Here is a 72089-nt window from a genome sequence, read left to right as displayed (position 1 = left end):
TTTCCCCCTGGGCAGCTGGCCGAAAGATGTAAATCTGCATAGATCAAAATCTGACCCAGACAGAATATATCCATTTTTACAGAACACCCTCACCTTTTATGTTTATGATGATCCTTTCTGTGTAATTTAAAGAAAAAAAAAAACATATTCAACTGAGTCAAAAAGAAAACATTTACAGGCAAGACTGAACTATTATTCAAATTGACTGTTGATGTCAATTTAAATAAGTTGTCATAATAAGCCAATTTCTGTCTCATCAGAATGATTTAATTTACCACAACATACCCAAACAGAAATGCTTAGTTTAATTAAGGCTTTGGAAAATGTGTAATTTTAGTTTTTGAGAACTAAATGACTTCAGCAGAAGCAATATTCACCCTAGAAAAAAAAAAAATTAAGATGAAAACTGGAATTACAGAATTTATTTATTCCAATTAACAAGACACACGGCGTGTTGGGCTTTTTACACCCGCGCAGACACTCGTACAGTCATCACCAAGACACCCAGAGAAATACACTGATTAAAATATTGCATACTGTATGCAAAAACACATACAACATGCAGCACATCTTCATTTCTCCATTGCATTAGCAATATGAGAGGGTACTTTTAATCAGCAAATACAAAGATTTGTCACTGACATGACAAAAGGATGCTGCTTGACATATGGTGGTGCATCTACTGAAATGTACAGTTCTCTATTTAGACTTTGAATATTTTAGTAACAAAGAGGCTTAAAACGCACAGTACCTCCTGGAGACGAATGAGTCTTTGTTGGCATTTTAAAAAAAAAGCCACATGACAAAAGGCAAACACATTGTCAGCCTCAATCACGAGTCCAGTTACCTTTTAAACGGTAACTGCTCCTCTGATGGTTTTCTAAACACCAGTATGACATCAGGAGCTGCAGTTGATCATCGCTTTGCCTCCCATCTGTCTCCAGCAGAGATCAACCTTTATGTGGGTCCCTATCATTCAGTAAGCTCCAACAATTACTGCCTCCGCTTCTTTTGACGGTCTCCTGTCCGTTACCAAAAAGTTTATCATCCCCTCTGACTTTATGAGAAGGTTGCAACCTAAGAAAAATATGCCAAACACCACCGTCAGGGACAAAACGCACATGACGGCAATCTGGACCACCCTCATGATGAAGAGGCTCCTCTCATCTGAAGCGGCGGCCACAAAGCCATTATCAGTCACCACGGATGAAAGGTTGCAGCAAAAAAACTCATCCGTCTTGTTGAACAGTCCGCCCTCCGTTTGGTTGAACCCGGTGCTATTCATCTCCAGCTTTTTAAAAGTCCAACTTTCAGTGCAGGTGACGGCGGAGAGGGAGAGGCGCGCCTGGAGAAATCCCAGAGAAAGTGTCATCAAGTGAAAAGTAAAGATGGTGAATAGGCGACTTCAGCAAGTTCCCTCAGATCAAACAGAGCCTCTTGTGGAGTTCAACAAGCCGCTTTGGCATCGCATTACTGGGGACTTCGTGTGTTCAGCAGCCAGTTTCGGAGCGGAATGGATCCACCAGCCCGCGGTTAAATAGCCAGACTGTACCTGCCTGGGTTAAACAGCTCAAGAGGCAGGACAACACATCAAGAGCGCCACCACACGACCAGACCCCACGCATGTTTGTATGTAGTGGCTGTAATATGTGCTGTCTGCATCATGCATGTATATTGTGTGTGTGTGTGTGTGTGTGTGTACTTCAATTTAAGTGTTTATACATTTATTTATATGATTTATTCCTACATGTCATCTCATTTAAAATAAGCAAAATGATGTGCAAACAGAAGAAGAAAATCTCACTTGTCATTATTTACTAGAACAAGTAGAATTATGGAGCAGAAATAACACAGATGAATTTTAGAACTGTTGCAGATACACTAAAAGAGAAGGAGTATTTCCCCCAGTATGTAGAAAATTGTTGCTTAAATCTAAATAATGCAAGAGCTACTGTCTCAAAATAAGGCAATATTTTAAGGAATCATATCTTAAAACCAGTAAACCTATACCATATACAAGACATGGTTTCACATTATCTAAGAAAGTGTGCTTGAATTTAGCATCAAATGATTTGCAGTTATCTCATAAAAAGACTATATACTCTTTAAATTAGAATATTGTACTGATATTAATAATCCTGACATACTTGTACTCACACTGCTACTAGAAATGAGACAAGCCAGCATAGACCAGCACAGCTGGTGACCAGGATGGGTGTCTGTGGGGGGCTTAGGGTGCTGGGGTGGGCAGCACTGCTAGATGTTAGTTAAGATAGGCTGTTAACCTGGGTGGGCTGCTAGTATGTAGAACAGCCACATGGGATGTTGGTATGACAATAAACCCAGAATACTTGAAAATTTTACAATCCTTATTGTATAGTATGTTAATAACTACTGACAGAAAATGAACAGTGTGTTATTTAATCAATAATTTTACATTTATACAAATATTTAAAAATGTAAAGAATACAGCATCAACCTGACTACAAGTTTACATTTTTTCTAAATCTAATGTCACGTCAGTCTATATTTACCATTGCTTTACTTTACAATGTTAAAAGTGTGTATGAAAACAGTAGAAGGAAAAATTCATAGATGTTTGAAAACTGAGGCCAATTTTCTCCATTTATTGCCAATTAATGCCAAAATATCATAGCTAACAATATGTTTGTCCCTTTTCCAAAATCATCTGACTTGTCTTGGGTCTTAGTCCAAGGTCTGTGCTTTCATTGAAAGGTAAATATACAACAATGGGTCACAAATACATAGTTTTGTTTTTCTAAAAAAGAGATTTGTCTTGGTACAAATGTACAAATGTACCACGAAAACTTCTTTAACCTAGAGAAATGTTGCTTTGAGACGTTTTTCTAGTGTTTGTTAGAGGTTACCGAACACATTTCTTTGTATTTACATTCAGAGTTCTGAAGTAATTTACAGATGAAAGAATAATTTGTCACAACTTTACATTTATATAGTTGTTACAGTTTTTCTTCCCATCCCACACTTGAGGAACCTGTGCATGCACTGCCATCTACTGGATATTTTGTATCTGGGTCGGACACAATAGTTATACTGTATATTTGAACAATGTACCATACATGCAAATGTGAATAGAATTCAGATTGATCTCTCAGGTGCAGACACAGCTTTCAGCTGTTGCATTATACTTGAGTTCAATGAAAAAGCAACAAAAGCTTCAAACTAAAAAGGAAGTTTGCAGTCTTTGACTGTGCTTCATTAACAGTACACCACGAACTGCTAAACATTACAGGAATTAACTGCGGGCTCCAGTTTAGATCTGCTGCACTGTCCAGAAGCCAAAGTTACAGTGAAGGTCATCAGTAGCAGCAGATGGCAGCATTGTTTTTGTCATCATGATTTAGCAAAGGTCTTTGATGTACACAATACAGTGATGCCAGTCTGCTATTTTCAATGACAAGACCCATAGACACAACCATTCATACACATGAAGCTGTATTTTCCTTGTTGTGAACTACTACTGTTAATAATTATCAGTTTATCCTCTGCCTAGATGTACTGTAAATTACTTTACAGCACTTAAACCTACTTCTTTCACCTGTGCATACATTATTTATTATATACATATACATATACATATACATATACATATACATATCTATTAGGAAAAACTGGAACTCAAACCATGAAGTGCTGGAAAAGACAAGATCCTGTAACAAATAGGCTATAAAATAACTCTAATCCATTACAATCAAATAACTGAGGCTAGAAACAAAAATAAAATGTGTTCATTGAGGTGTTCAGAATCTTAATAATATTATGTTCAGCATAAAACATCACAGTGCTAAAGGTTTGAATTAACTAAATTTAGAATTAAAATTATAACAATATAATTCTAAATTTCTAGGTAATTAGGAACGATCTAAACATATTTATTTAGCTCGTATTCGGTACATTTATTTTTATAGTAACTGCACTAATCTAACGCGCCTACATTTACCAGACGCTCCACTTGAAAAAGGATTTCATGAGCGACGTCGCTGACAGCCAATCAGAGAGGGGAAACGGGACACTTTCAGGCCGGCCTGAGCTGAGGTTAGATTGTGCTTAATATGATCTCGTCCTGTCCTTTTACCGCTACAATATTCAGTGGGCGAACGGTCCTGGTGCGCGTCGAGACGCATGTTTGCATTGATCGCATCTGCGTCTAAACGAATGGGACGGTCACCGGAGGCTGGGGATGCTCGCCGGTGTGCTGCGGCTCAATTAGGGACAAAGCCTATCAATGAGTCCGAACAGGTACCGTGATCGGCGTTACTGGGCGGACTGGATTACTGTGGACGACTCTGTGTGGAAATGGGCTGTAACTTCTGTGTCGTTTTGAGACGCTTCACGTTTGCAGGAGCGATTTGCCCACCACGCTTCGGCCACTAATCGTACTGCGCACTGGGTGATGTCTGAGTTCAACACGTTGCTCGAGAGCGAGGCTGGAGCAGGTCACTGGTTCACTCCATCCATAATTTAGGGTAAGCAAAGAGTATCATCATTCTCTCCATTCCCCTGCACACCAAAGGATGTGTCATTGCTTTGCACATCGCTGCGCGCGAAGGCTGTGGCTATAATTTGATCAGGTCAAGTTCACCATGTGTTGTGTGGAATGAGTTGATAGTGGACATTTATTGCTTACATCTTATTCCTGCCACATCCAACAAATAATGCACATGCACATGAAAGAAGGATGGACAGATCCTGTGTTTGCATGGATCACACACTTAAAATCCCCTCAGTGGAATTCATTAACGTACTATGTTGGATCTTTGTTTGTTGAGTGTTTTACCAGCCTCAACAGAGAACCCACTTGTATTTTGTGTTGTTTGGCTTAGAAAATAAGCTACAGTCATTGGCCTAATGGGCTTACTGGGATCTGCTCTATAATCACCTCCTGTTCCTGCAGGGCTGGGTATAGATTGGCTTTTTTTTTTTTTTCCTATACTGACCATAATGCCAAAATGACACACATACTAGCACTTATGGCATAATGACAGTTGATCTATGTTTTAGGTTAGATGAAGCACATCTATTTCTCTGCAAATGAACTCTTAAGGAAAAAGACAAACTTTGCATTTATCATCATACCCTACGTATTGACTCTTATCATTCACTGACAACAGACACACTTTGTTTGGATCTCACAGGGTGTAATTTGTGCTGGTGGCAATAGAAACACAGATCTGTAACTGGACCATCACTACAGGAGCTGGTGAGATCTGACTGTGAATTATTTTTCTTCACTTAGTCTTGGAGAACCCATGTGTGTGGCACTTTAACCACAGCCAGTCCGCAGCAGACAGCTTTGCCTCGGTCCGCTTCTGAGAAAGTTGACGAATTAAAAAAAAGGAGCATGAAAAATCCTGTTTGATTTCAGTTTTTTTCTTCTCATGTTAATGTCATTTTTCAGTGTCAAGTGAGGATCCAAAGCTTGTGCTATGGAATTACAATAAGTGAACAGTCTGGAAATTTGCATATAGTAATTTAGCTTCTAGCACTGCCCCAAACATTTCACTGTGAAGAGCATTGCTAATAACTCACTTAAGGGTCAAGAAGCAATTAAAAATGCCTGGTGGTTTACACTTGTCTTAAAGGCACAGGGGAAAAAGTGACTTGCAAAGGCAGTAGGAACTTATCTTTACTGCAGTGTAGCCTAAACCAGATAGGAATATTTATCTGTGCAGATGGTTGGACTAATTGACTCAGACTTCTTTGGACGAGACTTCAGCAAGCTGCCAGCAGCTCGGTTGGTGGTACCCTACCCAAACATTTCTCCGCTACAGCCTCACCAAAACAGATGGTTAGAAATGCAAACAGAAATAATCAGGCAGAATCATCATTGATCTGTCTACAGTGTGAGTGGAGGTGATACGCTACATACAGATGAGATCATTTTGTTGATTACTCCTGGTTAACGGGGAGTCTCATTTATGTCCATCGACTGGGTCAGAAGTTCTGTATGTGAACAGTGTATGGAGTCACCGAAATCACCATCTGCACTCAGATGTGAGTCTGAAGCTTTGGATCCGTCTGGACACAGATGCCGCCTTGTTTGCAAATGAGATAAGTGCAGTGTCAACCTCAGTGATGGACATTTAGACAGCAAGCAGAGAGGACAATGTGTGTGTGTGTGTGTGTGTGTGTGTGTGTGTGTGTGTGTGTGGAGTCCAAAATCATTACCATGCTGCTAGTCAAAGATAAGGAAGTCTGTCTGATTCCTGTGTGCATGCATGTTCTACTGGTTGTAAAAGTAAAGAGTATGATACATTTATTGTAGATATGCTCACATATATTGTAAATATAATACATCTAACATTTATGGGGCTGACTCTATTCGGCTACACAGTAAACCCCTGAACTATTTTAAAAATATATCTGCTACATTGTGTGATATATGGTTTAGCCTGTATTTCTCAATTAGTTATGAATGTCTCAAAGGATACTGCCGGTTATTTGTGTGTTTGACTCTCTTTGGCTGAAAGCATTTTTTTTTTTTCCATCATTGCCATTCCATTCTCATTAGACTTTCAAAAGCCTTTCGGTCAACGCAAATTCCCGTCAGGTAGAAATCCTGTTTGACAGAAAAAGATGCTGTTTTTCATCAGAATTTTTGCGAGGCATACAGAGACATCCAATCTCCATAAATTGCCTCTGGTATGAATGTTGAAGCTCATATCTCCTATGATATTAGCTTATTAGTTTGAGATTGTCTTAAAGAGTTACCTTTTTACATATATATTGTGTTGGGCCTATTCTAAGTTTATCATTTAACTGTAAACTGTCCTTGATAGAAAGACAATGTGCTAGCCAGCACGAGGCACCCAGTGCTCCTTCATTTTCTCCACCCAATATTATTCTGTTACCTGGATTTTCCTCCACACATTTAAAATCTCTTTACTTCTTTGTATTGGAACCCACCGGGATCATTTTTATGTGAAGTAACATGATGCCAGAGATTGTTGTGACTCTACAAACACAGTTGGCTCTGCTATAACCTCATGAATGTAACTGATAGTGGAAACTGACAAAGCAGTTTTTAAGGTGGATCATTCAAATCTGAGCTAGATATGATCCTGATAATGATGTGCTTTAACAAACACATTAAAAAAAAGGTGTGCTGGTGAAACAAAGGGATATTGAGACATTTTTAAAATTATTTTGACTTTTAGTGTGAGGAGAAAGATGGAACAAAGATTTTTACCAGGCTTGAATTGGGATTGGTGTGGTTCAGGGTACTGCCACATTATCACCCTTTTAGAGATTGAGCTATAATAAACACATAGATGTACTGTACATGTTTACCTCACCTTTTTTTTCTCCTAATTTTCTTTACCTTTATCTGTCCTCATTTTTCCTCTCCATCCTTTACATGCAGTTCTACCATTAACATGCATAGCTTCACATATATAACAAATCAAACTCTGGTTTGTTGTTTGAAACACACTGCATCACTGTCTGCTATTTTTGCCCTGGGTGTAGATGCCTATTATTTAGCATAATGACTCTTCCAGTCGGCTACTTTTTGTTTCCTTTGGGCAGACTCAGGGGGGCACCACAGGAGGCCCCTGCTGGTTTTTGTCATGAATGCTAACATGGTTTGATTTCATATAGAGATATAAATATTTTAGTTATCTTTAGATTTCTTTAAATTCAATATATATATATTTTCTTTTCTTTTCTTTTCTTTTTCTCCTGTAGGATGATGCCTCTGAGTGAAACCTGCTCGGTCTCCTTGCTGTTTTCTCACCCTGCCCACAGAGTTCACAGACCACAGCAGACCGAGCTCTCCTGAGCACTCTCTCCAACTCTCCCTGTTTGGCTACCAGGCTGACAACTTAGGGAGGTGATGCGACGGTTCGTCTACTGCAAGGTGGTGTTGACCACCTCTTTAGTGTGGGTGCTAGTAGATGTGTTCTTGTTGCTCTACTTCAGTGAGTGTAACAAATGCGATGATAGGAAAGACCGCTCGCTGCTCCCTGCCCTCCGAGGTGAGTTAATATCACTGCTGTGACACCTCTCTTTCACAGAATAGATGTGACCTTGAATAGGTTTGTTCAAGGTTTCAGGTTTCTATCATAAGATATCATGCGTCTCAGTCTAGTGTCAGAGACCCTTGTGTCTTTAAGCTTTGACATTTACCAAGCCATATGTACTGTATGAGTTTTCAGGATTTTCCACTGACATGGTTTGTATCTCAGTATGAAATTGCTATCTGGTTTTATTCCAAACATTCACATTCGGTTTGGGATTTTAAGGGTTTTGGCTGTTGTTTAATGAGAGACAAAAATCAAGGCCAGGGAGTTAGGCCAAAACTGATTTCAGAAATTAAATCCAAATATAAGCATACTGTCATTAACCACATTTGAGTGAGTCTCATAAAATAATTTGAATTCTACAGTATGATTTGAATTTGACAGTGTATTTGGTTTCAAATGTTTTTGACTCTATGAACCACTTAACATTTTGGTACATTCAAATACTGTATACTGCCTATACTTTATATCTGTCTTAATGTTTTTCAGCACTTTTGAAACTCACAGTTGTTTGGGTCACAGTAGCCAATAAGTGTTTTCCCATAGTAGTAACATATCACTGTGTGGTAATACAGCTTTCTTTCAGATCCTTTAATGTAGAAAAGAATCCAGTAATATTATCACACAAATGACATGAAAAGCAACCAGGGGAATCATCAGGGAGCAGAGGCTTGTCTCTGAGGTCTCCGCCTGTGTGAAGCAATCTGTTTTAAAGATTATGTGCCATCTTAAGAAGTGGCGAGATTTTTTCTCAGCTCTACGATTATCGACTGTGAGAACTTCAGTTTATATGTGAGGCGACACGACACGAAGAAATCCATTTTTGTTTGTGCTCTGTGCACATTTGATCGTGTGTAAGCGTAACTAACCTGTTTAACTTGAGTTGAACATATTTGTGAATGAGCTCTAGATGTGAAACGTCCCATCATTTCACACTTGTAAAATCTGTTGCAAATCTTATGAACGCCAAGAAATTCACTGGAGGAACAAAGTTCTCTGTGAGAGGCCAGAAGTACATGTAAAAATAAGTCATAAAACGTTTAAAAGTTAAAAATGATACCTGTGTATCAGAGAATTCCTGAGATCACAGACAACTCTGAGAGCTACAATCTCCTTCACAGAGTTCATAACGTGGACTCTAATAAGCAGGTTTTTAAGAGGCTTGCTAAGCTGCTTTTAAGGTTAGAAGGCGAGCAGAGCTGCCAGCTACTGAGGCTGATTGCCATTCAAACACTATATTGGAGCTACTTTGCTCAGAAAATCAATGATTTAATGATTATATGGATCGACTGAGAATTGTCCAGCCACTGGTTTTGCCAAGACATTGCAGATGTTTATGTCATGTACAAGTTGGATCATGCATTGTAGTCAAAATCACTTGTTTTATTCTGGACTAGGTATAATAAATAAATCATCATAAAATTGGTAGTGGCAGTGGTCTACCTACCATTCATGGGTGCTGTTGTAGTGTGCAGTGCATCTGTAGAGGTTATTGGAAAGATCCTTGTGCCATGTTTAAACTAAAAGTGAAGGTTTTGGGCCAAAAAACTGAAACAAAACACTGCAGAGATGATTAGATTCAATCATCTCACTCTGCAGTATTTTGTTTGTCACCACAAACACATTTTACATAATAAATCAGTCATGTGATTTGTTGATAATAAAAATTTTGATATATTCATAAGAGCCAAATAAACCACCATTTGGTGCTGGCTTGATATGAGTATAGTGGGTTTATTAGAGAATTTTTTAAAAACTACTGCCTAAGGGGGTTTTACACTGCAGTTCTTACTGTTACCATCAATCATTTTGATTAATGCAGGTTTAATTAATTGTGGGTCACTACACTTTGGGCTGAGCTGCTTTGAGTGATGGTTCGCACTTAGTTTCTACTCAGCTTCAGTAATTTTGGACAAGGGGTCAGTGATCCCATGATACGCATTACTGGGTCGATAATGACCTTGTAAAGTGTCCATCCATCCCTCCATCGGGTACCATATTCAAAATAATTTTGGTTTTCTAATGGAACTACACATGATTATGTAGTGATAGTTTGTATAAAAACTCTCAGCTCTCAGTCTTGACCTTAGTTAACCCTGATGACATCATGTGGACTATTTTCTCAGACTGAAGTTGTAGTTACAGTTTACACAGGCTGAGTAGTATTTATGATGAGTGAACTGGCTCCTGAGCATAAGTTATCTAGACACATCTTAAACACAATAACCTATTAAACCTGCTGGTTAGATAAATAATAATAATAATTTAAACATAAATAACAATAAATGTGAAATGCACTGTAAATTAGCTTTAAACTGGGTTTTTTATATATAAAGCTAATCAGTAAACAACATTTGATTATTAAATTGATTATTATTTAGGGGTGCTATTGGAATTCACTCTTTCCTCTAAAGGTAAATAACAGTGAAAGCATCTGAGAGACATTGGAAATCACAAGATGAAAAACTCAAAGCTCAATCTGTATGCAGATTAGTGGCGGAGCCCAACTTGATAAAAGCAATTTTGAATCTTGCAAATAGGGATCAGGAGTCCAGCTGGCAATCATGAAGTCATTCCCATAATCAAATTTACTATAGCATAGACTCACATCTAACATATGTGACAGATTTGGAGTCAGCGTTACTACTTTGTCAAAATGATGAGTTTATGAATCACATAATGGACAGATAGACAGTATGATGCTGCGCTTAATTTCGTTCAGCACTGATATATGAGGGAATTTGTCTCAGAAGACTCATTAACTGTGTGAGGAGAACCTTTTCACAGAAATTGTTTGGGACGAAGCTGCAGGAAGGCACAATGAATTAGAATGATTGACCTTAGATCTGACAGAGCCATTGTTTTCCTCCCCGATGATCGCGGTCATCTTTTATAATGAATGATGTGTGTCAGGAGGAGAGGGTATTAGGCTTGAAAAGACCACAGAGTCTCCTAAGGCTCCTCTGATCTGTGAGTTGCTAAGCCAAACCAGATTTATTTGAGTGTTTCTACCACTGTTTGTACTAGTTTGTAGATGGACAATTTTTTTTTAGTTGTGAAATGTTCACATGCAAGGTATCTGCTCTCTGTATGGCAGCAGTGTTCTACATTATTCAGTTATTTATTTTGTATTTTAAAATCCTCCTTGAGACTGAGGCAAACAAAGTAAAGGTGACCTCTACTGGTACTGGATGTTTTGCATGTACAAGATATTTCCTGAAAACTCATGACTTCTGTTTATCCATACATAGATTTATGGATTGGAGAAGCTGAGCATGTCTTTGATGGGTACTTTGTCCAGTTATCCTGCTCAGCTCTTGAGCTGTGGCTGTCAGCTTTAAGCCAGTGTCCAAATGGAGAGGGTCAACACTCAGCACTATCTGTGGCAGGACAATAAAGAAAGGAACAGGATCAGTTGAGGTTAACAATCCAGCCAACACCAGTCCATCTCTGTGAGGGGTCATGAGGAATCCTCTTAACCTGGGGCCACGCAGTTAATGTGAACTGTGTGTCCCTTTTTCAGGGAAATAACTGCCTCTGCTCTGGGAGATTATTAGAGAGAGAGAGAGGGAGAGCACAGTCATAAATCCATAGGACATGATTTATCTTTGGTGAAGGGAGCTGGCTCTGTAAAAGAGCAGCAACAACAACAGGAGCAATGCTGATGCTTTCTAACCATTTGACTGTAGGAAGACCAGCAAAATCCACTGTAGACGCTATATTACTTGCCTACATCCTCTTAAACCTCTGAATTCACAGTCTCCTAGTAGATTAAAGTAAAATTAAATATAGCCGATATGCCTTGCTCTGCTTTTCACATTCACTGATATCTGAGGTAACTGAGATAGTTTTTTCCTCTGCCATGAAACATGCATGTTAGAATTCCATCACATTTTCGTTTTCTTTTCTGTGCCATTAGTGTTATTAAGGTATTAACATGCAGTGCTACTCATGTATGCACATACTGTATACAAGCCCTCAGTACACTGTACATTGAAAGATCCTGTATAGCACCAGTTTGGTACTTGCACACTGGTCTGGAAAATTATGTTTTGCACCCGGCTTATTTATTTATTTATTTTACAGTTATTGAACATTGCATTTTACAGAGTGTTACACAGTTTTGCTGCACTCCCCTCAGAATGAACAGACAGATAATGAACCCAATCTCTGTGACGTCCACCGTAGAACTCGTGCATCTCACAACAGTCCAATGCTTTCAGCACAAAAGATCACTAAGAATTGATCTGTAGTTTCATTCCTTTTGTCAGGAGATATTTAGATTTCAAAAGATCATTGTTCTTTTCCAGAACAGCACATATTGATGTAAGTTATCACAGGAGATCATTTGTAACATGTATTATTCTCTGTCATCGAAGCAGCATCAGTCCAGCTCTATACTGATTGATTAATTTTTGCATTAAAAAAAAAAAAGAAATCTTGAAAAACCACCACAACTCTTTTTTTCCACTGGTTAGAACAGGGAGAACAGCCAACAAAGTGGTGTAAGGGAGGTCAGTCGGTCCTCATTACTCCCTGTCCCATTTAGAGAGGAGCTGTAATTTGTAATTTAGTGGGCTTTTACCACACAATACTTTGTCAATATAGTGTTTCCACATCAATAAAAAAATAAGTGATTTCTTGCACAATGTGGTTTGATGCTTAGCCGATAAAGAAATGGAAGGCTTGCTTTCTTATCAGATATCCTCCTGTTTTGCCTCTTGATATTTTGCAGCAGTGATATCTCGGAGCCACGAGGGTCCGGGAGAGATGGGCAAGGCAGTGAACATCCCCAAGGATGACCAGGAGAAAATGAAGGAGCTCTTTAAGATAAACCAGTTCAATCTGATGGCCAGTGACATGATTGCTCTCAACAGGAGTCTGCCAGACGTGAGGTTGGATGGGTGCGTAAGCTTGGGAGTCTCACAAACGCATGTTGACCCTTTAACTCCCACACACACATACAGATCAGCTTAACTTTCACCTCCACCCTGCTCCCAAGCTGCCTGTAAACCTTGATACCTATGATACTCATCCAACATTGAGAGGAACAGTGTTTTCCTTTTGAAAAACATTGCTGCATTCTGCTTTGTCATAGTTTGTTTTTCAGATTTTTCACTTCTTAATGTGTACTGACTTGCATGTGTCAGGCTCACCAGTATTCAGACAAACGTGTTGGATGGCTGAGCAAGGCCTTGTTTCTCTTGTCAAAAGAGTCCAAAGAGAGACGCAGACAGCGATACAACACACTGTTTCTGCAGATGAAAGTCTCTAATTTATCAAAGTGAAGTTATTCTGATGATTCAAATGAAATTTAAACTGTTTGTTGAGCCCATTAGATGTTACTGGTATTTATAACTATCCAATGTGAAAAGACATCTCTAATTATGGACACCGTTTCAATTCAGAATCTATCAGATCTCTCAAGTGTGTACATTGGGCTTGACATTTGAATGGGAGCAGGGTTTTATTTACTATCATTCAAGATCCACTTGAGCACTTAATGAAAATCCAAGGAGCAATTTATATGAAACATGAGCGCATTCATTTTAGGCCGCTGCTATGCACAGGCATTCGCTTCTCTTGGAATCGTTATCAAATTAATGATTCATGTTTAAATATTTCAAACGTAGCACAAGTTCTCCACAGAAACAAACCGCAAAAGTGTGTTTTCCCACACCTACATTTTATAGTGGGAAAATGTTATTCTTGCCTATTACCAAGATAATGCCAGCTCAATATGTGTTAGGATGTGGAGATGTAAACATAAAGAAAATATAGGGCAGAATATCGTAGAGAAAAAGTTACTATTCAGCTGATTGCAACCTCCATGGTTTTTCGGCCTATTGTAGCTCTTTTTCACAATATACTGGTAAATCAGCAGCTTTAAAGCAGATCACAGCTTAACGCTGCAGCATTCCATCGGCTGAGTGGTGAAAATTATCCAGAGACATGCAGGATTGCCGGTCGTTGCCTCTGAAGGGCAATAACATTTTATCTCGAAGGCAACCTCCTGGCCTAGTTATGTCAGTCTGCGCTGTCACATTGAATAGACAGGATTGTACTTGCAATGCTGGCTGCTCCGATGGCTTCTTTCACCCTCCGTCACCTCCTAGTACCCCTCCTCCTTCCAAGCAGACTGCCCTGGCCTTCCATATGCCCCCTTTACTGTAATCCAGCTCATTCTTTATTCATCATCATCCACTAAAGCGCCGTCCCAGGTTTACCTCATTCTCACTCTTTGGCTTTGACATCACGTCATGTCAAGGACATGCTGACATTGCTGCCAGCACTAGTTTTACTTTTTCTACTTACTTTGGAGATATTTGTCAGTAAATCTCCTATGACAATGTTTTTGCTCCTGACATCAGCAGGGGATAGCAGCAGGACACACTCAGATTGTTTTTTTTCTGATGTATTTTTATACACAAAAAAAGGGGAGCAGGCAAAGAGACAGTGCGACTCCAGTTTGTAACCAACACTATACTTCCATAACAAAACTAATTTAGTTTACAAATAGATTTTTATGTTTATTTTCTATAGATTCAGCAAAATGTCAATAATAATGACCCTTACATGGTGGATATTCAAAACATCTAAATTAATTTAGCAATTATATTAAAACTGTGGGAAGAAATTCTACCATATTAAACCTGTTATGTACAGTAGGTCATAAACAGGCTTTATATTAATTAGTCTAAAACTGCTAGAAATGACTTTGTTCATGTCTGTGGCTCGGAGACATCCCATAATCAGGAACGTTCTGCTTGTTACTCTGTCAGCTGTAAGACCAAGGTGTACCCCGATGACCTGCCCAACACCAGCATTGTCATTGTGTTTCACAACGAGGCATGGAGCACCCTGCTGCGCACCGTTCACAGTGTCATCAACCGCTCTCCCTAGACACCTGCTTGTGGAGATTGTGCTAGTCGACGATGCCAGCGAGCGAGGTTGGTAGCCTTCACTGCGGCTAATAAGCAGTTCACAAAAGGTGCAGGTTTAACAGTGTAGTGAGACGTATGTGATACACATGTTGGTGTCGAGGTTGAAAATCAGTGAAAACAATGCCAAGCATACGCAATGCAGCTTTTTTAGCTTTTTGATGCAGGTTTAATTCATTAATTCAATTAAATTATTAAATTATAATTAATTTTATTTCTTGAACCTAGACATATCACATATCACAGTAATTTATTTTTTTTATATTAATTGATAAATAGAATCTATTTTGTTAAAGACATATGTTCCAAAACGTATCTTGTTGTGGAGCCTGATGCTTGGAAAAAAAAACAACTGGCATTTCGCACATGACTGTGCAAAGCCTAGTGGAGTGTAGCAGAGAGTAGAAGAGCACAGTGGAGCAGGGAGAGCAGGCCTGGGCGGCCAGAGTGGACTGATTTTAAGTTTCATGCAAATGCTAGCTTAGGTTGCATATTGCAGCTTTAATGTACTCTGAAAGTGCACTCCGACTGAAAGCCCTCCGCTTTGTTGCAGACTTCCTGAAGAAAAAGCTGGAGAACTATGCGCGGACGCTGGAGGTGCCGGTGCGGATCCTGAGGATGGAGCAGCGTTCAGGTCTAATCAGAGCCAGGTTGAGGGGAGCAGCTGCCACCAAAGGTCAGGTCATCACCTTCCTAGATGCTCACTGTGAGTGTACAGTTGGCTGGCTGGAGCCCCTGCTGGCCCGGATCAAAGAGGATAGGTAGGAGCCAAAACTGACCAAACTGCACTGCAGTGCTTAGACGCTCATTGTCAGTCAGTTTAATCTTTTGTCCAGTCCTGAAACAGACTTTATTAATGCTACTATTATGACACTTCACTTAAATTGCACCATCTGGTGCTTGAGCCAAAGCTCTTTCTGCATTTTGATGAGATGGCAAACTATCAGTTATGAATACACTGTTTGAGCCTGACATTGCTGATAGGGGAAGATAATAATTTCACATCTTCTGCTTATGGTGCTGCCTGAGACTACTATATCTTAATTTACTAAATTACTAAAAGAATGTCTTTGTGTCAACCCTGCAACATCTCATGCTGGAGCCTAGATTAAAGAAGACAAACATTACAACAGATACATGTTTAGCCACAAATGGATGCAACCTGGCTGAGTACAGTAGTAGATTTTGTTTGGTTTTTCACAGCAGATGTTTTCTCCAGCTTGGGGAGTTTGTAGACTTATTAAGACAAATGTGCAAGAAGGTGTTGATGTGATAGCTGTCATTTATTATAGCATTTGGTTACAGTATTATGTCAGGCTTTTCCTTTTTTTGTATAAAAAAAAAAGAGACTGTATCTGCTTTATGTGTGTGTGTGTATATATATGTATGTGTGTGTGACATGAACAGATAAATTAATTGATAATGATTCGCCTGTAATCCATCTCTTGTCTGAGGTCAGACTCATTCATTTTTCCTCAGGAAGAAATTAGTATCATATGACTCAGAATATTATGTTATGGATCCATTACACCTTTACAGAATGGTGTGGCACATGTAATGATGTCTGCACAAATAGGCACAGGCTGATGAGTTGGTGCAGAAAATGTATAGTAACATTTTGTGACATTGAAAATATACTTTGACAATTCTCATTTTGTTAGTTCATAGTAACAGTAAAAACAATAAGCTTAACAAGAATTTTCTATGTTTTATGTCTTTGTAATTTGTCTGTATTTCAGTTTTGAACAATTGGATAGACAGTTTTTATCACAAATCATCACAAATACTTTATCTGAACATTGAATTTTACATTTCATTGTCTTTCAGGACAGCAGTGGTATGTCCAATCATTGATGTCATCAGCGATGAGACGTTTGAATACATGGCAGGGTCAGATATGACGTATGGTGGATTCAACTGGAAACTGAATTTCCGCTGGTACCCGGTTCCCCAGCGGGAGATGGATCGGCGGAAGGGGGACAGAACACTTCCTGTCAGGTATGTGTACTAAGAAAATGTTAAATCTAGATAATTAAGAGTTAGTAACCATTATCATTATCGCATCACCCAAGAAAAGAAGAGATGCCGGCGACGCCAGCAGGCTACAAAGTAAACATGACTAGTTAGATTTCTTTACAAGAACTCCTCTTATGTAAAATCACAATTTATCTGTATCTAGAACCAGGTAATTTTGTTCAGTGTGTCCCACTGATGCAGGCAACTGTCTAAACAGCATCCGCTTATTTGTGATTGTGCTCTTTAGTAGTGTGAGTACGTGTGAGCTCATTAATGTAAAAATAGAAAAATAGAAGCTCGCTGTTGCTTTTTTTGGCTACAGAAAACTGGGTACAAATTAGTCCCAGCAACAAACATTATCTTCAATGTATAACTGAATTCAACATGGAATGAATTAATAGATAAAAGTAATTACCCCCCCTTCCCTCCAGGCTTCGTTTTAAAATGTGTCAGACAAATTGGTCTCTTATTATGTTGTGAATCGTTGTTGGTGATTGTTTCTCATATTTACACGAAGACACTGATAAATACAGGAGGAAACACAATATTACAAGAACATTTTTATGCTTTTAGTTCTCATTGTGTCTCTTGCAGGACTCCCACCATGGCAGGAGGATTATTCTCTATAGACAAAACATACTTTGAAGAAATAGGAAGCTATGACCCAGGGATGGATATCTGGGGTGGGGAGAATCTGGAAATGTCTTTCAGAGTAAGTGACCAACAAAGAAGGGGGCATTTACCCTGTTTGGTTTGTGTCACTGGGTACATGCCAGTCCCTTTACTTCACATCAACAGTTTAGTTTATCCTGAACCAAGGTAGTGGACTGACCAAGCTGATACATCCTAAATAAAGTCCAGGCAAAAAATTATTGTTTTCTTACTTTCATCTGTACTTTGAATCAGAAAGAACCTGAACGCCTATCTGTCTGTTCATGCTGGGTTAAAAGTGTGGTTTTGCTTTAATGCCCTCTTTAAAGGAGCCCAGCTCAAAGTCTTTCAAGAACACGTTGTTTCTTGTTTCCTTGCTTCCCCGACTCCCAACATTTAAGAGCAAAATGCATTTTTGGGTCACCTGAAGATCAAGGAGTGAGGATAAATCAATTAAGGGCACTGGCATGAACCTAGTGTTTTGTAAGTCTGTAACGAGAGTGTTTGTCCACTTTTTTTTTTTTTCACATCCCACCTCAATTTAACTTGCCGTCTCCAGATCTGGCAGTGTGGAGGCTCTTTGGAAATTGTAACATGTTCCCACGTGGGCCATGTTTTTCGGAAGGCCACTCCTTACAGCTTCCCCGGAGGAACGGGCCAAGTCATCAACAAGAACAACAGGCGGCTGGCCGAAGTGTGGATGGATGACTTCAAAGATTTCTTCTATATCATATCACCAGGTACTGAGCAATGAAACGGCCACTGTCTGACTGGAATCAGGCACCGAAGCCAATGCTAAAATGACACGACTTCTGCTTGTTATAGTTTTCAGCCAATATAAAGCTCAGTTAGGAATTTAATGTTTTATTCATTGTTCACCACTGTACAGAGTCAGATATGAACAATCCTCAGTATGAAACGTGCCTGTGCTGCCTGAAAGCTCGTTGATATTGCATTTAGCAAATTGATGTGAAAAGAAAAAAAAAACAACCTGTTCTATTCTTTTTTCTTTTTTTTTTTACAGTCATTTAAAAAATGTCCTTTTACTTTGTCTTTCTTTGGAATGAAATGCTGCCTTTGTCATCCGAGAAGCAGGATTAACTAATTCTTATCCTCCAACGCATTTTGTTTTCTTGTACCTGAGTTCAAGGATGGTCTTCTCTCCACTACAGCTCAGACACACAGACAAACTAGAACAATACGACCGTGCAAATTGAGATATCTGCTCCATCTGTCGACTTTGTAATATGATTACCCTTCAGCAGGCTGTACTGTCTTGGCAATCCATGGTTAAGTGTTTTAGTTGCCTGCCAACCTATAAGGGATCATCAGTAATCTGCAGCTCTTATAGCACAAATTGTGACCTTCCCCTCCACTCAGTCAGGCAGGATTCTCTACGGGCAAGTGTGCAGACAAAGCCGGGGGTGTGATGGATGAGTCTTTCTGCGTATTTTGGCCCCACAGTGACTGTCTGTTCCTCTAGGACATTAGGGAAAATGATCTGGCCCACGCCGCTGCCAGGCCTCACTTATGGGCGCAGAGGAACATTGTATGTTGCTCAGGCTGAGCTTGGGAGTGGCATCTACTGAACCTATTAAAATTGGTTCTCCTTCCTTGTTCCTCCTCTGGTGATTTCAAGATCAAAGAGGCTATTCATCATCTGCAACATGTGATGCTCAGACTGTATAGAGAGAGGGAAGGGGAAATAGAAAGCCACAGGAGGAGGAGTGGCCTTCAGCTCACAGCTTTTATCTGCCAAACCTGAAATGTCTATTTTCCACATTAAAGTGTGTGATATTGTTGATACTAGACAAAGTTAAAGAGCATTGTCTGGCTCATGTTTGCTGGATAAATATACAACACTTTACTCTCAGTCTTACATCTTGGCTGTTTTTTTTGAAAATTGTACTTTATTTTCCCTTATTGCAATCATGCTCTTTCATGATAAATTACCCCCCTGGATCTATCTACACGCAAGCTATGAGTCCTCAAGAGGCACTCTAGGGAAAACCATCTGCCTAATGTGTTTGTAAGTGTGCCCAGTTGCTGTCTAATCCCTCCTCAGTCTTCTGTTTCATCAAGGCTGATACACCAGGCCGTTTTTGGTGAAGTAACACACTGATACCCCAGAAACTGCATCGCATTTGTTGCATTTGTGTATTTCTTTAACGTCAGCAGTATATCATTCTACGAATGAGGTTATTTACTCAAAATTTAACAGAAATTCTTTACATGTCGAACCACGTAACTCATTTCATGTTTAATTTTAGCGGCTCAAGTAAAATACCCTTTGAATTTCCAGGAAATAATGGTGTTAACGCTAAGAGAAAAGCTGACTGATAATGGTTGGTAATACAGTACATATGTCTCTGTCTGCAGGTGTGATGCGGGTAGACTATGGAGATGTTTCTTCCCGTAAAGCCCTCCGCGAGGCATTGAAGTGCAAACCATTTTCCTGGTATCTAGAGAATATCTACCCAGACTCCCAGATCCCCAGAAGATACTACTCACTTGGTGAAGTATGAGCTTTCACGTACTCTGTCTCCTATAATGTAGCAGATCCACTAGTTCCTTCTGCTTTCAGTCAGATACCGTATGTCCTTGTCGGTTCTGGGCTGTGTTTTCAGAAAGCCAATACCACTGTGAGATAAATCTGAAAATCTCAGTATCCAGCAAACGGCTGAATGAAAAGATAAAAACAAACACCCCATAGCTGTTTGTATTGAACATGCGTGCTAAATAAAAATGGGGATGTTTGTGCACTAGGCACTGATCCACATGTTTACACAGTTATACCAAGCATGGTGGGGAGGTGAGATAAGGCCCATGTGTATATTTTACATAGTGACAAAATTCTTTATTGTACTTCATCTAAAGTAACTTTTACACACACAGAGGCAGAAAAAAGAAGTAAACCATCTATTACCTTCCCTGTGCTATAAATACTGTATAGACTAACAATGGGAAATCTTAATCAGATTATAACTTAAATAGACAGAAATGGAGTAGCTCCATAGCTGTAGTAATTAAAAAGGGGATTTGGGGAACAGTCTGATAATTTGCAGAATTCATAGTTACTTGTTTTTAAGATAAGAGAGGTTTCTTTTATTAGCTAGGTCAAACTCACAGAAAGTGAGTGACCTGAATTTGCCTCTTGATTCTATTGGCTCAGTGTTGACACAAACACAGGCTAAAGTCAGCGTTGACATCCATTGTGCATCTGAACGATAGACGGAGGTCGTTTAAAACTAATGCTAGTTAGGGAATGTATGGTTTAAAGAGCTTGGAAGTTTGTTGGGTTAAAGTAAGTTATGACAAAGATCTATTATATACATATGTTTTATGTTTGCAGCTAATTATTATTATTAATGATTTATTTGTTGATTATTTTCATGATTATTAATTGTCTAATTGGCCTGCCTTTGGAATTGGAAATAGCACTTTTGTTTTGGCCTGGGCTACTGTGAAGCAACAACAATAGTAGTAATAATAATACACCTCATGGATTATACTCCAGCAAAAAATGGATTTTGAGTTTGATTTGAAGGGTTTGACAATACCAAAAAAAAACTAAAGCTGTGAAAATTGAGTAGTAAATAATTCATAACAATAAATATGTTTTGCTTAAATACAATCTAACACTTTCTACATGTTGGTGATAGATCAGAAATGTTGAGACCAACCAGTGTGTGGACAACATGGGTAGAAAAGAGAACGAGAAAGTTGGCTTCTTCAACTGTCACGGCATGGGCGGAAACCAGGTGAGGAAAAAAAATATACATCATGACGAATGATGTTTGGAACTAGAAACATAATTTAGAAGCAGTAGTGCTGTAAACTGAAGAAAACATACTTCTCTTTTCTCTTTATATTAATGTTACGCCTGCCAAAGCCTTTTATACTTCTTTATGTTGAACACTCAAGCTTTGGGAATTTGTCTTTGCTCGACAGCTTGGGCTCATTCAGGCCGGACACAGTGTGTGTGAATTGTCAACCCTTAAGTCAATTTACAATTTAATTCAAGTTTGGATTTCTGCCAGGTTTTTCTTGTTTCTTAAGTCCATTGTTGTTTTCGCTCCATGCTTTGAATGATTGTGAAGTCTTTGGCATTTAAGGAAGGTTTGTGCCAAAAATGTGATTGTATTGTGCTTCTTTACCCTCTTATTATGGGCTGTTAGCTGCACTACATAAGACTGTAGTTACAGAAATACAGAGTAACAATACATACAGCCTATACAAATTATTAATCTATTTTTTTTTTTTCAAAAGCACTTTCACACATTCATAGTGGAGCCTCCATTGCTTGAATGCAATCTGATGAATAATGAATAATGGGCTGAGTAAAAACATCTTGTTTGCAGGTGTTCTCATACACAGCGGATAAAGAAATTAGGACAGACGACCTCTGCCTGGACGTCTCCCGCCTCAATGGACCCGTCGTCATGCTGAAATGTCACCACATGAAGGGCAATCAGATGTTTGAGTACGATGCCGAGGTAGGATCTGTGTTCCCCAAAGTAGCCAAATAATCTATAACTAGGCTGTTATTGCAGGCAGCCATTCCTTTTTCCAGGTGGATGATGTATTGAGGATGACTGATTAAATTCTGATGGCTTGTATTTGTCTGTGTCACCATGATTTGGGTAGTGGGATTAGGAATACCTATTTATTGCCACCAGGTGGTGCTCTATTCCAGTTTTTTTTTTTAGCTACTGTGTCTCTCCTCATGCTCTTTTCTTCTATAGTATGTTGGCAAGTGGGAATATGATTTTGAGGTAAGCCGAAAAAGTCGTTCTTGAATATTGACCCATAGTCTGAGTGTGGTGCTTCTAGTATTGTGATATATCACGTGCCAGTGTGTGGACTGTGAAGTGTCAGTGGTTATTAGAATAGGTCTTCTAAAAGGTGATGTGAAAACTGTGAACTGTTTTGCCAACAACCTTCATTGCTTTCTTACAAAATTCAGCAAAAGCAACAAACCGCTAATAAATGTCCACTTTCATTAATCTGCCACTTAACAGGCAAAACATAAGTAGCCTAAACATTTACCTTAATGACAGGACAAACCAATGCAAGAAAAAATATATGCTGGATGAAAAACACACAGCGTCACACACTGATCCTAATTGATTTGGATTTAGTTTTGTGTGCCTGTGTTTTTTTTTTTTTTTTTGTAAAAACCTATTGGCCTGTAAAACAGTGCTAAATTTATACAATATAAGAATGTGCGAGTCAGTCACTATTTATTCATTTGTAGTCCTGTAGCACCAAAATGAGAACTAAAATTAGATAAATGCCAGTGTCAAAAACTGCATATTAAGCAGGAATGTTTCTTATATGGATAACAGACATGTTGAATCCCAGAGGAGAGCTAAATTGTTCTCCTCCAGCCCTGTTAACTTAAAACTCTAAGTACATTATAGATTATACAACTCAAAAGCATCTTTAATATTAACAATTAATGCCGAATGGGAGAAAGTTAGAGCAGACTTGTCTGAATACAGTGTTTGGTTTATCTCTCAGTGATTGAAATGTCCTAGTGCTGACACGCATGACAAGGTGAGATCTGAGCCCGCTGGCCTTTCTGTCAGCTATTAAACAACCCCTAGGAGAAATCCTTCCATTACACTTTGTTCTCCGGGTCCATTCTTAACATGGAAAAACTGAATAATTTATTAAAGAAGAGGACAGGTCTCTGTTGTAAACAGCACTGGGGCGCTGCTGTCAGTGGTCACGGTTATTTTTAGCTCGAGTGTGACGGACAGGGGCTGAATCCTGGGTGACTACAGTACCATTAACATTTCATCTGGTCATCAGTTTCACTTTCTCAGGAATACCTGGTTTTTCCATGTTGCTGCTGTATTCGTTCGCGACTGCCCTCCTCCTTTTTCATCTCCTCTGTTGTTTCACACAGAAATAAGCAGTTTTCACTTTCACATGAAAATACCTGTTAGATTGGTGCTTATTGTACATATGAGGTTTTGTGTTTCATTGCTGTAATTTCCCAACTGAGAGTTATCAGGTTGTCTTATCCACAAAGACAGATCCCCTGCCAGAATATACTTATATACTGCCGATGTCCTCACTTTTTTCAGTATAATCCAATGCACCGTGAATAGGAAAAGTCTGAATACCCACATGCTGTCAGCACTGAATTTGTAATTTGTTCGAGATGTTATAATTCAGTCATCAGATTCACATTCATGTGACATTCATATGTTACCATAATATGAGATGGATTTTGGAGATGAGAGAAAGCCCATAATTGCTTGAGTGCAGTCATGACTTTAAGGTGCTTCTATGATTTGATCAGCTTTAATAAAACTAGAATTAAACACTATGATTACAGGTTTGGCTGGGAGATGATTATAATATTATAACCTACTATTTGAATTGTTTTTTGTTTTTTTTTTTCAATCTAATTATTTGTTTTGTTTTTTATATATTTGGTGAGGGTGTTAGTGTGTATAGTTTCATAGTGTCAATTATGTAATTCTGTAAAAGAAATGATCAAGAAATGTGTCTGAAGTCTGTGCTGACAGTGTGCAGGAATTCAACATCTTTCACAAACTGAGACTATTTTAAATATATTTCTTGGTAATGCTTAGTCAAATTTTACTGTATCTAAAGATTGACTATTAAATCTAGGCTCTGAATACCTCAGACGAGCAACACTGCTCTTCTATTTTTATCACCTGTCAGTGAAAATGTGCTTCTTATTGAACTGGAAAATCTGTGACGAACAGATGGATTCTTTTAAGAATAACTTGATGACTCTCAGACTTACCTTCACTACCATCTGTCCCTCTCACTCCTGGCTTGCCGCAGAAGCACACCTTCCTCCACATCATCACCCAATCATGTCTGACCATCAGCCGTCTGGAGGACGGCACCTATGGGCCCACGGTGGAGTACTGTAGCGACAGTCCTTTGCAGGCTTGGATCCTCCGCAACTTCACTCGTCTGGAGGTTGCTAGACGCCTCTACTTCAGTACTACTGACTATATTCTCTAAGCTCCCATCTGCTCTGGTGGCCTGTAGGTCCTCAGGTGAGCAGATTAGTTCAAATTAGGCTTAGAGTAGGAGCTGCTCTGTTTAGCTGCTCTGTAGTGATGTGATTTAACATAGTTAGAAAATGAAGTAGTTTTACCTGTTTGGGCTTTAATAGGCACCTTTACATGTCTCAGTTTTCATATTTTCTAGTTTTATGTCATTGAGAACAGATGAATGCAGAGCGTTCTGCGATGATGTCAACTTTCAGATGTGTGTTCAATCAAATAGTTTAAAAAAAGCATTACTAGTGACCTTCATTAAAAAAGGGCCATAACTACACCAAGCAATGACATTTGTCCCATTGAGATGCTTCCATGTATGAGATGCAATATGTAAGACCTTTAGCCAGTCTTCATGGTAAATTAGATATCATTGACACACATAAATATTATATTTTGATGTCAGAATCCATTGGCTGTCCTCTGCACTGCCACTGCTTGGCAAATGATGCCTGGGGGAGGAGCATGTGGCTATTTTTAGTTGATTATCTGCATGCAAGGCTGATTGAAATGGGCTTGCCATTGTTTACAAGTTCTTTTGAAGTGATCCTTCATTGTGAACCTGCCTTTCATGGCCTTGGCCTCTTAGGCCACTCTCCTATTGGCCTGAAGCAGCTGTGTACACTGTGTGCCACGTACATATTGTAAAACCAATGAATCCCAATTCAGTGCTTTTCACCACTCAGTCTGCTTATTTACATATTTTTGTAAGGAATGTTTTCGGGCTCAGCATTTCTGTCCGTTTCACGTTTGTCGTTTTCCTGCTTTTTCCCGTCCCAGTGTCTGTCTGTAATTTTCGGTTTAGCTGGTTCTGTCCGCTGAGTTATGTGGAGTTTGCTCCTCAGAGTCCTGTATTGTTGTATTTCTCAAAAAGTGAAAGAGCAATTCCATTGTAGCATGCCACAGTTTTTTTTTTTTTTTTTTTTTGTGTCCAAGCAGGGTAAATTGGGTAAGGAGCTCCCAGGGCTGCTGGTGTGTGTCAGAGTTGCGGCGGTAAAGTGACCTGCTGTTAGATGGCCTGATTTGCTGTTCAAACTCAGAGGTCCTTGTGGCATAGGCAGCCCAAGAGGCGAGAACATATACAAGCCGCCATTAGAGCAAATGAGACTCTGCCTTGAGACAAAGGGATCTGCTGTTTTTGTGTTTCTCACAAAACGCAGCTCAGCCCTCCAGATCTTCTTCCAGAGTCAGCACAAGATGGTGACGGAGAGGATAATGTTCCTCAACTGGGGTTTATGGTTAGAAACCATTGTCATTTAATTAGCCAGTCTCAGCTGTGCACGCACAGCGACTCGCTTCTGAGACACTGCTGGTTTTCTGGGAGGCTGAGAGGGGAGTTTTCTCATGCCCAAAGGAGGCATGAAATAATTATGAGCAATGGAAAAGGACTGCCACATTTCTAGTATTTTCATTAAACGGCTTTTCTGCTCTCCGCTGTGATGCTCTTCTTTTGCCAATGGAGTCATTTTAGATTTTTGAATGAAAGAAAAATAAAAATAAAAAACTCATTATTGTCTTAGCAAGACTCAGATGATTTAACTTTACCTCTTACTCAAAGAGGCTACATGTATAGTTATACCTAAAAGAGGTATTTTGTAAAAAAATATCCTTTTCTTATTTTGTATTCTAGACCTTTCTCTGTAGCTGCTGTTGAAAATTGAATTATTTTCTAATAACAAAAGAAAAGTGTAGCACTACCTTATTGTTCTTACTGCTTAGTTTTTTGGCAGGTGCATAAGGTCGAACACCACCTGCTTCCTTTGTTCTTGGTCTGTTTGAACAAATGTGCCCTGTAGGGCAGTCTGCAATGTGTACTTCAGGAAAGATGTGTGTGTGTGTGAGTGCATGCACTTCTTTGTATCCAGGCAGAGAATGTCAGGCCCTTGTGTTTTATAGCTTAAGATCAAACATGTGAGCATCTTTGTGTGCTCATTAGTCTGAATATCCTCTGTCAACAGTCAAAGCACCATCTTGTTTTAATGAAGAATTATGTCTCAATGGCAGAATAAAAAATGCCGGTGCATGTATTTTAGTGCCACATGGCTTTGTTGTTTCCCAGTAGAGAGGCTGTGCTTCTCCTTACAAACCAACTTGGGCTCCTCTCTGTCTCGGCATGCGATCATTAGGACGAAAAAAGCAGCTGAAGTGAGGAAACAAAATTGCGGAAGCGTGTTACTTCTGTGGGAATGAACATAAATGGTTAATCAAGGCCATTGAGAGCACACTTCCAATGTGGAAGGGTGGGGGGGGTAGGGTAAGTGTTGCCACTGTAGCCTTTGTGGCAGATAGCCACAGATTTCTGTGCTGTACATCTTCATGTCGTGCTGCAGTTTCGCTCATCACAACAGGTGTTTTTTTTTTTTTTTTGTCCAGTCTCAGTCTGGACATTTTAAAAGCGCGCTGTTGTCTGGTTTTTTCTGGTCTATGTGAGAACAGTACGCAGACAGAGCCATTAACATCTAAATCAACCCTTAAAAGTTTTAAAAGACTACTGTGGTCTGAAAACACTTTTTCTTAATTATATCCCCTAAACAACTAGAGAATGAATTCATGTGCCAATTAACTGAAAATCAAAACTCAGATTTTGCTAAGCAGGACTTAAACCCTCACCGAGACAGAGACTGAAAGTGACAGGCCCCTTTTCACAACAAGCGCGTTGACCTGTCACTGCAGGAAAAGCACAAGTGTGTCAATTATACTGAAGCACCTCTGTAAGCAATGACACAGTGTCACAGTGAGCCAGTGTGAGTGATAGCAGGGCCCTGAAATGGAAGGAGCTAAATAAACACCTGCGTGATACGCGAAAATGCCTTTCACGAAGAAAGCCATGTTATTAATCTGACAATGTCATCTGAGCTTAATCACACAGATTTGTTACCAGACGATGACACGTGTGGCTTATGGCGGGAGCTGTTAGCATCTTCTCTCCTTTTCTGAAGGGTAATGTGATGAAAGCACTACCACAACAACAATAAAACACATTTTTGGAAGCAGGTCTTGCACAGTGGAGCCAGCAGCCATGTTACTTTGTCTTTTTGCTTCAGCCAAGTGTGGCAACATGCGTGACCAATAGCGCGTCTTGATCCATGATCCATGATCCATAACTTTGGGATCCATGTACCACGGTGGTACAAAATGACCTGGCAGTTTTGTATGCCTCTGTGTAGTAGCACTAAATCAGCTGACTTGCAGGTGTCTTAATGCATATAATCCTGCAGGTCTTCCAAAGGATGTTGCAACAAATGAATCCTATTCAGATGAAAGAAAAGTCTTTTACTTTGTGGGGTGATGCTCTGATAAATGTATCCATCGTTTTGTAGCTGCTCCTTTTCCAGTGGGGCCAGTGTTTGTCACATGATGAACACAAAAATGGCTTCACAGTCCTGTGCTGTTCCTGGGGGTTCGGGTGTAATGCAATGACAACGGTCTTCCCACAAACAGGAGCCACAACTCTCTGAGGAAGCTCTCTGTGTACATTGTTTTGTAAGAGGCAGCGTTCATAGTTTTTCTTCCCTACGACATGGTGCTTTTCTTCCTCCCGCTACAGTTATTGAGTGTAACAAGCTTACTTGGTCGAAAGGCATTTTTCGTGAAATGCTGGAAATCAATAGATAAAGTGTGTCTGTGAAGATTCATCTTAGTCACGTACCCAGACATGAGTTAAGATACAGTCGATGAGGGAGGTTGAGGGGCAAATTAAAACCGAATAACACTAAATCACAGACTCTATTATTATAGAGTACTGATTTAACAGCAAGAGTAGCCTGGAAAGATTTTCTCTCGCTGGATTTGTGTGTTGCTGCTGCGCTGTGCACTCACGTTAATGTTTACATCTGTCTAACCGCCTGACTCTGCTTTCTCCTAGCGACTCACACTTCTGCATGTGAACAGCAACCAGTGTTTGGACATGCCGTCTGAGGAGGACAAGATGGTCCCCACCCTCAGAGACTGCAACGGCAGCCGCTCTCAGCAGTGGCTGCTCCGTAACATGACCCTAAGCATCTGATCCCTCACCTCCGTGCCCCCCCTCACCACCCTGTCATCATATGGCTCTCCGCACCCTCACCAGGTGGCTCTGACCACGCGATGCATTCATCTCTTCCTGTAACTGCTGGGTCAGTAAATACAGAGATCCAGGCAGCAGCAGCAGCTTATCTGTTTTTATGCGGGTGTTTCCTCTTACAGCGTGCTACAGGTTTGAGAGAAGCTGCATCTGCCATTTAGGCAACACGACAAGCTTTACCTTCAGGGACCTCAGGATGTGTGAGGTCTGTGCATGGAGAACACACTGATATCAAAGCACTCACACTGTGTCAGGCACCTGCTAGCTGCGCATCCACTGCTTAGCTGTTGGACAAACAGTTAAACGGAAGAGAATCCAGAAAAATGTCCCGACTCTGCGTTGGACTGCACTGTAAATGACCTTCATTTTCAAGGCAGTAGATTGGTGTCCGCTGTAGGTACAATCTGAAAACGAGACTTGTGGGTTTAATTTGCTGCTCGTCTTTTTATTTTATTTTATTTTTTCATATCAGTAGGATTCATATGATGGGAGTATTGTTACTATGGCTTGACAGATACTGGATTTGTGAAGGTGATTATAATAACACAGAAAATTAAATGCTCATCACATTTGGTGTAAGGAGCTATATTGACACTGCAAACTTTTCAATTTCCCAAGGAAGATGTAACTTAAAATAGGTTCACTATGTCAGCAGTTGACTGAACTCTGAGGGCTGGCATTGCAAAGAGACTTGCTGTCTCTAGTGCTGACTGGAGGTCATACTTTGTAGTCTTCAAATATTTATACAAGGCCTTTTCCCCTTTTTTTTTTTACCATGCCCACATAGCATTAGCTTTCAGTGTTTAGTGATTTAACATTTAATCTGTCTCTTAAAAAACATGCATCATTTAGGAGATTTGTTTTGCATTGAGAAAGCGTGAGTTAGCGGGCTTGGATAACAAGCTTCTACTTGTACTACCTGACTGTTTTAGCACTGATTCCCCATAGAAGATAGTTTTTGTTGGCTTTATTTTAAAACCTGCTCAGTCATTCAGAGCAGGTTTCAGCCACTGTGATTTGAATTGTGATAAATTTCTGTACCATACAGAGTAACATGACGAAATAACATTTGGTGACTAAGCAGTGTGTAAGCAGCAGCTTTTTTTTTTTTTGCCCCAGTTTTGAGTTTGCACCAATCAAATGAGCAGTACCAACACTGTTAGTTGATACTGACAATTCATGGCCCCTACAGTTTTTATTTTTTTTTGTTTTTATTTTTTACATATTTGTCAATTATTGTCCGAGAATTCTGTGATAAGCTAATTTTGACCAAATAATTGCACAACTCAAAACACCAAGTTGGAAAATGATTTTTCTTTCTGTTTGACTTAAAGAACAAATTTAAAATGTATTAAATTTGTTATCAAAGAATCAAAACAAGCATATGTCCTGGGATAGTTTAGTTGAAAAACACAGATACTTATATGACATATAATATCGTATATTTAAAAATATCTTATTAATTATTAGCTGACATATCAGATGTTGATCGGTCAGGCTCTAGTTGTTAAGGCGGCATTTCCTGAGATGCTTAGTGATAATTGATTTGGATAAGATTAGTAAATGTAGACAACATTGCAACTATAGCATCCTTCTCTGTTTTTAGGTAAAACTACATATCGGAGAATTATATTAGGACGTACAATATGTACTCATCCTGCACAGATTCAAGCTGTCTGCTTGAAGAAATGAATAAAGGTCACAGGAAGAAAGTAGCAAGTTATCAAAACTCGAGTCTGAGTAGAGGTGGCTAATTATGAATGAATGTAAACGTTTTCTCTGAATGACATTGACTTGTTTATTGGAGCCATCTTACTGCACTGTGCTATGACGGCTATCTGAGAGTGGCGCTACTAAAAACACACAACACTGAAGACGTTGCACAATTCTTTTCAGTATCACAATGACCTGAATAGTTACCTGTGCCTTTAGAAATTGTTTTGTATATAGTATAATGGTTTATAGATATTTGAGTTGGTCATTAGTTTTAATTTAAAAAAGAACTATACGACAACATACTGAAGTTAATAATAGACATATCTTGTTAATTTATCACCATCAGAATAATGTTAACCCAAACATTTCATTATCCATTAATATTTATGTGTAAGCAGGTCTCTATTCAGTATATTAATACTCACTGATTACCTGAGCAAATGTGAGAGGTTCTTTACATTATGTTGTGTGGGGTCAGGCAACAAATGTTATTTCACATAAAGCTGTTAATGTCTTAGATTCGCCATTGTTGTTGTTGTTGTACATACAGAACCAATTATTTTTCTAAGATAAGCTGTAAAACTTGAACACTCCTCAGAGGAAAAAGCTTTGAATGATAAAAAGATCATGAGGTATTGCAGTGTTTTATTTGGATTCGAGGTAATAAAAACCAGTGCTTACCTTGGGTTTTGAAATTGCGGTGTGTTTTGGAAATCATCAACGGTCCCATGAAACCAATTCTCACACTACCTAAAGGACCTTAGGCGAGCTTACATCAGGGGGAAACTAATGGTGAAATACTATCAATGCTGCTTTAATACTGAATCCTTGCCAAGTGCCTGCTTGGCATGCAGACTGAAATTCAATCACCTCCTTCGTTTTCCACACACACCTTTATTGTTTTTCATTATATTAAAGTGCATGGTGTTAAAATAGGAATGTAATGTTTCAATTTACCGGTTGCAAAGTGATGTTACCTGTTTGTACATTTTGCCTTTTGTTTTTTTTTTGTTTTTTTTTTTAGAAAAAAAATAAAAACTAAATGTCGACCGAACATAGAAGTAGTGTTCATTTCGGTGTCAAGCAACTGATGATAGTGTGAACACAAGTACATCACACCAACATGTCAGTTGTTAAATAAACATGGTTCTCGAAGCTTTCAAGACCTCCGTACATCTCATTACCAGGCTTTCAAAGGTGACAGATTGCAGACTGATTGGACAGCACGTGTACAACTATGTACAACATAAGAAGTGAATATGGATTTCACCTTCCTCTTTTGTCCACTGTGTGAAAAGGCAACTTCGCACTTAATGGACAGAAACTAGAAACAGAGCGCTCGTCGTCTAAATCTTTACATCAAAGCAAATATACTCCTTTTTTCCTGAAACTATTATTGTAATCAACTTTTTGTTTTAGTAATAGACTTTAACAAAGCTACTGGGTCTTTTAATCTCACCAGACAAGGCCAACAACTCTCGAGTGATTTGCTTCACACACATTAATAAATGCTAGTGAGGCGGTTCACATTCCATAGTATTCCCTTTTTAATAACTCATTCTCCTCCTGTATACATAAAATACCTAACCTTGAATTAAAAATGTATAAACCTCTCCATGGTAGTCACCACATAGGTATTAATAGCTGCTATTGCGGAGCTGACAACACATCAGTGCCTCACCACACTCTCAGCAGGGGCCCTGACTGTGGTTTCAGACAGCCTCACACCTGTAGCAAGTCAAACCCAGACTGGTTAACTGGGCCTGTGGGGATAAGATAGTGGGTCTGTGGCCAGGCCAAGGGAGTCCATTAAGGGGTGAGAGGCTTTGAAATAATAGCTCTAATGGAGGCTTTATCTGTACCTATCTGCGGCACGCTGTAGCTCTCAAAGGTAGAACATGACCAGAGCTTCTCACCATAGAGGATGTAAGACTTTTAACTATACTTACTAAGTAACTATACTTGTACTACTTATTTAATCTCAGAAAATCTGGCTATATCTTGTGAGTTGGATATATTAAATTAAGCCCTTTTATAATCAACCTCATTTGGTACCTCATTTGGGTGGATGTACTGATTACAGGGTAATTTGGGTTAAATATTATTGGATTCTGATAACAGAAACTCCAAAAAATGAGTACAAGCTGGAAGTATGCTTGTGTCTTTTGTGCCAAGTGGCCATTTGGAAGCAGATTTGGGGCAGAAGGGTTCATTGACACCTTGGACAGCTGAGTGCAGAGAACACAGTCTGGTTGCAATAAGTACTAGACAATGATTGCGATTACTAATTTATAATTGCCAATCATTTAGTAGTTATGAAGTTTGAAAAAAAAATTTTGGCAAAGAGACATGAATGGTAAAACAACTAAAGGAAATGACACGTTGACAGATTCAACAGGTCGTATTGGGTTGAATCTCTGTTACGTACCACATGTAGTACTGTATGAATTTGGGGAAAACCCCCATGATGCTGTTGTCGCACATCCAGAACAAAAGCTGACATTTTCACCTATTTCTCTCATGCTCTTATTCAGGGCAGCTTTCAAGGACACAGGAGCAGGATTCACCCCTCGCACACTGGTTATGTGATTGCCTCTCTAACCAGTTTCCATTACACCATTATGACAAAAAGCTCTCTAACTTTCGTGCCTTGACTTTAAATATGATGCTGTACAAATTCTGTCCTCTTTCTCCAAGTGTCACCGCTGTGCTTAATTGTATGCTGGGCTGCCTGCGTCTCCTTGCTCAATATATGGGGTTCTATCAACTAAGTGAATCCAATAATTGGCACCAGAAGTGGTGGGGGGAGAGAGAGAGGGGCATAATCAACCCTTTGGATGTGTCTTTTATTCTCACTGGAGACTGTAGGAGAAATCCTGCATTAAGTTGTTGAGGAGACCTGAAGTTCCAAAGCGCCTGCATCGAAAAGCGGCTTTAATTAGACTCAGTTTTAGACTGGCATCTCAGTAGGGGTCAGATCCACTGCCACAGGAGGCACGCACGCCTACAAAATAATGTCCTGCATCTATCTTTAAAAGTGCAGTGCCATCCTAGAGACATTTCTGATGTATACTCACAATCTCTTGAGTAATTTTTTTATTGATTTGCAGGGAGGAAGTGGCTCTAACAAGCTTCTTCCATGTGATAATCTCCTTTTAGCGATGAAAGCAGTGATTAGGAGAGGGGGCCCTGCTGCTTTCAGCAGTAATTGTGTGGTAATCAATCATCAATCTCCAGGAGCTGTTCCACAAAACACTCCTGTTTGGATTCTATTTTTGACCACAGTGACAGATAATAAGGTCTTGCTTCAGCTGGGGGGAAAAAAAGGATACCAGCAGACTGTAGAACAATAATTCCTGCAACCTATGCAGGATCGTACATAACTCCAAATCTGAGAGTCTGTCGTCATAGAGGCTCTAATTTGAATTCTATTGGTATTCAGTGTTATTGTACCACCTCAGACAGTTTAAACGCTCGCTGCTTCTTTTACAGTCACTCATAAACAGCTGTAATGTCCTTTGATTACCACAAGATGCTGACAATTTCACATGTCCCTTGAAAGCTTCCTACTTTGACCTAGTTGCTGGACCCCCATGGAATCAGCTCTGCTCAGTCACCACATGGCTTCACATTACATGCCAAACATGAAGGAGAGCCTGTTAGTGCTTTAGCATTCAGTGAGCATCCTTCAGATCATGTTAAAACCTATTTTCGGCGGGCGGGGGGTGGGGGGTGGGATCATAGAGCATGTCTTTCACAAGAAGCGGATGGTTTGCTTAAAATTCAAAAATCAATACTGTAGCAGCAAAATAAGATTACAGATAATATTTAGTGAGGCGGTCGCAAATTTGTAGGGGGGAAATAGAAGAACAAATCCATCAAAGCCAACATCAAAGCAGAGACAGCTTTCCCTGCTCTGTCTCTGATTGTAGAGATTATAAAAGAAGATGGAAAATTAGAGAAGATGGTCTGAAGTGATTGGCTGATCTTCTCAGAGAATGACCTCAAGTGCTATCCTAGCTGATTCACAGAGGAGGACAAATGCATCTTGTGTCCTACATTGGTCTGATTAGATTAATAAATCAATCCCATCCTCACCCGCCCATCAGGTTTTCTGTGCTATTTTTATGAAATGGGTTACAGAAGATCATCACAGTATTTCTGATCATTGACTAACTGGAGTTTGCCATGCGCTGTTGAAAGAAGCACCCACCAAATACATGGTCGGATGGTTTTGAAATTTAAGAAGTTATTCTTTTCTGGGAGTGATTTTAGAACATTTTCATCAGTACGGGTTTTTAAAATGCATGGGAGCTAATCTGCATATATTCCAATTTAGCTCACAGTGTTACACATCAGCTGCCTCCTGGTGTGTGACAAGAACAAGCCTGGACCTTAACCTCTTTCTTTGCATGTAGCTGTTACTGACAAAGTTTCTGTGTTGAGCAAATTAAAGCTGTTGGCTTCGAAAGAACCCCAACCTGCTTGTGACAATATGTTATTTTCTTTAACCAGGTCTCTTACATGCACTTTACAGTCGCATCACCAAATGACCCTGAAGATACTATTTTCTCAATCAACTTCCTGCTGTGAGTGATGGGATCAAACCGTGCCTCTGCAACCCTGATGAAACCAATGAGTTGAGTTCTTGACTGTTAATACTTTAAGATATTTTTTTTAAATAGTGATTGTTCAGCCGTGAGTCATCCACCCAAGAGAAGAGGGCTGGAGTTAATTGCCATTTTTAAATGTACATGCAGAAATTACACTTTGACAAGAGTTGTGGAAAAAAGTCCTTTTTTTTTTTTTTTCAATGAATATATCAGTGAAATACAGCAATTAAACTTTCTAGCTCATGGTTGCTGGCTGACTGGCTGTTGGCTAGTCAAAACTAATAGCCTTATTTTTGCTTTGCAAATATGTGAATAGCCTTTTCCTCCTAATGAGGGCCAGAATGCACGGTGGATGACCTGTGTCTGGCTGCACTCATTAAAAAAGTATAGAGTCTTGCAGAAGCTGTAGCTAATATTCACCTGGCAATTATGACAGCGTGGTGAATGATGGGGAAATATTTGCCCGTCTTTCCTCTCAAGAGGTCTGAATCACAAAGCCTCGTAGACAACATCGGGAGGCACATCAATGTTGCACTGGGCTGCCATGCAATTGTTCATTTGGAAATGGTTATGTCAGCCCTCGGTGCTGTTTTTAGAAGCTGCCGTTTGTACAGCGGGCTATGCTGGGCTCAGACTGGACATGGAATACTGTGTGGTAAACCGCAGGGAGCTGCAGGATCACAAGAGAAGTAGATTTCGCCTGGAACCAGCCTGACTTGACAGCATATTGATCCCAGTGAGCTCAGACAAATCAGCCAAAAACAGTTTAAAATATATATATATATAAAAAGCCATTAAACATGCAGCTTGGCATGAGAACAAAGGGTGAAAAAGATCTATGCTTCATATTTATTTTAGATTGTGTGTGATGTTAAACAGTACACCAGTAACCCATGTAGTGGAAACTACAGGTGTTAGGAGGTTTTGTTATTTATCTACTGATATTTATTCTTTCTAGGGTGAAAATGATCCAAACTGTATTGATCCTCTAATGGCTTCGTAGCTGTTGAGCTAAAACTGTCTTCTTTTGTAATTTGCAGAGCTGTAGTCATCTGTGTTTTCTTGATCAAATGATAATTGTGCCTGTAGCAGGGAGAAATATTTCCAGAAAACACTGATGTAATGCTGACTAACCTCACAGTACTGAGTGGAGAAGGAGACAGAGAGAGAGGGAGAGGACTTGAGAGAAAGATAAACCATGTAAGAGAGATGGTGGTTTGTTCATACCACCTCATGTGTGCTTGAGAGACACCATGTAAGCCCGGGTAACTATGGTGTGGGTGTATTCCTCCGTGGCCATGATGTTGGTAATATGATAAGTGAATCTGGACTAGTGTAGCTTGGTTGCAGCTTTTTTTGTTCCCCTGAGATCTAATATACGTTTTGCCGTGACTGTCAGCAGCTTTTCTGCAGAACTTGTTTCTCCATTACCATCTCCTGTGTGTAGCATTTGCAGAATAGAACGAGTTCGGTCACCCGTGGGATGTCGCGGTGTCATCAGTAGCTGTTAGCATAAGTGACCCTGAAGAACAAGCACTGTGCAAAGTGCATTCGTAAATGTCCACTCCCAATGTGAGGGCAGTTACTTAAATTACAGCTGTTTTTGTAGAGAAAAACCGGGTGCATGATAAAAATAAACCCTCTGGGCACTTTATTAGGCACCTGTTCAATCAAATGCCATCAGACAGAGCAGCTCTGCCATGAATTTGACTTTTATAAGGTTACAATTTCTCAGTTTTTGTTAAAAGTTGATAAATGTGATACTGATGCTCTTCCTTTCTTCCTATTTTATCATACCATGCTAACAGTTCTGGTAGTAACTACTGTAGGGCCCTATTCATTGACTGTAAGCAACAAAACGTGGCCCTCTGTGTTATTATGTAAAAGCATATTGGCTGCAGTTTCATATATTTGATCATTTAAAAAAAAAAGAAAGAAAGAAAGAAAGAAAACGGTCAAATCAGGCGAACCCTCTTTCCTCCTCCTCCAAATTGTCTCTCTTTGTAGTACCACTAGGCAACAGCGAGTGCATCACTGGAAACGTGGAAGTGCGCAAGAGCCGCGCAGAGAAATCAAATGGAAAGAAGGATCTAAGCGGCCAAAAGAGCATCTGACGGATCTCCACGGCTGAACCATGAGAAGCCAGTTGACATATTTCTAAGAGAGGGAGGGTGGGGGGGGGGGGAACGTCCCCGAAAAGAGCCTGGCGATCGGTGTCGATGCGCGCAGCCAAAAAATGACGACAGTGGGACAGTGATTTTCTTCCTCCAGCTCGTCAGTTTTTTTTTTTTTACAGTCATATGCTTGGATGCGGTTCATCTCCTATGTATGCACAGCACAAAAGAAAGACTGGAAGGCGAATAATCTCCAACGCGGCAGCGAGTGCGCACAGACACGTTTCGTGCTGGAAACGGTTTCCAGCGAATACTTACGCAGACGAAATTGGCGTTTGACGGAGCACTGAGGGGTTTTGAACTTCGGCATGCAAACTTATACTCTGTGAGTACAGCTTTTGAACAGGTCGACAGAGCCCCAGCCGTCGCGGGCGATGAGTAATCCACGACGCAGCAACTGATAAACCTGTGAAACCTGGACTGCGACTGGCGCGTTTGGATATCTTATCCCGAGCGTCGCCGATTTCTTCTTCTTTTCATATGGCTCCGGGGTTTGCAAACTAATTGTGCATTATTATTGATATTTCATGGCTGTAGAGTGTAGCAACAGTAGTGTGTGGCGAAAGAGGACGATGCAACACTAAGTGGGGCGAAGACAGCGCACTTTTTTATCGCCTTATTTCCAAAGAGGAGACATTGCGCACGGGCATTAACGACTGCAGCAACTACAACCCAGACTTTGTTTTTTTTTTTTTTTATTTAATCGAATCCTTTGTTGTTTCTTCCGCTGCTGCCATCATAGTATGTCTGCACTTCGAAAGAAATTTGGGGACGATTATCAGGTAGTGACCACCTCATCTAGCGGGTCTGGATTCAATCAGCCTCCCCCAGAGAAAAAGAAGAAGAGGCAGCGGTTCGTGGACAAGAACGGGCGATGTAACGTCCAGCATGGGAACCTGGGTGGGGAAACCAGCAGATACCTCTCAGACTTATTCACGACACTGGTAGATTTGAAATGGCGTTGGAATCTATTTATTTTCATCCTCACCTACACAGTCGCTTGGCTCTTCATGGCCTCTATGTGGTGGTTCATCGCGTACATTAGAGGAGACCTCAACAAAGCCCACAATGACAAGTACACTCCATGTGTGGCCAATGTCTACAACTTTCCCTCAGCCTTTCTCTTCTTCATAGAGACCGAGGCTACTATAGGATATGGCTATAGATACATCACAGACAAATGCCCAGAGGGGATCATTCTCTTTCTTTTCCAGTCGATCCTTGGATCAATTGTCGATGCCTTCTTGATCGGGTGCATGTTTATCAAGATGTCTCAGCCCAAGAAAAGGGCTGAGACTTTAATGTTCAGTGAACATGCGGCGATTTCTATGCGAGATGGGAAACTAACTCTCATGTTCAGGGTGGGCAACCTGCGTAACAGCCATATGGTGTCTGCACAGATCCGCTGCAAATTGCTGAAAGTAAGTGATGCTACTTTTTTTTTTTTTAGTCGGGCTGCATTTTCACTGTTTATTCTTTCCCCCCCTTTGTGTATCACTGCTCACTTCTGACAGGAAAAGGCCCACACACTGACATTTAAGCCCACACCTAAGTGTACACAAAGGCACGAGGTAGACAACACTACATTCTGGTCTACAAATATTCATGATTCATATCATATCCCAATAGTGGAGCGACCACAAGACCATTAGCTGATCCAGTCTTCAGCACTGATGCATCTTTTCCTACATAAAGAATTTTGCAGAGAAAAACAAAACAAAAAAACAAAAAACATCCACCAAGTTTGACAAGAGGCCACATCAACATGTCCATAGTCACGCTGTTCATATTGGTACAGTTTTGAAGTGTGGACTGACAAAGTAACATTGTGTTACAACTTTGTGTACATGTGCTGTTGTCCTTTATTAGGAGAACATCTATGGATTTACCAGCTGTCCACCCCATGGATTCAGAAAGGTCTATAGTCCTATAACAATCTTTAACTGTAACAATAACCTTCTTGGTAATATTTAGGGATTGAGAGGTAGTGTAGGAGATTAACTGTAGGCTCTGGTGAAGTTTAAGGTAAGTATAAACTCGTTACATTCTATTAAAGACATGCTGAAACCATATCCATCTTAGAAATAATTGAAACCTTTTCATTTTTCTTAAAGACAAATAAGTGTTAAAGTTCCACTTCTAGTGTCCTGAAAGGCTTCAGGTTGGGATTTAGGCTAATAAACCCAATAATATGAAGACATTTCCACTGTATGACTCCATTATTTCAAAAAGGAAATATTTTTAGAGTCACTGGCACTTCAAATCACATGCTGAGATGGATATTCTGCCAGCATAGGTACCACTCCAGACATTATGTAAGAAAATTATAGTCATTTTTATGATAGACTGATGACTGGTTGCGCTGATTGGATATAAATGTGAAAAGCCAACACAAATGCCTTTGATAAGCTGCAGATACATCTGCCTTACCCCTTCCTTCCTTTCCCCCACCAAACATCTTTGTCTCTGTCTCTTTCTGTACGCTTCCATAGTCTCGCCAGACGCCTGAAGGCGAGTTTCTTCCTTTGGATCAGTTGGAGTTGGACGTGGGTTTCAGTACCGGGGCGGACCAGCTCTTTCTCGTCTCACCACTCACGATCTGCCATGTGATTGACACCAAAAGCCCCTTCTATGACCTTTCCCAGAGGTCCATGCAAACAGAGCAGTTTGAAATTGTGGTGATACTAGAAGGAATAGTAGAGACTACAGGTGAGTAACAACAAACATGCTTCTTCTGATAGGCCTGCCCTGTTGCCTGTTACTGTAGCTTGTGGCTGCAGGCGACATGTACAGTAGTTCATGTTGTCTTGCGCATTTCTGCAACAAAACTCATGAGTAATATCTAACTATTTGAGAGGTTTTAATAGCCAACAACCAAAGTGACTTACCCGTGACGTCTTAATTACATTTGATTTATTTTGTTCACATGCTGAGTAGCTGATAATACTGTAATAGCAGTGGTTGTACATCGTAGATCATCGATTTTGTGTTGAAGGTATTGAGTACAACACATTGTAATCTGAGCATTTTCTGGATTTGAGGATGGAAAGCCAGGTCTCAAGCTCCATGTGAGCCGTGAACACCTGAGACAGGTCAGCGTTGGGCTATGCACATTTACTTTTTCTCTTTTTCTCATCTGAAACAAATTCCATTCTTTCCTCTTTGTGCATGAGCAGCACTTACCTCAAGGCTGCTATTCTCAGAGGGAATAATGATTTGCTTTCTAAGGTCCCTTTGGAATTAGGGAATTCCATTTCCACAAGATGAGTAATGCCCGAAGTAAAATTCTCCACTGTGGTCATTTTAAATTCAACCGTTTATTTGACACAGCTTATAGAGTAGTGTGGGGAGAGCTCCTTCAGTGTTCAGGAGCAGTTGTAAAAGGCTGGTTCAGAGGGAGCAGCATATGGAGATGTGACAGGGAGTCTTCTAGGCTGACACTGCAAATTTGCAAAGATGTTCAGTTCCTACTAGGCAGAATTGACTTCATTTTTGCACATTTATTAAAGCGTCTTTGGTGCTGAGCTGTATCTGATTGAGGATTTCTTTTTGTATGGCATGCAGACTCCACTGTAGGTTGTCTCCTTTTGATAGGAATGATTAGGGTTAATATAAAAATATGAACACATCACACTGTTTAGTATTTAAGTTGTTTCCACATCTTGATTCTGACCCCCTGATTTTGCTCGGCGAGAGTTTCTTCCTTTATGTTGTTGCTGTTAATTATTAATTGCTTCATAACCGGCAAACACGTAGTTTCAAAATTACCTACATTTGTTTTTCTTTATGAGAATAATTATAATGTGCCACTAATTAACCTGAATCTGCCTGATGGCATGTACAGACTGCCTTGTTTTTAAAAGTAGGAATTTAATCAGTGGAGTGACATGATTTAATTATTACTGATATATTTGCAGATATTTATAGTGTTACAGCGACTGTCGCAGCAGCGTCTGTCATCATATCGCCCTCTTTTATAATAATCACTTTCTCGGTTTTAATTAAAGTGGCGTGTCTTCGTTTTCAGCGTTGTTATGGTCACTTGCGATAACAGCGAATTGCACTGACGACTAGTTGTGGTTATGTGAAGTTGGTGGAAAGGTTCATGTAGAAACAATCTATGGTTAAAAATTGATGTACAGTGAAAGTCTAAATCCTCAGATGCTTTCATTTCTGGCCAATGTAACTCTGTTTCCATGGCAACCTCTCCTTGAGTATTCAGGATTGCAGCACTGCACCTAAACTTAGGTTTTTTATTCCTATGGTATAGGAATCATAACACATTTCAGTAATAAACCAGGCAAACACGCAAAGCCGAACATGAAATGAAATTGCTTTGTTGACAACCTCATCTGGTCCTAAAGAGGATCTCCTCTGAAATATGAAAAGCACACGGAGGCGTTACTGTACCATCGAGTGCTTGCCAGAACAGGTGATACAGCAGAGAAAGAATAAGATGAAATATTTATGAGGCCTGGTGTTTACTAGTGAAGAAGCTGTCCAACTCCCAAGCTCTATGTTTTCTCGCTTTTTTTGGTATTGTGCAGAAAAAGCAGTGTCTGGAACACAGATTAAAATATTCTTCACTGCTGATTAAAGTTTCACCGTCGCTGACTTTTTGGTCTTCCTACTAGATAATCACAAATGCAATTTTGTACCCTTTCTGACATAATAAACTTTTGTTCCTCTACACAAAAAATGTTTTGGGCTAAAACTCGACTCGAAGACGTAGGAACACAGAATTGTACTAGTTTGCTGTAACCTTTGACAACCTCTATAGACACGAGCTATTCCTTTTCAATGGGTGCCTCAAGTGTGTTTTTTGTTCTCCACCTCAGTATGATGCACCTTCCAAATGAGCCATGAAGGCATATTTTCATTTGGAGCATTGCCAGTTGCCGCATTGTAGTGTCGAGTTGGCTTCCTAACATGTAACATGCTCTATGCAGATCAGCTTTACGTCATGTTGCAATTGATGTACTGTACATGCTGAAAATGCAATTAGCTGTATGGTAGAGCGCAGGAGTAGTCTGTCGTAGCATGTTAACAGCACTAACTGGGATAATGTGCTGACACAATAACGATCAACACCGGCCCCATCACTTACCAACAAGTAGCTTTAGTGGCTGTGGAGCAAATATTCATGGCAGGATCTATGTGTTAGCGCTTCACCCTGCTGTCACATTGGTGATGTGGATCACCAAGCTAAGCTACTTCTGCATTATTTGTGCTTCGTAGGCATGACAGGTGTTTGGATACTGAAAGACAAATTTAATACCACTAGAGTGAATGACAAATGAAAGACTGCAGCCCAGCTGATATGGCTTGTTTATAGTGTTTATTGCAATAAATAATAAAATGAATGGAATATATTTAAATGGCTTCATTATAGAGTTATGCTAAAAATGTGTATCTGTTAGATTTCCGAGTTGACAATAAGCTTATTTATTCTCACAGACTCTGCAGTGCAGCAACATCTGCTCAGTTGTCATACTCAGAGTCAGCTGGACAAACTGATTATACTTACTGTTCTATTATGCCAATATTGGTGTTCTGAATTATCACATACATCTGGAAACAACCAGATTTTCTAGAATCTACATGTATATTATATAGCAGGGATGCAACTAACACTTATTTATGCCAATTAAATTCTTGACTAATCTTTAAAATTTAAAAATGCTCTTTTACTAGTTAATTATACCAAAACATTGCCGTTGCATCATGTATCATCTGATTTAATATTTATTAAAATACTTCAGAGACTGGAAATATAAAGGGACAGAACAGACATGGCTCTTTTAAGGAGCATATGATTTCATAGATTGGTTGTGTTGCAGTTCTGTCCATAGTGTTGATACACTCTTATACAATCACTCTTGAGTCACAATATTAAAGCAAATTGTATCATATTGTTATTGTTATTGTTGAATAATAATTTCTTGCTTTTAACCAGGCCCACCCCTGAAAATGAAACAGCACTGAGAAAGTTAGGGAAAGTGAAAACATGATTTGTTTACTAAATAGAACTACTGTAGATGGTGGGTGTAAAAAGGCCAAGACTTCAGAAACACTGCACGTCAACTCACTGCAGACGTCTTTTTTAAATCAGATCAAATCATCAACTTATTGCTATCAATGCCTATAAACTACTACTAACATATTGTAAAATGATGCTGAAGAGTGAATATTGAATCACAAGACCAAATATTTTGGTGAAAAAACTAATTAATGTCAGTGAAAATTAAACATTTAGTATGAACTTTTTGCCACTTGACAAATAATTTAATTGACATTTCCTCTATGTTACAACAAAACATACAATATGTGTCCTTCCTTGCTGTTTCTATTAGATAGAGTTGCCTAAGTGGTCCATTAATAACATTTCCATCAACTGTAATAATGTTGCCAGGTAGAAATTATGCTTAGCCAACTAAGCTACTAAGAAAGAGAACAAAGAATTTCAAACAACTGAACTCACTGTTGTTAATTACATGAATAACATCAAAAAATGTGTAGTAATAATAAAGGTATCTGTTACTTAGAGACTGGGTGTGGAACAAGTACTAAAACTAAAATGTGAAATAAATGCCATGAAGTAAAAGTAGAAGTACCACAAAATGAAACTGTGCTGTACGTGTAATGCTTGAGTAATTATGCTTAGTCACTTTCCAATTTTTTCTTTTCTAAATAGGAATTTATCATAATTGGCAAAACTAAATACATGAGCTAATAATGTTGCCCGTAGTTCAATCACCTTAGTGTTTTCAGTTTGTTTACTGATTAGATGGTGTCTCAGGACTGTGTGGACATGTACAAACTATGACTGACTTACACCTTCCTCACTTTCCTGTCAGTTTTGTGTCATATGTTTGTGGAGGGGCAGCTTACCCTGTTACCATTCATACAGCTCTCCCCCACCGTGAGTAATTGTTGAATTAACCAGAGTGGTCAAAAACTCGTACAGTATGTGTGCGGGGCCTTTAAACGATCGTGCAGCTAACATTAACAGCAAGTGACCATTCTGAATTATCAAGTGCTTAGTGTTTATTATGCATGTGTGAAAACAAATTGTGATCTGATGACATATTAATAGCACTGCAGGGTCATTTCTGTTCCACTACAGAGATGATAATGACCTGACTTTGACTCAACAGCTCATTCAGACCTACGTGCAGTCTTAAAATATACCAGAAGTTTGGATAAGCGCTCCATTAACACCAGTAATGCTGTTCCACATTACAAAGGCTTAAATATCAAGCCAGAGGCAATCTGTTCATTATTTGAGCCGATTCTTGAGAAACCAAAATTAACTGTAGCGGCCAGTAACAGACGTTTGTGTCCTGCAACCATGAAACTAATCAGTGTATTATAACTAAATTTATTTGGCTTTGCACAGGATGCAATTAAAGCACAGCACTCTGGTTTGATTGCTGCAGCTCCTGCATGCTAAAGACGTGCGTTTATATGATTTAAGACAATGCAGTTTTTAGAATAAATGCATAGCAACTAACAAGGATAAACAAGCTGTTGATGTATTTGATTGGTAACCCACTGTCCCAGAAAGAAGTCTGTCGATACAACAGTCAACATAGTTTTGTCACATATACATGGAGGCAAAACACAGAGTTAAGATCTCCACAAGCTTTGCAAAGCATTTTAAAATTCTTTCATCTCCTTTGAAAAGCAGTGATTCACGAGCAGAAACTGTATCATCAGCATAAACCTTTTTTCCTTTTCAGACTGATCCGACTTTCATGCAGACGTGTGTAATCATCACACTTGCAGTGAAGTAGATAAAATACTGCAAATAAATTATATTTAGAATTTCTTTTTTTTTTTTTTTTTTTTTTTACAAAGATTTAAGATTTATAGGCATAATATTGACTCCATGATAAACTCAGTTGTGTAAATGTATGTATTCATTTAGGCTCTTGACGCAGCAAACGCGCTCTTCTTACTGAACTAACCAATAATTTTAGCGTTTCAAAATGATTTTCCGCTCAGTGTTTGTGGTGCACCAGTGCCTGAGTCACAGTTCATCTCTTGAGTTGGATACGAGGCAAATTATGCCAGAAGGATCAAAAAATGTCTCTTCGATAAAGTTGTGTATTGATCGCGATTGATCTCCGTCAGCCTCCTCTTTTACTGACACAAGCCTTTCCTATGATTCACTGTTAAAGAATATAAAAAATAGAATATCCTTGCGATCTTCTCATTTTAAATTAAGTGTGGGTGGCAGAGGCTGGTTGCATATAGACTGGATCGACTTGTAATGTTTATTCATGCGCTTCTGTATGCATAACTGCAGCGAGTGGCTGCATCGAACAGCTTAGCGTGTTTAAAATTAAGTCTGTGTTTGGAAAGTTTTAGGCAAATAAGCATAAAGTTGTATTTAAATGTAGACACATATTTATGATTAAACATATTTAATCTCAATAAAAGGAAATTAAAAACACTCGTGCTACTGAGTTTAACTAAATAATAAGATCTAATTGCTTGGCTTGTACTGGAAAAATTATTTTGTTATATAATACAGTCATCAAAGCTTCAATTGAGTTATTGTTGTTATGCAACAAATACAATAAAATGGATGTTTAGAAAATGAAATTAGGAATAGTAATAGCTTTGATGCAGACTGTCTAGTAGTAAAGCCAGCCAACATAATTAATTGAAAACATCTTTTGCCTCTGATTAGCAGAACAGCCAATGTCATGGCCCGATCTGTGTTTTATCACGAGCAGCAGTAATTGAAATGAAAATGGAGAGCTTTCTGTTGCGCCCGAGGTCTAATAGTTTCAATCATATGAGTAAGAGGCCGCAGCCCTGGAGGTCTGGGGTTGCCTGACGTCAGGAGCGTTAGTGCTTAGGTAAACACTCGCACATGTGAACCCCAGATATGAGCCAGCTGTGACAGAGCGTGCCGCCCTGTGGAGAAACTGACCATAATTCATTCAGAGTCATTACGCTGAGAACGTGTCCTCTCTTCAGTGTTGTGCTCCCTGCTGCAGCCCCGTGGGTCAAAGGGTTAAAACGGGTTCAGTGAGGAAGTTAATGCTTCAGATCAGGTGATAGCGGGAGTTTCTAATTAAATCTGCTGTGCTCAGGGTGAAACTCTGGAGAGAAGTGTCTGTCTCTGCTGGGCTCCACTTGAGGAGCTGAGGCGATAAGCCACATGTTGGATCCCTCACAGCTCTCTTAAAATGTACTTCATGATTTTGGTTTGTTTGACTTTATCAACAGTACTGTGTTTTTTTTTTTTTTTCAACTTTGTGCTTTGTGCATGTAAAATGCTTTTAAGTCTAGATTATAATGAACAGTAGTGTAGCAGATTATTTACTGCCTGTACTGTACATGGGGGTTATATTATAATCAAAACAACACAATTTAATAAAAACAATAAGAAACATTACAGCGTCAAAATCACCAAAGAGACACCTCACACAGTTTAAAATGAATTGATCAAGTGCAAGGCTGTTGAATTTGATTACACTGCATTAAAGGTGTTTAGTATATTCTCTCTACCCAATGTAGTCTAAATTGGCAACCACTGTACAGTACCATAACTCCCTCTGCTCTGCACAAAGGCAGCCTATTCAGCTTGCTTGTTGTATCAAATACCAGTGAAAGTATTACTAATGTTAGATAAACTAAACTATTGAATGTATCAGTGAGACTTTACCATGCCTCCTATGTTTACTGTACATACTGTACATTAATTACACTGGGGATGAACTCCACATAATTGGCATTGCAGCGAACCAACTATGACATCCTGAGATTCATTATCCTTTGTAGATGAACTATGGTGACTTCCCAAGGGGGGGCGCAGTAATTGTGTCTTTAGGGATTTGTCAAGTCCCCATTGGAAGGCAATAAATCATTGGGTAGGTTGGAGGTGCGGTGGTAAACCTCGAATGAACTTGCTCTGTGACAAAAGCAAGCAGAAATGCACTTACCAACAATCCCTCAGTCTTCTCGTCATGCTACAGTGAGTTAGAAATAATTGACTAGATCTCTGTTGTTTTTGTCTCAGAAGACGTGCAGGCCATGCTGCTGTGAGGAGGATGCTTTTCTTGGTGATTAACAGCACAACTGGAGACCTCACTATTAACCCCTCTGTGGGTGGAGGATGGACACTCAGTAACAAGTGTTACATGCTCATAACTGAGATAATATTCTCCACTCGTTCGAGAAAGGTAGTGATGCTCTTGCAGTGCTGGTAACTGGCAGCATTGATTGGTGGAGCTGCAACTGTCCCTGAAATGCAGGTGAATCAATTCTGGAGCCTTTAGTGCCACAACATGAACATGTTGTTCCTCAGGCTTGTCTTCTAGTAAGCTCCTCCTCTGGGGTGTCTCTTTCTATTTTAGATACTCTGACATGCTTGAGTTTTACGGGAATGATCTGCTCTCTGGTGACAAACATGAAAAAAACACAATAGAGACTCTTCAAATAATCCTAACAGTGACTTACTCCTGTTTAGTACAATTCAAGAATGAGATCTCTTAAGGCTTAAAGGGGCTCTTTTGTCTCCTCCCTTTCAGCTGTGACTCCTCTTCATGATTTAAGCAGATTTAATAGCTGAGATCAATATGAGATTATAGCTTTCACTCATTCAGAAAATGGTTTTCGGATCATTTTGGCACTCAACATACAATGAAGAGAAAATCGTTCATATCACCAGCCAGTGTGAGCACATGCCCAGTGTGATTTTTCTTGTATGACTGTGGATGTTTGACCTAAAGGAAATCCATCGATTGCCGCTTTGCTGAACTAGTTCCCTTTACAGCAGTATTCAGCACTGCCCTCACTTGGTAATGTGTGTGCTCCTAGCTGTGCTAATGGCCTACAGCCATATGTTCCTCTAGCCTGCCTGACACCCCACCTTGTGTGGAGATGGTTGGCAGCCCCTGCTCCTTTTCCCTTCCCTTCCTTCTCTTTCCAACAGCCTCCACACTCAAGCACGTGCCTCGGTATCCAGGCTCTCCCCTCCCCCACAGCAGTGCACTTCCCCTGCCTTTCCCTCCATCACCTCCCTTCTTGTTCTCCTAGCTCAGGCGGTGCTGTATTGGTGGAATAAAACCTCAGAGCTGCAAACAACTGGAAGAAACCTTCACTACACAACAAAACAGAATTCAGCTGAAGGAGGGGAAATCTTTGCACCTTTGAAAAGTCAAACTGTGAAAAACGGGTCATTGAATGCTTCTGGATTTTTTTTACACTTTATCACTTGATGGTGGTCACCATAGAAACAGATAATCAGACAGGATTTTGTGACCACAATAGACGTATCTGTATAAAAATTAGATTTTTTAAAACATGCTGTTATAGGTACTGTGCAATTAGTTCTATGCTTTGTAACATTTTTTTGAACATTTACAAGTCAGCTGCAAAAATTAAATAAAAAAAAAACAAACACCCAAATTATTCAGGTGTCTATTATCCTGTTATGAGAACAGACACACAGCTCAGGATCCTCGAATTCTCCTATTCTTAACTTTTCATTACCTCATTCAGCTCCGAAGATTAATATGTTGCACCTGTTGTAAAAAAAAAAGAGGAATTATGCTCTCTGTTTACCAAAATGAGAAACAAGATAATTGTCTCACATTAACTATTATTCCTTACAATCCAGTGATGCAGCAAAGGCATTTCAGGGGTGCTTAGATAAAAGGGCGAATCTTAGAAGGTGTTGTGTGGTGCCCTGTGTGTGTGCAAAGTCCAAATTTCCATGCTTGTTTATGCTAGCGTTTTACTCATAACACTTGAGCTGTTTCCACAGCCGTGATAGACTGTCAGGGGACTTTGCTGACAGCACTGCAGTGGTGAGTGAGTTCATGTGTGTATGCATGTGTGTGTGTGTGTGACTGTGTGTGACCATTTGAGTGAGTGAGTGTAAGGGAGAGCCAGACAGATAGAGACACATAGAAGAGGGGGGGTGATAGGGACGTTATTTGTCATTTTGTCACTAAATAGGAGGCTGCGAAGAACCCTTTGACGCCCACCTTCCTTTTTTTTTTAGTGACTCACATTGTGAGAGTTCATCTGAAAAAGTCATTTGAATAAACCTTCATTTTCACATAGCCGTCAGTGTTGAGTGTCATTTGCTTGTTGCCTGTGGGTTGTTGAATCATATAAAAGCACAGATTTATTTTATTCAAATATCTAGATTGAGACTCTGCTTAGATGATTTCGCAGAGATGCAATAAATAGGTCTCTGCTCTCAGGTCTGCCCCTTGACTTCACTCTGCCCTCAGTGTGTCAAGTGCAGATGAGAGTTTGACTGAGACAGGCACCAAATGTATATGATCATCCCCCTTCTACAACTCAGATAAGCTTCTTTTAGACCACCAAGTCTGTGAATACCTCTTAAATTTTTTTCAGCTACTATCAAGAAACAGTGGCAGCCTGCCTCCGACTTTACAGTGCTTTTCTATTCCAGCCACCAAAGAACTTGTTTTATCTTTGCTGTCACTCCGCTGACTCTGCGGCTGTTTCACTTTGTGGAGCAAAGAAGCACCCAGCTCTGTGTTATCAAGGAAAAGTATTTATTTAGAGTCTCAGACAAACACATTTATTTAGAGTCTCAAGCTGAGATGGCTTTTGGGCACCTAAATCTAAAAGTTTATTCTCGGCACAGCTTCCTGCTTTTTTTCTTTTTTGCAGTCCATAATGGAATCAGTTAGAAGTCTGTCAAACATTATTGTACAGTGCAGGTAGAGACACCTGTCCCTACATCTCAGTGCTGTGTAGTCTTAATTTCAACATGTGCACATATCAATGATGCAAATGTTTTGCTTTAATTTCTGATGTTTTTCCTCCCTACGTTTTATGAGATACATTTAGAATTTGTGGATTCAGCAGAGGATTATTGTAATACTGTTGATGCTGCCTCATGCTGAAAATATTGCCTGGTGGTAGAGCTATGCTTCTGGGCTCCTTGCTGTTCACTTCATTTAGGTCTGGTTAGTTCTAAACATATCCGCCAACTCTAAAGAGGAGAACTATCTAGTTTTTTAGCTGTTAAATGGTCCACCCTTTTCTCCAGTTCGATTTTAACTTTGTTTTTTGGTGTTCAGTTCTGAGCAGATTGCATAGTGTGGGCTTGTCTGTACTTTTTTGTTGAAAACAGCTGCTGCTGCATCTGAAAGTGGGGGGGAGTTAATTAAAACAGTAAAGTTGCAGAAACAGAAACAATGAACCGAAAGATACAAAAACTCTCTGTAGAGCTAAAGGGAACTGCAGAGCAATAATCACTTTCTGTGGGTTTGTCACAAAGAATGACCTTTTTTTATGCGATATTCTCATTTATTTTAATTATTTAAAGCAGCTAAGTATTTTTTTGAATGTAAGATATTAATGCACATTGATTGTAGTTAATCATTTGATGGGAGTCTTCGGCTACCTTCATATTGATAAGACATGATAAAACAGGAAACATGATAGTTATATAGTTACATAATGTGCAGAGTCATTATCAGCACCAAGCATCTTTGTAAAGCTGATGAGAAATCTAATTTACCCCTCAGCTGATATATAACACACAACAGTGCACATGTCATGTTGGCAACAGAGCGAGAACACCACCATTTCTCCCTACAGACATTCTTTAACAGAGCCTGAACTTTCATTGCACTCCTCTTGATTGAGAAGAGCCACTTCATTGAGAATTTGAATCATATTGGTATTGGGTTATACTGAGTCACAGAGGGAACACATAACCATAATGGATCCACAGAGTTAAACATTTTTGCAATGGGTTGGTCATGTGTTGAAAGTGTATCCACTCTCATCACCATAAGTGTAGATTCAAACATTTTAACCCCAATGTTCTAGTACAATTAATCAACCTTTGTTACATGTCGCTGCATGTTTCTCTCTCAGATAAAGACATAAAATGTTAGATATCCAATAGACACGTGCACCTATTACCTGGTTTTACACTTTTGACACACTATGGGGCTGTATTGTGGACAAATTAACTTTGGAATACATTAGGGTGGTTTGTATTGCAACAAAACCAATGTATTGTAGCACATTGGAAGCGCGTCATAGCTGATTACTCAGCTCTCACAGGTGCACCTTAAATATCCAACAATGATGGTGGAAGTCTTCTCTCTCTCGTCCTCTGAAAACTATTGTGCTGATTGATAAAACAGGAAGCTGGCCTTCTTTAGACCAGTTCAGTATCTAGAGGAACTTCTTTCCTTAAATATATTCATCTGTTCTTGGTATTTTATCAGAGAAATCACCAAGAACAAAAAGAGGAGTGGGAGGGCTTGGTGCACAACTGAGCAAGAGGACAAATACATTAGAGTATTAGTTTGAGGAACTAATGCCTTTCAGGTCCTCAACTGGCAGCTTCATTAAATAGTAAGCATATCTCGGACTGGCTAATAAAAAGAAAAGATTAAGATGAACAAAGTAAGCTTGAGGTGTAAAAAAATCAAGAAATGCAGACTCTGAGGTCACACCTGAGTTCCTGATGCCATCTGTCAATCATGATGGAGGCAGTGATGATCTGGGGCTGCATTGGTAGTGGTAAAGTGGGAGATTCATACAGGCTGAAATAGATCTTAAAGAAGGCAGTCTAACACTCCATTTTGCAGTGCCATGCCATACCATATCCTGTGAACAGTCTTTAATTAGTGTACTAATTAATAAATAATAATTAAGAACTATTTGGGGAGGACACAGTTCGCTGGTTTTCTATCTATAATGCAATGGCCAACACAGTCACCACATCTCACGTCCATTTCCAGTAGCTGTTGTGGATGTTCTATATCAGCAGACATCGGCCTAAACAGGACAGGACAGTAATGTACTCTAAGACTGATAGAGAAAATTGTTGGGTTTTGTCAAAGATGCTCTTTGTAATTTAAGTTCTGACCTTTACAGATAGATTTATAGGATTAAAAAAATTGCAGACTGATTTGCCTGATTGCAGAGCTTAAGGCACCTGTGAATTTAGTGTCACTGTTACTGTTATGGAGTAAGAAACATTGTTATCTGCTGTTATCTACTCTCCTCCCTAGTTATTTTTTCGTTTTCTGTATTACTACTATTATTCCTGTATTCTGTATTTTTGTGTTATGCTCTAGATTTATTTTGTTCAGATGTTTTTGAATTTATTTTGGATGTAATTTTCTCTCTACTGATGTGGCACCTGAATTTCCCCATTGTGTGATCAATAAAGAAATTTTACCTTAACTTACCGTATCTTAATATAAACCAAAGAAAGGCACTTTAGGATGAGGTTTTGTGTTGTTGTTGTGAAAGGTCCCGTTTCACAACTATTTTGGTCAGACTGTGGAGATGTATAGATGATTTGAGACTGCACTTGATGGTTTGGATACTTGGATACTACCAAGACGAGAGAGACTTTTGTTTTATGTTGTCACTGTTACTTTTGCCCAAACTCAGCAGTGAAAAGGTTTATGGCTGTTGCAAGAACACATTCCTACAGTTTTGTTTCCATAGAAACACTGAGTCCTGGGCAGTCGTGTATTTCAGAGTTACATAAGGCTTTTCCAGTAATTCGAAATACAGTCTGAAATGGGTATTCTCATTTGACTTCATTTCTATTTTTAGGAATAGTAAATAGCAACTGAAGCCAATATAAAACTCGGATTTATTATTTATTTAGTGCCATTTTTGCTATTTTTAACTGTTCTCTGTTACGTGATATTGAGGTCTTTGACTAACACATTTCTCTATATAATGTGTAAATTTCCATCACAGATTGTGTTGTGGCCCCACTGACATGTGATGCACACAGTTCATGAGTGTGGGTGTTGCAGAACAGCTAGTCTTTAGGAGCGTTAGGAGCGTATTTTACGTATACAGTATGGAGCAATAGTGTCTATATTTATAAGATGGGGATCATGCATCTTTGAGTATACTAATGACTATGATTAAGTTGTAAAGTTTATTAGAACATCCACATTTGTTTCTGGGTTAAGTGGCACATAAGAGGGGAAACTGAACAGGGATGTAGCCACAGGCCTGGAAGTCTCATGGGTTTCCAGAGACAGAGGTCTTACAGTAACTCCTACACCATCTGCATGAACAATAGGGCATTATTAATAGATGAAGCTATTTGGGTCTTTTATGTTACTGTAGCAACTTTGTCCTGGCACATTTCCAAACTTTTTTACTTGTCACCTACATGTTAGGTAGTGACTGACATTGTAGCCTTGCACATAATGTATGTTATGGATGTCCAGTTAGCAGTACAGCATTAACTGTATGCTTTAAGAAAGCAGGTACAGCTGATGTTTGTATAGTGATTAAAAAGCTGCTAAAAAAACTAAACACAGAGCATGTTACATGACAGTTTTCTCAGGATCAGTATATGCAATCCTGTTAATGATCAAATGGTTCCTATGTTTTGGCTGGTGGCTGTTTAACAGGCTCACAACACAATAAGATTTCATTCACATTTAACTCTCGATTGCTTTGGCCCTGAAGTTCTCATTAGCTCCGCACACTTTATTCACTGCTTCACACTTCCGTATGCCTAAAGGCCCCTGATCTCGGAAGCAATAGCGCAGAAGTAATACTTTGAATACCCCGAATGTGCTTGATGTTCAGGTTCTCACACAGCTGCAATTGTGTACAGAGCTGTTATCTGTGAATTATTTTATGACCTTGGGAATAAGGCGGAATCACAGATGCCTCCAGTTTCTATGATGACACCCTCACAATCAGCAGCGGTGTCTCACTAAGAATGAACGCTTTGTCTTAGTTTGGACCCAGCTCTCGCTGCTTGAACAGTGTTAAGCTGGTAATTAAAATATGTGATAATAACCTACTGCATTTGCTGATTTCCTAATGGATTTCAACAAGCCCTAACACGAGTGCCCTCAGCCATTCCTCTGTGCTAAAAGGAGCTTTTTAAACTGATATAAACAATTTGGTGCTTTGTCTTAGATGTAGACCTAATTATGGATTTTCTATACTCATTTTCAGTTAGAAATTAAAGTTGTGTTTCCAGCAGAAATGTTAACTATGCCAGGATAGATAGGGCTTTGCAGTAAACAATATAGTATGGTATAATGCACAGGCAGCTTTGATAGCAGCTGCAGAATAATATTGATGAGTAATGATCGCTAATAAGCGCTTAAAACTTTGCATAAAAAAATAAATCATTAATTCAAACTTCATGATTTTGCTAATTGGATTCATTTAATGATGTGAGAGGACTTGTTAACCAGGGATTTAACTCAGGGCCCCCTGTGAGGGAAAAATTATTCATAAGTATATCATAATCTGAAGAGCACTGTTACAAATACACACACAAATAGAGAACATACCGAAATTTTACAGCAGCAATACAAACAATTTTGTTTTAATTAGTATACTCCAAATGACATAATTTGATGCATTGAATTAAACGTTTGTGGCTTTTCCCAGGTTGAAAATTTTTGTGAAAGTGACATGTTATGTAACTTTTTCTGTTTTTAAAATCTTATTCAAGTTATTGTGTTACTCAGAAAAGAAATCTTTTCTCTCCTGTCCATGGACTGTACCATGGATTTTTTTCCCTCTCTCTACTGGATAGAAGTCTGTGTTTTGCTATTTGTATTGTGTGTGGATCAGCTCACCTGTTTTTATATGTTTTTATGTGCAGCCTCAAACATAGCAGGCGCATAAAACACCATAGATATTGATATCAAATGTTCTCTGTGAATACATGAGCACACTGGCCAGCTGGCACAGGCTGTAATAAATGTATTCTAAAAAACAACGTAATTTTAGAATAAATTTGACCTTTTATCACACACTCATTAAATAACTCAGCTGTATGCTTAATTATTTTTCAAGTTAGGTTGGAAATTGCTCATAAACATTCCATTTGGAAAATCAATTAAACTTTTTATTTAGACAGCTGGCTCTGTAATAGAGTACTTACTCGGTGAGGCAGTTTTGTTTGCAGTATTGTTTGCTTTGTGATCTGAAAATAGCAATAATCCTAGTGAACATCGTATTGCTGATTCTCACGGAACAGTGGCCAGTTTATAATTAAATTGGAATTGTACTGTGTTGGGCTGTGACAAGAGACTGACATATAATTTGTCATTTGTGAAACCTCTAAGTTAGTTCGTTTTTTTTCCCCTCTCTTGTAGGGATGACCTGCCAAGCAAGGACGTCTTACACTGAGGACGAGGTTCTGTGGGGACACCGCTTCTTTCCAGTTATTTCCTTGGAAGAAGGTTTCTTTAAGGTGGACTACTCTCAGTTCCATGCCACATTCGAGGTGCCAACTCCTCCTTACAGCGTGAAGGAGCAAGAGGAGGCTTTGCTCCTGTCGTCACCGCTGATGGCTCCGTCGCTGTGCAACAGTGGGGAGAAGAACAGCTCCCTGGACTGCCTGGAGACCCTGGAGGACAATGACAGCACCACTAAGCTGCCCACCAAGCTCCAGAAGATCACTGGGAGGGACGGCCTACCGAAGAAGCTGCTGAGAATGAGCTCCACCACCTCAGAGATGACTTACAGCTTTGGAGATCTGCCCATGAAGCTGCAGCGAATCAGCTCTGTTCCTGGTGTCTCTGATGATAAGCAGGTTGGCAAGGCCTCCAAGATCAGCACAGAGCCCATCAGTAAGTCAGTGGCGGACTTGCCTCCCAAGCTGCAGCGACTGGCTGGAGGAGGAGGGGGCAGGATGGACGGACACCTGCCCCCTAAACTCAGAAAGATGAATTCAGATCGCTTTACATAAAGCAGGTGACATATTTTAACTTATGCCATCCACCTTTATTTCCTTACCTGAAGTCCTTGTACTAATACTAATTTATTAATGGACAGTATTCTTCTATTAAAAGAAATGTAGAATATGTGCACAAATACCTTATATAAAGTAGGGTGATGGAATTGAGCACATTTGTCCCTGGATGTAAGTGTACATGCTATGATGAAAGACCTCTAACTTTTTTTTAGGATGATGTACAATTAGCACAATCTGGCATGTAAGAAACAGCGCATGTAGAACAGAATCTCAATAATTTCTGGCATGACATTTATTGATATATTATTTTGCAAAAAAAAAAAAAAAAAAACTATTTCATTGGTGAATTTACTGACAGTGGAAAAATTGCACAAAGCCATATGGTTTACGATGTGGAAAACCTACATTACACGGTTCTAATTTGTGGTGGCGAAAGGCACATACATTTGTTTTGAGTTGATTGCTTTTGTTGTTTAATGTAAAACTGTGGCAATGTTATGTTGACTGCATGCTCCTCTTCTTGACTTAGCTATACAAAGGTAATAGACAAAGATGTTTAGCCTTAACTATATTACCTTTTTTCCATTTTCATGTTTGTTCACAGCTGTATTTTTGGTATTTCATATATAGACTATTTTACCATGTGCGATTTTATGACTTTATTAGTTATCAAATACAAAGTCTGTTGCTAGGTGATGCGTTTTACATTTTAAAATGCGTTATCAGCATCATATGACTTGTCTGAACTGGGCACAATGCTACGCAATTTTCACATGCTTATTAAAGTAACACTTAAGTTGAAAGAGTCAATACTTGTACTTGATAAGCACAAAGCAATCATTCTGTAATACCCTGTGATATTAGGAAGCATTTATGGGCATTGTGTCATAAATTAACTGCTTAGGGCAGTAGTTCAGTACTGTGCAATCACTTTGTTTCATGATACTGTATAACGAAATCAGCTTAACATACAGTAGGCCTGTGTGGTCACACAAGACACGCCAGAATTTCAACTTAGGTGTTACTGGTTAGATTTAGAGGTGGGCCTATAAGGAAATCATAACCTTTGTCATAAGGGCCCATATTTTCCCTCCTCTGTGATGAAAGCAATAATATTATAATGAATATAATCTTTATATAGCCACAGGGTCTACCACAGCCCCATATTCATTCTGTTTACTGAATTCATGCCATGAAATCTGGTTTTCTCTCTAAATGCATCAAAGACATTGTATGATACCCAATCTCTTCAGGAATAAAGATCTAAGATAACTGTTAAGCATCTTGCTACTTTGACTAGATGTGATGCATGATTTTCCAGTTCATATCAATAAATTGTTATAAATAAGCCTATTACAGGGGTGGTCAAAATGATGAAAGACCCACAACACTCTTAAGAGCTAGCATGTGTGGTTTCATCTATGCCACAGCTCTGTTCTTTATAAGTTTAATAATCACCTAAAGCTAAGTATTTTCAAATTGCTGTGGATTTTCATTTTTTTTTTTTTTACTGTTTTGGCAAATATGCTTATTTTCTTTTTGGACAAGACTCTGGTGTTTGTACAGTGAAAATGTGAAGCTACAGCCAGCAAGACAGCAAGACAGGGAGAAACAGCTAGCCTCTCTCTGTCCTAAGGTAGATAATTAAGTCCACTTTTTGTCCATTTTGGAGTCCTGTGTGCCAAACCAAAGCTGCTACCTGTAGTTTCACATGTAAACTGTACAGACAATTGAGTGGTATTGATGTTCTCACCTCCAAGAAAACGAATTAATGTATTTCCCAAATGTCAATTATTTGCAGCCAAATTGTATAAATCTTTTTTGGCGAACAAAATTTCCTCTATATCAATTCAATTTCAATTCATGTAATACAAATTTCAGTGGACACCCTCCCCCACCCAAATAAATGTTATTTCATTGTAAATGTCTCTGTGGCATATGTATATAAATATGTACTGTATGCATTTAAAAGGCAGAGACAGAAAACCCTCGTAAACATGGCATTCCAGGATGGCTGTTCCAAATTTCTGTGCCAATTGATACTGAACTGAGCTCTAGTAGATAACTGGACCAAAATCCCATCAAAAATCTCAGGGGCAGGGATACAGACTCTTGCAGAGATCTTTTTATAGTCGCTGAAACATTCTGCAGACAGATATTTTTACATTTATCTTGCCTTATTGACAACACACACCGGGCTGCAAATTGATGTGATGTATTTCCATATCTGGACTAAAACTGTGCCAGATCCCACATTGACACGGTGCCAGTGTCACTGCAAAAAGTCTTTTCATTTAACACTTTCATTGTTTTGATCATACCCTGTGAAATCACTGCTTTCCATATTTCACAATACAATCTGTGTTTGCTGTCAAATACACTATGTAAATAATAATATAATGTAAATATAATATGTATTTTAAGCGATACCTTAAAGGACTTCTGGAGGGGAAGTCAGCGCTGTGGCTGTAGGTATCACAGGCAGCTTGGTTAATTCTGTCTTTATCCTGAATCTCCTAAATAAACCCATGGGATGGATCAGAATACCTAAACAGCATGATGGCATTATCCTCTGACTCTTTGGAGACTTTAGCTCTTACCTTACCCGAGAACAACTGCTCTACATGTCATTTGTATTTATTTATTTGTTTATTTATTGTGTCTCTTTTGTCACAGGACAAGTGAGGTCTCTGGCAGAGTCATGAATGCCTCTCCACAGAAATAACATTTGAATACTAAAATAATTGACTCAAGTGTTTGAAAGATGTGGGAGGAATGTCGTAGGAGGCAAGAATAAGGTTATTCAGAATTTAAAATCATGTTACTGTTCTGCAAAATAATCAATTCTTTGAGAGATGCTTGGATAATTTTCATTATCATTTATTTATTTATTTTTTGACAAATAATATCGGACGCAGACTTAGCCTGTGGCAAAGAAAACAGCTGCTTGCTGACTACAGGAATTAAACATAATTTTTGCAGTTCAATGGCAGCATTTTCTATTTCCCTTCACACCTTCTACCTATTTAAAATGGTTCTGTTACTTATTGTCCTAATTACTTTCAAAGGAATAGTTTTCCCAGTTAGAGGTTTACTGGTCTCTACTTTGTTGTTAAAACAATGTGAATGAAACTTCATTGAGCATTCAGAGTTAAATATGGCATGCTGACAGGCTGTTTGAGCACTTCTCTCACTTCTCGGCCTACTTCACAATGTGTCAGCATCAAGATTGGATGATACATGACACGCATATGAAGAATGGTGCAACATAAGACCAAACTGTTGGTGGCTTTGCACTGCATGACACACTGTGAAACAAGACAAATGTCCCCACACTGTCACATTGGATTTCTGTTTGACTGTAACAAACCTGGTGTACTATTACAGATGCAGCATATGAACATCATGTATAATTTTAGAATACCTTCTTTCAAGTGTAGCGTGTGGATAAGTAACCCAATTCAAAACACCCAGACTGAGCAAAGCAAGCAAAGCAAAGCAAGAGTGCAGATTGTACAGTATGTTGGCTCATATTTGCTGTGGGCATTTTATGTTTTATCACATAGTATAGTAAGAGTTATACACCATAAAGAGTGTGGATGGTGGTAATTAACTAGCTTTAGCAGCTTTGTCATTATCTATTAGATGAGTTTACGCTCCAACAATCCCAGTCAAACCCATTATTTGAATTTGTGTCTGCCAAACATGTTGATGCTTTATCTTTCTATCTCTTTTTTTTTTATTATATTTTAACTGTAAAGGATAAATACAGCATTTCTAGGTTGAAATCTCATTGTTCATTTTTTTCTGATTTTACTTTATGTGTAACACTAGAACTCACAAGCTCTACACTGTAATCCTGGACAAAAGGTTGGATCATCACCTGGTAAGGATGCTGAATTTGCTCTTTTGATTCGCAGCTTTAAGGTTGACATATGCTTGAACTACTAAGAACTACTTTGGTAAAAAGGAAGGGTAAAAAGCAGGCCATCTGCGAGAAGGGTGAGATGCGATAATTGTTCAAATGTGGAGATAATGGCAGCTGCATTTAGACAGTGTCTCCTAGAAGGCTTTTTTTTTAGATGTTTAAAACAGATAGGAGTTGTGTATAGAATAAAAAAGAGCAACTGAAGACAAAGTGTCTCTTTATACTGGCACCTTTAGTCTCATATTTAGGTTGTGTTAAAAAAGGTTTGTACTGACAAGTTACTTTTATTTGACAAAATGGACAGAGAATAAATGCAGAGAAGCGAAGAGAAGAGAAGAGAAGAGAAGTCTGAAATCTTCAGTCTGAAATCAAGGCCCATTGTCTCAAACATACTTTAAGAATTCAGAGTTGTACAGCTGCCCCCATTATCATCTCATCATCATCTCTGTGTGTCTACCATTTCTTGTATGTCCCATCCAAGAAGGGGCCATTTGACAGGCGTAGCGACATTAAATAAAAGGGTGGAGTTTAGTGAATGGTTAATTAAGAGACTTTTTTTCCACGCTGCACCCTAAGCATTTTTGTCTGTTTTTTTTTTTTTTTTTTTCAGTTGTCTGTATGCGCCGAGCTTTTAGAGTAGAAACACAACCTTGTTGGATCGACAGTTAGATTGTGTTACTACCATATACTTTGGAGAGTCAAATGTTTTTACATGGTGGTCTCCTTCAAATCTTCAGATTAGTCTTAACTCCTTCTGCCTTCTGACTGGAGAGTGAATCAGCCTTCAGGACCTCTGTAGTCATTTCCAAATCAATTTTATTCCAGTGGCTCCTGACTCGAGCTTTGGGTATGATTTACAGTACTGAGGGGAAGGTTGTGATGGGAAGCTTAATACTCACTCCAGCTCAAGGCAATTATACTGGACAATATCTGCACAATGAAACAGACATAAAGGTGGTATTAGTGTTTGTTGTTCAATGTGCCTTTTGACACTGAGCATAAACTGAAACCAAATTAGTGGAGAAGGCCACTGCTTGTGAGAATATAATAAAAAATATCCTCATTATCTGTTTTGAGTATTTACTAGTATATACGATCGTGTTTTAAATCAACTAGCTCGTACATATCAATATAAACATACAAATTGTGATGTTTCTCTTTAGTCACATTATTCTGTGCTGAATGTACAATATGTGAATTTGTGACATTTCCCTTTAACATTTCGTGGTCCATTTCAGATCCCTAAAGATCAGTGCCATCCTACAACAGAGCAAACTGAACAAAAGACAAAACTGAGAGGGAGAGAGATGAGAAAAGTGCATTACAGGCAGCAGAGAAGACCTAAATTGATGTGTGGGATGAATAATGCATTTGTCTCAATCCTTCCAATCCTGTAAGTTTGCAAAATGACAGTGATCAAAGTTGAGTCTGGAAGGGATGGTATTAAAGGGGAGATTAAAATGGTTGAGAGTGTAAAAGAGAACACCAGAGGGGGAGAGAGGATATTTCTGTCTCTTGTCAGATTCTGTCATGACTTGTTTTACATTTACACTTTCCCTCTTTATCCCTTGGCTCCGATCCTGGCAATAGGTCGATAATTCATTGTGGAAACAGCTGCCACTGCTATCAAGACACCGCACTGCTGTGTTTAGCACGCGTTACATAAGGTTCAGGCTCCAGTTTTTATGTATACTGTATGTTGTACAGTGCATTGCTATGTACGTTTGGATTATTTATGGTAGCACAAAGGTGGAAAGGACAAATGATGCTAAAAAAACCATCATCTGTTGGTCTTTGCATAAACATCCACATACTCACAGACACACAAACACAACCCTGAATACTTGCACATCCTCACGCCCACACACACACATACACAAACACACACACACTCGCACAGCCATAACAGATGCCTTGTCTCTGGTGTATTGTATTTATAAGATAACGGGGCTGTTGTGGGCGTCTGCAAAACAGCTCAGTTTGCACCTGAGTCAAAATCCATCTCTGCTTTAGTCGCCAACAGCGCAGGGAAAAAGGAGCTGAGGAGGACACATCACACCAAGCCCACTCTCTCTGTGGAATACCAAGCCTGCATGCCTGATGCTCACTTTATCTGCTCCCCTCTATTTCATGTTTACTTTAAGATCAGTCACATTCCTTTGCCAAAAATATTGATTTGAGAGCAAGGGCAGTACAGAAACTATTTCTTTCCAGCCACGGGAAGCCACAGTATGTCACCCAGTTGATGTGATCCTCAGGAAAAAAAAAAAAAAAAAAAAGAAACTCATTATCATAGTAAAATGAAAAAAAGAAAACAGAATGAAACGGAGGAATGATTTATGGTTTAATCTTTATTTCTTGTGTGTGTGTTTGGTGTAATGGTTTTGTACCTTTTGCTTTTTCTGTGTCTTCAGACAACAGGATAAACAAATGTGTTATACTAAAATTTCAGCCTTGACAAATTACCCCATCGTTTACTTGTTTATTCTGTTGTGCTGTTGTCCATGGCCACAAGTGATGGTTTTACTGAGCTGCAGCTAACCTTCATAAAGCCTAGCACCTTTTGTTCATCCACGTGGTGGATGTATGCTTAAGGAAAATGACTCTGCATACTCGAAGGGCACCAAATAATTGTGGTACTTCAGGCAGAGGCAGTAGGACTGAAATAAAACAAGTGCTCTCTCACAATCCATGTATGCTAAAAATAAGCCTGTTCAGACGAGGGTGGCGGATTCTCGGCAGCATCCTCGGCTCTGTGGCTGTGGAGGCAACAGCTTGATAAGTGTGGAGCTATGGCAAAGAGATTGCACATAACTGTGTGCCTCTGTCTCTGTTCCTTGTGAGAGTCACATGTAGCACATGAACGCTTTTGATCAAGCAAAAAAAAAAATAAAAAACTGTAGTTTCCCAGCATTCAGCTGTTCGTATGCATCCTTTGTGAATAAATTCTAATATTCACTGAGCCAATTTGTAAGCAATGTTTGTATCGCTTTACAAAAGGATGCAGACATGTTGAAATCAAATTAAATGCACACAAGAAGTTGCTGATGTGAGTGCTTTTGTTTAAGATTAGCATTCAAATACTTCTATCTGCAAATTAGCAATTAATGATGCGTTTTAAATACTTCATAATGAGGGTTTCCCCTGAAGCACTTGTTACCTAGCAACTGCAACTAGACTACATTGCATCCTTTTGTTGCCAGGACTTAACATGTTTTAATTTGAACTTTATGTTTTCTATAGGAGTGATGTTTTTATTTTTAGTTATTCTATATATTTTAGGCAGGAGGAGTGAAACCCACAGTAGAATTAAGGATGCTTTCACTTGGCTGCGAAAAGTCTTTGTCATGCTGTTGGTTTTTCATTTCATCATTGTCTTTTTGCTGCCATTTCGGAGTCTGCTGTGGCAGTGGGATGAATATTTCAGGAGTCTACACTGTGTTCCATTTGTTACCTTTGTTGTAAACAGTGCTGGACTCTTCCCCAGGTACTGAGCCGTTTATATGCTGCCAAAATGTCTGTTCACTGTACACAAACACTTGGCTGCTACGGTAGCTAATATGCAATTACAGCAGAATTACGATATTTCTGCTCATTACTCGTTACATTATTAAATATACTACTAAGTTATTTATGCTGTTAATATTCACAAAGCTAATATAGATTAGACTGCTCACATTAAAGCAAACAACAAAGTCAATATTAATGCTGGTGCATAGTTGGGTCAGATGTCAGATGAGTCAGATGCTTGTGTCTCTTAAGTATAGGTTTTCAAGTCAGACTCTACAGATTGTTAATAATCAACACTGGATGCTTCATGATAAAGGTGGCAGTCAGTCACTAGTGCATGATGCCTAACAGTCATGTGCTTACAAGCTATATGGATTTCTTAGTTGTAGCCCTGAATGTAATTCATAATGCACTTCACCCACATGTATTTTTGATGCCATAGAAAAATCATGCAGGCTGACAGCCTCCACTTCACTTCTCCACAGGACCCAACCCTCCTATCGGCGTTCAGCCTCAGGGAACTGATTGGACTAAATGTTGCAGAATGAACCGCTATTTTCTTTCCCCCCTCTGTCTTCCTTTATGTCAGGGTCGTGTGAGCACAAAAGGCCTTAATTTGCTCTCCCCCGCTGTTATTTTGAAGGACTGGTGAGATCAATAGGTAACGCGAGCTAGGACAATGAAGATAAAGATTAACGGAGGAAGGTGAGGTCAGTTAAGACACAAGGTTCCCGCACGTGTGGGACGCATCACAAGGAAATCTGACTTGGATAAATCACTGTGTATTCAGTGTGTTTAAATTTAACGCAGTTGTTACATTCAAAGACACCACTTAAATGGATATAAACTTAATTGTTCATCTGTACAGAGGTGGAAAATACACGTGATCTGATTATCATCCAGACGACTGAATGACTGAGTGGCAGGAAATGTAGCTGCACAAAAATATTATCTAATTGGTTTTCTCAGACTTACATTTGACCTTTCTTTTATTCCCCCCCCCATCTTTCTCTTATTATTGGAGTTATGCTGAAAGTAATAACACTGAAAAACAAATCTTAATTGGGGTAGGATGGGGAGTAGGCTTCCTGGAGGCAATGAAGTCGAACGAGGGTGAGTATGATAGCTTTCACAGCATTGCGTTTGAAGGCTACATTCAATTATGGGCTACTTGTCAGAGGAAATAAATCATGCAGCAACTGTAATGTATAATGCAGTCAAACAAAACTTTACTGCAAAAAAATATTCCCACGCTGGAGAACTAATGACTATTGTGGCTTGGTGGGGTTGCCATGTCATCAAATGTCACAACCTATCATCGCTGTGTTAAAAAAAACAACAAACAAGCAAACCAAACACAAAGTAAACTGTGCAAATTGAATAAAATCAAAAATGGATTTGATGCTTGCCAGTTCCATGAGCAAAATTGTAATTTATGGAGAGTGGTGAGCTTTCTGAAGCACATTTCTGACAGTGCAAGGTCACAACCTAATTTGTCAGTGACCAGTGAAGTGACAAAAACTAGACCCTTTCTTGAACAAGTGCGCTGATGTGGAAAACCTATATTACAATGGTTTCACATTAAAATTGTATGAAAATATTTCCTCACTTTGCAGAAAAAAAGTTGCTTTGTATTAGTTTTTGGAGTGGTTTTTACTCTTAAGTACTTAAAGGACCTGTGCCTCTCATATAAACCGACGGGTAGGTCTGAGAGCTACTGTCCCCTGAAGGACAAACACCCAGCATCTGAATCTGTAAAGCTTAGCGGTTGTATAAGCAGAATGTCACACACAGCAAGAGCTTGTTTGCAGAAGTAAGTGCAAATTGAGGGGATCTGATTTAAGGTCGATCTTGTGAATGCGACTGTGTGTTTTGTTACACTTTCACATATTTTTCCATTTTAGATTTCTTAAACACCAAAGACATATTTTAAAATATGCTATTCTAATGTAAAAAAAAAAAAAAAAAAAAAAACTGATGACTTGATTGCACAAAATAAAACTTCACTCATAAGGAAAGGGAAAATTTTTCAAAGCTGTTGCTGGCATTGCTGTGTCATCAATTGGGGGAATTATTCATTCTGGCTCAGTTCAAAATATGCTTACCATCTGTTCTTTTTTATTCCAGTGCTGGGCTCATGGCTCATGTTTAATGTATCTGTGCTAATGGCGTCAGCTATGTACAGCACAATGACCATCTCTACAAGAGGAAATCAGTGAAAGCAATGAAGGATGGAGACCTTGGCTGTATGAATGCCTTCAGAACAACCTTTTATCTAAATCACTTACTGTAGTTTGTTGCCTCTGGAACTGTCAACGATCATGATCAAATATATTACATGAATTAAAGGTCATTGCAATTTCACCACTTCGGAGTCCCAATGGCACATTATCAAACACACATGTGCCATGTTATTTGATGTAATTTCTCCACACAGCAGCAATCTGTTTAAATCCTCTGCAAGGGAGTTGTGACTCACTTAAATATGATTATCCCCCTGACTAATATATGAGGGACATATGGAAGTGGAATGTGTAATGGGGCTGTAAGGCGCATTTGCTCATGCTGTACATACACTCATACAATATAAAACATGTGCATCAACACATACACCCACGCACACACAGTGCTGTACATGTTGGCAAACAAATTTAGGATCACAAATGGACCACCATATAGAATTTGACAAACAAGCTGTTTGAAAGAGCTGCATGTGCAGGTTCCTGAGCATGTCCCTGACCTTCCTTTGATAAGGTAGAAATAATCAGCATATAAGAAAAATTCATAACAGGATTAAAATGTTTAATCCTTAAGGGCTGTCATCCAAGGAACTGTGTGCATTTAAGATAAACCAAGTAGAGTCAAAGGGGAAAAGACAAGCAAAACAAAAGTTATGGGGGTGAAGGTGACTTTTACCTGCTATGTCATTTAAACAGTTCTACTGTATGGAGGAGTGCAGCTGTGTATGATGTCTATGACTTTGTTACTTTTGTGTGAAATATTTTCTGAATTAAACATTTAATAATTTTATTTCATTTAATTGTTTAAAAAATGGCAGAAAAAAAGATGCTCAGTACAGAGTCCAAGGTGACATCCTAAAATAACATATTTTGTTCAATTAACAGTTCAAAACTTACATTTTCTTAAAGTTTCTTGTTTGAAAAGTGTATCATGTAAACAAAATGTCTTTTCTTTCATTGGTTCGTGCTGTATTATCTCTCTCTTGTCTCCTGTTACTGGTCTGTTTTTCCTCATACCCACAATAAATTGTAAAAGCCTTCAATGTTTTTATTTCCAAACTTTTAACAAACTCAGATATACAACACATTTTCAAAGTAATTGTGATAATTTATTTTAACTCATCTCATTTAAGACTATGCAAACATACTGCCTGCTAAATTACAAACATAATTGATATTAAAATCACTTGCCAGTCAATTGTCTATCAGTCTAACATTTCATTTCTTTGCTATCCAGCTCAAAGTATACGTATGCTTTGTTCTTTCAATGCTTTTAAAGCCATAAAAATGTAAATACATGGATTATATAAAAGACTGATACACCAGTGTCAAAAGAACTACAGATCTTTATATATTTGCAAATGTTTGGCTCCGCACACATTAAATCTACTCTGTCGCCAAATGAGTCCTCAGCAGAAGGAATTTCAAATGCACTCTGTGACGTGCCAAGGCAATCGTTCAATTTATCTCCTAATGACAGTCACTCTCATCAAAACATATTTGAATATGTGTATTTTCATTTGCGATCTGCTGCGGAAAAAAATGTTGGCTCTGCACGGGCAGCCTGTAGGGGCCACATCAAATGGTTCTGGCTTTGAGGAAGATGAGAGAGTAGCATCGTCTTAATCTTTTGCTCCCAGAAAGGGCTTTCACTACCTTTAATCACCTCACTGCAAAGTCTCACTGCTGACTCACGCTTCTTCATTTCATTTTATCCTCACCCAAAGAGAACAACATGGCCTTGAAAGTAACCACAGTGGACAGCTGAGGTGGCTCATTAACACTAGACATGTCCAGCGCCAGGAAATGTGCCTGCTAATGACTTAATTAAGCCACATTGTGGGGTTGCAGTGCGAAGCATGCTGCATCCACTGTAATATTCAACAATGATTCTGTTTTTATGTAAGAAACGTAATCTACTCTGAGACATATTAAATATAGGCACAGATTTGAAGGGAATCTTATCTCAGTGGGGTAATATCAGTGTCACATTTCTCCCCTGCAGTCATTGACACTAAAGAGCGATTAAGCATGCAAGATGAAAAAACGTGTACTGCTCACTCAGTTAAAATCTTTTATTATCTAATTCACTTAATAAAATGGCCTATTCCGGCACAGGCAGCAAGTGATGTATCTTACCTGTATTAGAATAAAGAAGGACCTTATCTCTAATACAACAAAACTGCAGCAGATTTTACTAGATGTTAGGCTGTGGTTACAATAAGAGAAATTCAGTGGGACTTCTGGCAGTGAGATGAACACTATGCAGCATGGAGTCACAAGAGGATTGCAACAGACTGTCAGTCTGCTGTGAAGTCAACCAGATGGGAGACAACATCTTCTTCACCTCAGGGAAAAGCACTGGGCAGAAACAGGTGAAGAGAAATAGAGTTTAAAAACTTAGAAGAGCTAATTCTGGGTCTGACCCAAAGATACTTTATGCAGCAGTCAAACATCAATCATGGGAAAGGTAAGGTCTGAACGGGTGAAGTTATTATATGAGACATGAATAAAATAAAAAGGTGGATGAGCAGCAAGGAGAACATGACGTGGGAAAACATGCTGCACTCCTGAGAGACCTCCAGCAGCACACTGAGAGCCTGTAGACCCTAATATTTATATACAGTATGTCAGGTCAGTTAAAGGCTGAAGCAGCTGACAAGGCAAAACCCTGGAACATATATTTTGTGTGTAGAGGAATGGGTCATGGCATTTTGAAAAAATGCGGTAGAGGTAAGGTGTTGAGGGGCAAAAAAAATGCTTTCAAAATACAAAGTACTGTATAAAAACACAAGGGCATACAAATCGCTTTTCATGCCAAGATTAAAGTTTTGAGGTCTACATATCAACCCACATACAGACAGATTCCCTGCATGGTGATTCAGAGGGATCTCAGTCGCATTTTCAAAAGGCAGCAGGAGTCATGATCTCCTGTCCTGCAGAATATATACTGTCTGTCAGCCACATGATGAGGAGTCTTTATATTGACCATAAATTTCACCAGCGGACTAAAGCAACTGCAACACATGCTGTACTGTAAAGGTGTTTTTCATCACCTGCTAACAGATAACCTCTCTCAATTCCTGCTGCCCTCAGCTCACAGCTTTCCATTTCAGCTCTCTGTTTAAATAGGCTGCGTTGTTAACCTGTGGGTTATAGCATTTAGTTATTAGTTAAAATGTGCAGCACTTCTCCATCATGATATAGCTGATTGAGGCCACAGTGTAGTTGCATTGTGTAACACCATGATGTATGCATTCAGGCAGCTTTGCCTTAACAATGAGGTCTCCCGGTGAAATTATCCTCACTTATTAAAACTGTCTATCAGGAGTGTGGCGCAGTTAATGAAACTGCCCAGGTCAAAGCCATTCTTCAGCAGAACGCTGCTTTAATTTGAGGCCGATTCGTGAGTCGTGAGTGTTTTCTCCTCGGTTGTGTGATGGGAAGTTTTCACATTCTTGCATTGTGTTAATTCTCTTGTCATAGAGCAGCAAGCATGGAAAAAAACCCTGCTGTAAACTAAATTTCATCCTTTGAACCTACACTGTTTACTGCCATACACTGAAGGAACAGCACAGTTTCAAATGCACCATAAATCTTTTAACAAAGCTTACATGGAAATAGCAAAGCAGATTATTAAAGGCACCCATGAGATGGGGAAGTACTGTACAGTACATTCAAGAGGCGTTGCTAGGAAACGCTACTGCTGGGTGAGTCAATGAGCAATCCACAGGCTCTAAGAGGAGCTACAATAGAAGAGACAGCCTAGCAGCCACACAATAATCTCAGTCCACATGGTCATTGCAATTATGCTAATTAATATCATCCTTACAGCCACTCCATTGGAAAACGTGGTATTTTGCTCACATGCCCACACCACCTATTTAAATCCGAAAACTGGGGCTGAGAACGGGGTTCTCCAGTGAGACAGAGCCACATCATGTGCTGCTACAATAATAGACCCGTGAACACAAAGGAGGAAAGTTCAAGGGAAGAGAACGAGAGAAGTTGCCACATTTTGAGAGTCAATGTTAGGATGCACGTGAGTTACAACACTGGACACGCAGTAAAGGTCAGAGAATCGCCGCATTTAGTAAAACGCCTACATCCATTTTCCATGTTGTCACTTTATAGGCAATTTATAAAACTCGCCTCCCCTTTGATGGTCGCAGTGTGTTTGGATAAAATATGAAAATGTCATTTCACACAGATGTGCACACACACACGATAATCCTTAGTCAAACGCACACACACGCCAGGTAGATGAGATAATGAGTCACTTATAATGAGACAGTTCCCCTGTCAGACGAGCTCTGTCAGGTGTAGAAGATTTTCCATTTTGACGTGGAGCTCAGGTCACTGTGCACTGTAGGGGTGTGAGAAAGCGTTTCCTGCATCATACCTCATGCAGTTCATATTGTACACCTGGAACTGATGTCAGATTTGTGGAAACCATAGCTCCAAGAGTCAAGTAAAGTTACCTTTTATTTATATAAGTATTTAAAAAAAATGCCTGAAGGAGCTCTGTCCTTATTCTTTATACCCCCAAAGGGGATACGTTAAACTGAATATAGCAGCATACTGTAAGAGATTTATTGTAAAGACAATCAGAATGGCAAAAATGTAGATGAGGTAAGGTAAGATACATACAGAACATAGTCTTCAGGAGGTGACTGAGCAACTTGCTGGTACTCCCTGAATATTGGACCTGAACCACATGGCATCTTCTCCACACAGCGGGACGAGAACACACACACACACACACACACACACCACACACACACACCCACACACACACACACACACACACACACACACACACACACACACACACACACACACACACACACACACACACACACACACACAGAGAAGAGGCAACCCAAGCATAGCATTCACACATGCATAGGAGAATTGAAAAACACACAGAAGGAGAGCACAACAAAGAGAAAGAGAGAGAGAGGCAACTAAAAGGCTGTGACTCCTGGGGGACAAAAATCCAGATCCAAACAAGAGGACACAAATACAGCTGTTTTTGTTGTTCTGGACATCCTGTGTAAACTTAATGCAGTGTGTCCAATGTAGATTTCACAGAGTCTTGGGTCTGTGAAATTTGTACTTATTATATAACATAATATCTTTCTTTTTTTTGACAAACACTCATAGTTCAAGTCTAAAGCAACCAAGCAGAAGTGGCAGATTTCAATAAGAAAGTATAAGAATATTAGACAGACTTGTAACAGACTTATTTGCTGTAAGGTTTAGGGACAGGGACAGAAAGAGTTTTATATGTATTTCTACTTCCTCTGTTACTTTTTTTTTTTCTGTGATTTATATATCATATTCACGTGGCACTCTGTGATCACATACATTCTTCATGAGCACAGGCAAAACACACTGCATGTCTACAATTGCTACTGTTCATAAATCAGCGAGGTGACAGTATGCATTATGAGAAAATACTCAGAGAAGGCAAAGTGGCTGCAGGATGTAAGCCTGTTAGCCCCATGCATCTTCATTTAAAATGACATCACTGGGCTTGTGTGATATTAACTCCAAATAGATGAAGCATACCAGTCAGTCTTTACAGAGTCAGGGGGTGTTGCAAGAAAAGAGGCTATGTGAGACATGTCAAATTCTATACATCACTAAAGATTATGCTGGTGCCTCTTGAATTGATTGGCTCCGAAAACAAGTACAGTATAGAACAAACATGCCACTGGTGTTAATTTCAAAAGATTTTACAGTTAAGTAGGTCTTCATGCAGTTTTTTCTCCCTTAACCATCAGTCACATCATTATATAAGCATGTAAACTATTACTAGATAAACTTGCTCTAACCATTTTAAAATGCACAGCATGCCACAGATGCTGTTATTTGCATAAAAATAGAAATGGTCCTTAACTTGTTGATAGCTGTTATGCTGAGTCTTTGTCACAGTTATGCTGACTTTAGACATTTCTGATTGGACTGGAGGTTCAACCATCATATTATAAGGAGTATAGTGCCATCTAATGCACAGAAGGAGAATTGTCAACATGTAAAACATTTGCTAGAGGTATAACATATTTCAATCTCTTCCTGGAAGTATTAATGATCAAATACAAATTTTAATTTACAACTTTTTTATTATCCTTCACCAGTCCTCCTCGTTTCCCTCCCTCCCTCCCTCCCTCCCTCCCTCCCTCCCGTTTTACCTGATGACTCGCCTTCTCCCCGGACACTTGACACTGAAGCTTTATGATTGACAAGATTTTAATTCACCAGGTGTCTTGCTGCACAGACATTCTACAGTCAGTTGTCATGTTCACTATATTTTGGTTAGAATTAGAATAAGATATTGCGTAGTTGTAGCAAGTACACCTTCACATTTTTATCTGCGCTATTTTTAG

The 72089-nt window shown here is 39.2% G+C and overlaps 3 protein-coding genes across 3 annotated transcripts; 2 read left to right on the top strand and 1 right to left on the bottom strand.

Moving 5' to 3' along the window:
* Nucleotides 1-196: 196 nt before the first annotated feature.
* On the bottom strand, nt 197-1545 carry rprma (reprimo, TP53 dependent G2 arrest mediator candidate a). The gene has a single exon (XM_026375793.1). The coding sequence runs from the start codon at nt 1370-1372 to the stop codon at nt 977-979; it is 396 nt and encodes a 131-aa protein (XP_026231578.1). The 5' UTR covers nt 1373-1545; the 3' UTR covers nt 197-976.
* A 60-nt stretch (nt 1546-1605) lies between these two features.
* galnt13 (UDP-N-acetyl-alpha-D-galactosamine:polypeptide N-acetylgalactosaminyltransferase 13) lies at nt 1606-28974 on the top strand. The gene is given in 13 exon segments (XM_026375792.1): nt 1606-1629; nt 7726-8015; nt 12796-12964; nt 14843-14957; nt 14959-15010; nt 15555-15762; nt 16829-16999; nt 17612-17729; nt 18228-18408; nt 20048-20187; nt 21331-21429; nt 22030-22164; nt 28586-28974. Coding segments are annotated over 12 exon segments (1671 nt in total). The 5' UTR covers nt 1606-1629; nt 7726-7873; the 3' UTR covers nt 28727-28974.
* An 8463-nt stretch (nt 28975-37437) lies between these two features.
* On the top strand, nt 37438-57871 carry kcnj3a (potassium inwardly rectifying channel subfamily J member 3a). The gene is made up of 3 exons (XM_026375751.1): nt 37438-38707; nt 39779-39995; nt 55418-57871. The coding sequence occupies exons 1-3, from the start codon at nt 38030-38032 to the stop codon at nt 56011-56013; spliced, it is 1491 nt and encodes a 496-aa protein (XP_026231536.1). The 5' UTR covers nt 37438-38029; the 3' UTR covers nt 56014-57871.
* The last annotated feature ends 14218 nt before the right edge of the window (nt 57872-72089 follow it).

This window comes from Anabas testudineus, chromosome 21 (assembly GCF_900324465.2).
Source record: "Anabas testudineus chromosome 21, fAnaTes1.2, whole genome shotgun sequence".
In the NCBI taxonomy this organism is placed as follows: Eukaryota; Metazoa; Chordata; class Actinopteri; order Anabantiformes; family Anabantidae; genus Anabas; species Anabas testudineus.
The sequence above is the reverse complement of the archived record's forward strand: the minus strand, read 5'-3'. Positions and strand labels throughout refer to the sequence as shown.

Excerpts from the sequence above, each read along its gene's own strand:
- rprma (XM_026375793.1), bottom strand. The coding sequence starts at position 1,372 with ATGACACTTTCTCTGGGATTTCTCCAGGCGCGCCTCTCCCTCTCCGCC.
- kcnj3a (XM_026375751.1), top strand. The coding sequence starts at position 38,030 with ATGTCTGCACTTCGAAAGAAATTTGGGGACGATTATCAGGTAGTGACC. Across the intron at positions 38,708-39,778 it reads TCCGCTGCAAATTGCTGAAA|TCTCGCCAGACGCCTGAAGG; the intron begins GTAAGTGATGCT and ends ACGCTTCCATAG. Across the intron at positions 39,996-55,417 it reads AGGAATAGTAGAGACTACAG|GGATGACCTGCCAAGCAAGG; the intron begins GTGAGTAACAAC and ends CCTCTCTTGTAG.